Consider the following 57173-nt stretch of genomic DNA (forward strand, 5'->3'; position numbering starts at 1 on the left):
TATCTTTTTAATAAACTGTCTGTACACTTATAAAGTTCTCAATGCTTCGGTTAAAATTTAGCGACCCTCATTATGCTACCATTGAATATCATTTTGTGATATTTTGAGCTTTTTTAGTGGTATAAATAGTGATTAGTTTTTACTTTACCTGTGCCCCGAATACTAGCGTTGTAAGCTAATCAGCGGTTAGAGGCTAACACATTCGATTAGCATGAAAACGTTCCAGAGAGCGATCGAGTGGGTACACATCTGTTATTAACCCCTAGGTTCGTTTTGCGCCGGAATTGTCCTTTAAACTGACCGTTGCCGATCTAAAACAATCTCATAAAATGACTTCAGAAACACATTTTTCGGTGAACTATTTTCGTAAAATACGCAAATGTTTCCAAACGAGCTACCATGTTGTTACGTTTTAAAATCCGGGAGCAGACAGCCCACGAATGAAGCGTTCGTCCAATCAGGTGCAGCCATCGCGGCTGTAGGAGGTTCTTTCTGTTCTTTTTGCTTTTCAGTGATCAGTGAAGAGAAACTGATAACTGCTAGTGGCGAGCCCATCAAGCATCCAATGCTGGGAAGTGGTGCGGTCCCTGCCCTCAAAAAACGCCATGTGGACACATACCATGAATCTGTTGGCATTCTGTTCTGCAGTGTGTAAATGAAATAGGTACAGAGCAACACACAGACTGTTCCTATACTGTATTTGTGTTGCCAATGCAGCCTTTGGAAGAATCTTATGCATCATGGGTCTGATTGTAGACATTCAGAACTAGTTTAAAGCCTTCCTCAAGGGGAACCGTGATGAAAATATACTCTGCACTTTATCAACAACAGGTGCTGAAGAGCCTTTTAACCCCTGTGACTTCAGTTTAGCAGCTCATTGGCACAGAGACGTTTTTTTCTCAGCAGCTCCTGGGTGTGAATATAATTCATCAAATGAATATACGAGTGTCAACAAAGAGTAACTGCTTCTTTTAAGAGCTGCAATGTTGCAGATGATCATTCATACAGGGAGAAATCCATCATAGAAGAGGCAGCAATAGCAGTTTCTCTACCAACAGAAGCCTTGATAGACTAGAATGCAATGCAGCCACAACACAAGATGTCCATTGAGAAGTCCACATTCTTGTTTTACTCAAACTTGAAGTAATCACTACCTCCCCACCTGCACTTCTGACTGGGGTAGAATTACGAATTACATCTACTCTCATCACTGTAACAATGTTGTTTTTGTGTAGTCCTTGTACTTTGAGTATTTAAAAAGAAATATCAGTAATTTTACTTTTCCTTCCATAAATGCCAGTAAACGCCCGGAAATCCCCCTAATTTTCGGCAGTTATCGACAATTTACAGGCTGTGAACGTCACGTTCGTCTGTGCCACATATTGTCGGAAACGAACCATGACGTATGTGGAGAGCCCCCGCGGAGGTGTTAATGGATCTAATTAGAATATGAATAGGCGCCTGGCCAGAGAACGTCTGGCCAGGCTGGAATTTCCTCACTCACTATTGGATGAAACCACTACTTTTAAACAAGAAAAATCTCTCGTGAGTGGTTGACAGGTCTGTCATGGGTTAGGCTATTGGTCAACCTGGGCCATTATATATATATATATATATATATATATATATATATATATATATATATATATATATATATATATATATATATATATATATTATTTATTTATTTATTTATGTATTATATATATTTATTTCATATATGCTATGTTGTTTATTCATGTCATGATTATCATAGTTACAATTATTTCCCAGGAACGTACTGTTTATTCAAAGATAGAGCTTTATTGACACAAAACACAGACAGAAAAAAAACTATGTACATAGCATCGGAGACACACAGCACATACAACAAATATCCCACGCTCACGAGAAGCAGCACCGTCCACATCTAACCCGCGGCTGCCTCGGAGCTGTAGGTAACTTCGGTCCATTTTGCAGACGTCTGTGGTGCGTTGTCCTGGATGTCTATGTTGCGCACTTCCAAATGTCCCGCTCACCCGCAGCCAGCACACTCTGTTTCGCTTCCAGCAGCTGTAAAAATCAATCAATAAAGACAGTCAGTACTGCGCAATGCACTGCTTATGGACACAACACATCTATTAATGCCCCTGAAAAATATTCACATTAACCAAACGGATCTAATCTTACCCTCTTTTCTTCTCGACCGACTCCGAGTTGAACTCTTCACAGCTTCTGCCCGCGATGCCACATCTGGTTGTTTCTAGCTGAAGCTCCTGCGTGCTGTCTCGTAGTATGTCTTACAGGCAGCTGGAAAACAATTATATGAGAGTGGTATGAATAAAAAAACATAAGTCACAGTAAAATTAAACAAGGAAAGATGAGAAAGTAAAAATTACTTACACACAATGGCGTCATTATCAGCATAATGTAAATCTGGACTTGCAGACAGCTCCGAGCAAATATAGGTCACAGTCTCGTTATGGGGCGAGGTTAGTCTGTTAAAAAAAAAAAAAAAAAAAAAAAAAAAATCGGTATCTATTAACGTATCTATGTCCATATACAGAAGAATTAATGAAATTCATTAAATGAAAGCATATCCTTTAAATCTTACCCTTGCTCCAGTTCGTACCGCCTGCTACAGTTTGTCTCAGAGTTGTGAAGACGGCGAACTGCTTTCTGTAAATTACGAGATAAAAAAAAAATACTTTTATAAAACAACTCACCCGCTTAGCTCTGTAATGAATGGCGCTGAAAGAAGCCACAGGTCTGTGCTGCTCGCGTTTAGACTTGCAGGTTTAAAACATTACTGCCAAGTCTAAGTAGCCTGTTTAACATCCAAAGACAGTCATTGTACTTCTCAAGAATAAACAATACAGACTAGCTCGCCGTTTCATTAATAATCATATACTTACGTTGTCTTCTTCTTTTCTGTGAACGCATCTTTGGAGCCCCGGAGGTGATATGGAGGAGAGAAAAAAACCACTCCAAACGTCTTGAACAACTCCTGTGTGTTTCCAAGTGAAGTTTGACAGAGTGTACAGCGACTCTTTTACCAGTTGGCCTGAAATATTCCCATATTTCAGAAGCTTTTGCTCTAACTCTCGGACTCATCTCTAGCCGCTTTTTTTTTCAAATGAGAGCAGTGAAGGTGGGGGTAGGGGGCGGGGCAGAGTGATAGACAAAGAGGAGCAGATTAACCAGCAGGGCGCGAACAGCGCACATACTGGTGTGGAGGTGAATTACAGTGAGTTATAATACAATACTGGGAAATAATAATAGGACAATTGATGTCTGGATTATGAGGCCATTTCAGCAGAGCCAACAGCTTCATATGCCATGGGCATGTGAATATGGTGCTGAATTTGCCAGTATTTTAAGAAGATAAATGGTTGGGACCTTGTCATGCAATGACAAACCTGATATGTTTTATGTGAAGCACAGTGTTTTGGTGTCAGCAGAACTCTTAAACTGTACAGAACTTCTTAAACTGTACAGTGGAGCCTCTGTCTCCATTCCACCAGACAATGTTGGATGAGCAAGACCAAAGACTGTAGTCATGCCACTATGCACAGTGGTTGAGCTCGAGGAGACTGTGATGTTTGCATGGAATGCACATTTTACCTTTGTGGCAAAGCCTGATTAAAACTAATTGTTGAAATAAATTATTTTGTGTATCTTTTTTACATAACATTGGTCATTGCTAATGACATACAAAGTAATTAATCTAGCATACTTTCATTAAATAAATCAATTCAAGCTAAAATTGAAGAGTCTACAATTAGGCTATACTGAGTCTGATCTATTTTAAGAGATTTTCTTAAAATTAAGTTAATACCTTTTAGAAAAATGTCACCTGGGGTAAAACTCCCCCTGCTGCTACCATGATTTGCATTTGTATAGCTCACAGCATTTTCATTTACATGTGAAAGCCTCCCCTAGAATTAGAAGGGGGGGTCATGGGGGACAACTGCCAAGCAAGGCCCACGTCAATTTCCGACAATTTACGGCAGTTTTCGGTGTTGCCTGTAAATTGCAAGGGGGTAAGCTTCGCTTCAGAATGCGAACCTCCGATGGCGCCATTTTGTTGCTACAAAGCGATCACCTCTTGGTAGCATTACACTGACCGCCATTTTTTTTTTACGTCACTTGACAGCGAATAACTTTACATCTGAAGCGTTTAAAGACTCTATTTGTCCATTGTTTTGAAACACGACATTGTATAAAAGGCTCCATTACCTTGTACCTCACGTTATGGCTCCGTAGCAGGCGTTTTTGTAAAAATAAACTAACGATTGTGTCATAACCAAGTGACTTACTGTCGCACAGTAGAGGAATTACCGTATAGTACAGGAGAAGCTCGCAGGCAGTTTCGACTTACATTAGCTGTTTAGGTTTAATTACTAATGTTAACTAGCATGTTAGTTAGCAATAATTAGCCTGTGCTTATGTTATCTCCTTACATATACCTACACTCTCCGTCTCTGTAAGATTGGAAATGATTGAGATTTCTCTTGGCACAGCTACCAGAAGACTTACAACTTTCAGACACGTTGCTCACGTCACATTTACGTTGTCTCTGTCAGTTGGAGGCTGCGCAGTAAAGCAAGAGATCACAGGAAAAGTGCTTCTAATAACCTTCACTGGTCTCCGTCCAGAGCAACGGGGTCTATTGGTCCATTTTTATATATGTCAATGGTAAATTGCCGTGTGCAGCCGTAAACCTGAAGTTCCATGACAATCTACAGTCCCGCATACTGACGAAAATCCCACTTTTCATGCAGTGTCTTAAGCTAAAAGATAAAACTTCCTTTATCACAATGGAAATTATGCCATTAAGTTTAAAAAAAAAAGAAAAGAAAAAAGATTGCATTTTACCTTAATTAATCACTGATTTAATGCACCATCTAGCAAGCATGCTAACTGACCCAAATCAAACACACCTGTGCCTGACCAACAGGTGCATGCTGGGTTGTGGCTAACATGCTTTGCTAACATGCTCATGGATCTGGATCCTCCAGTAGTGACTCCTGCTTACACTTTTACCTTCAGGAGCGTGAGGACGTTCTGCTGTTTGTGAAAGCTTTAAGGAGCGCACTGGGACAGAGAGGCTGAGTGGACTGGTTATACTGGGACAGAGAGAGGCTGGGTGGACTGGTTATACTGGGACAGAGAGAGGCTGAGTGGACTGGATATTAACGTTATGCAGATTGTGGAGGACTTTGTGGCTCAAGACTTCTAGACAGGTGGGTACAACAACAAACTCATTAAACTCCCTCTCACGGTGACTACATCAACACGTACACTGCGTTTTTGTGTGTGTGTGTGTGTGTGTGTGTGTGTGTGTGTGTGTGTGTGTGTGTGTGTGTGTGTGTGTGTGTGTGTGTGTGTGTGTGCGCGCGCGTGTGTGTGCGTGCGTGCTATGCGATATAAAAACTCTGCTGTCTCACCTTTGCTGTAATATGTGTGTTTGTGGCTGCAGCTGCTGTGGAGTGTTACACATCTCTGTGTTGTTTCTTTGTGATGTTTTATTCTGCTGTTGATTCTATATGAGATCGTTTCCGGCTATTTATTTTATGTGGCTTAATATTGCTTGTTGCACCCGCTGAGTTGTCCACAGACCTTTTTTTTTTTTTTTTTTTTAGGAAGGAGCTTTGCCTCCTTCTGGTTAAATCGAGTGAGGCTGAACTGAGGAAGGAGGCTGTGTATTTATAACTGATGATCAGTTAGTTGTATGAACAGGCTGAAGGAAGCCATCTATAGAAATGGAATGTGTCGTTGTCATGTCGTTCCACTTGTGTGTACATCGACATTTTATGCAATTTATTTCATAGCCCAAAGGTGTTCTTTAATTTAAAGTGCTCATATTATGCTCATTTTCAGGTTCATAATTGTATTTAGAGGTTGTACCAGAATAGGTTTATGTGGTTTAATTTTCAGAAAACACCATATATTTGTTGTACTGAACTGCAGCTCCTCTTTTCACCCTGTGTGTTGAGCTCTCTGTTTTAGCTACAGAGTGAGGCATCTCACTCTTCTGTACCATCTTTGTTGGGAGTCGCACATGTGCAGTAAGTACTGCTAGGCAGAGTATGAGGGCGTGGCTTGCTAGCAGCTAGGCGAGCATTATAACGTGTGTTACAAAGTGACCCCTGTTTGTCTCTGAAGTAAAGGCTGGACTACAATAGAGCTGTTTGGAGCAGTTTGTGAACAGTGTTTTCTGTTGGAGATGGTAAGTCCCTTTGGGGTGGACTTTGGGCTTTTTCACTTTGGAAGCCTATAACATGCACAAAAAAAAAAAAAAAAAAATAATAGTCTAGGAAAAGAGTGTAAGGAAGATTTTTTAGTAGCCTGCTGTGGTCCATTTACACAGTAGAGAACGGGCGTGTTGAGTGAATGAAACAATAAAACACACACACACACACACACACAAAATAATAATAATTGGCAAGTTAGCAGAACATACACATTGTAAACAGTAAACCCTATCCGTTGTTTCTTTACCATACACTTTGTGCCTAACCTTACTCAGCACTTTGAACTCCGTCTTACAAGAAGGACAAAAAAGTAAAGTTGTGTGTGTGTATATATATATATATATATATATATATATATATATATATATATATATATATATATATCTCTCTATATCTCTCTCTATCTCACAATAAAGGAAAGGGAAAAAGCATGATATGAGCTCTTTAACAGTAGTATCACATATCATCATTACTCAGAGTACATTTTAACTGACCTACTTTTCACTTTACTAAACTACATTTTTTACCATGATTTTATTTTTGAGTAAAATTTCTTAAAGTACTTTTACTTGATAACAATATTCTAGAAGTACTATTTCTATCCGTGTTTTTTTTTTTTTTTTTTTTACAATTTGGGAAATATGTCGGTAGACATAGAATATGTACTGTATAAGTACTGTAGTAATATATGGAGCGAAATAAGAGTTGAAGTAAAAGTCAGTAACTGGGCTGTAGTTTCAACACATTCTCACTCCCAACTCGTCAAATGCTGACAGTTGGTCGTGACCCCTTGGTGTCATTTTTCAACGCTCTGGGTATCGCTTTGGCTTCATATTTTAACGTGCTAGGTCCAAAAATAATGGACTACAAGGGTAGGGCTTTCCTTCATTTCCAAGAAATCTTTGCAGGTTTACCCACTGAGTATTGAGCAGTCAGGTGTTACAGAGACTGTCCAGGTCTGATTGAAAGATAAAAATCCCTAACAGCCAATTTGTCCATCAGCAGTTTGAGTCCTGTCAAATTTTCCCTGGGAAAGAACTAAATTCCCTACATGTACCTCCAGGATTAGCTAACTACTCTACATAATGCCGAACAATGAATGTGACTGTTTATTCCTGGCATTATTGACATTGTGGATTAACTCTTCAGCTTAACTGCACCTCTGGTTTAGTCTGAACCCGGCTGCTGTGTCTCATTGAAATCACCTAGACTCCTGTAGAGCTCAATGTATCTGAGGTTTAACTTAAACCTGCTGCAGACTTGGTTTAACTGAGGTTTAGGGTCACTTTTTATATATTTGACCATGTATGTTCTTTTAAAGGCAACACTATAATCAAAATGATATCATTGTGTCATTGCGAGGGAAGATGTCACTTCTTTCTCAATTCATTTTTGATGCCAGAGACAGGGTTACTAATTATCTAGTCTATATCCTTGACGTTCCACTTCCGAAATTCCGCCGGATGCATGTATTTTCGCTGTCAATTTCCTTCCTCCTTCCTTTTTCATTTTAAACTGCGGTGGATTTCTTAGGACTATGGTTAACTGCTCCCTCAGATCTCTGCGGGGTAAATCCAGACAGCTAGCTAGACTATCTGTCCAATCTGAGTTTTTTTTTTCTCGCACAACTATTTTGCAGCGGCTCCGTGCAGACGATTGTGATTGGTTTAAAGAAATGCCGATAAATCAGAGCAAGTTTTTCTTCCATCCCAGAATGCTGTGTGGACTAGCCAGACCCTCCTCCGCTCCGCAGCGTGTGGATGGTCTGGTAAAGCGAGACTACAGCTGACAAACACAACAAGCCGAAGCAGTCAGACAGCTAGACCATTTCAAATGGAGGGGCCAGGCTGGGGCCACATGTGATTTTAGGGGTACCAAATATATTAAGCACGAGCATTACATAACACCATCCCTCCAAAGGTTAGGTTCTACACTAGACTAACGATACACATATAACAATAAACACAAGAATACTCAGTCAGTGTTAACCTACATTTCATGTATTAGTCCACATGAATAATGTCCCCTCTTTGGGGATAAAGGTGGGGTTAAAAATTTATGAAAATATTTGCCACAGTTAAGGGTGCCAAAGAGGGGCCAAGGCTTAATATTACGGGGGCACTGGCCACTCTTGCCCCCCCCTCACCTGAAGGCAAGACATGCCAGTTTGCCAGTAATGTAAGTTCAGTTGAACATGTGCTTGTTCTGATAGAAATCTGGTTCAACTAGTAGCCTACACAGCTATGTTTTAAATCCCTGAGCTAGTCAGATAAATAGTAGATTTTAGACTTATACCCTTTTCCCACCAAAATTAGCGTGTATATAATTAAACTTGGTAAAAACCCACTAAAAATAGACTCCTTTCCCATTGCCATTTTTTTTCTGGTGACTCAAACGCACCAGAAAATAGGGTTGGTAAACCGTAGAAAGCAGCATGGAGGCCAGTGTAAATGTTACGGTGGATGCTTCTTTTTTACATCCGTGACCTATTTAGTTTCTCTTTTAAACTCTGTGCCGACTAATTTGGAACTGCTTGCACAAAGACAGACGGGAGTTGTGGCTGAGATGAGTCTCAGAAGTTACCGATGGCGTCGACGAGCCTTTAACGCCATTATGAACGCATCCACCTGGGTGTCATGGTTCCATTACTGCCGATGAATAACACGTGACTTCCGCAGCCATTTGTCCTGGGTATGAATGCCGATTGTAACCTGAATTTTTTTAATTTCTGGCAACAACAAGCTGCACCTCTCGCTACATTTGGAGGAGTCTTTGAGCTTGGACCGACACTGTTGGCCAGTTATGACATATTCGGTCAAGAAATGTAAACTATGAAGGAGCTGACCTGTGATTTCGGACACACCTTCAGAAACTTTTCAGAAAAAAAAACATGGAAAAGGACATGGCAGTATATTCTACTACACTATTAGCAGTGGTGGAATGTAACTAAGTACATTTACTCCAGTACTGTACTTAAGTACAAGTTTTGAGGTACTTTACTTGAGTCTTTTCTTTTCATGCCACTTTCTTCTTCTTCTACTGCGCTACATTTCAGAGAGAAATATTGTACTTTTAACTCCACTACATTCATCTGACAGCTTTAGTTACTAGTTACTTTACATATTAAGATGTTTGCACACAAAACACATGTAGTTTATAAAATCTGATGTTTTATTATAAACGGAACTAGCCAACAATATAACAGCCTACAGGTCCAGCTGAAATAATTAGACCATTAATCACACAACTGGTTGGATCGTTTCCAGTTTGTAAAATGTGAGGATTTTTCTTAACTTGTAATACTTTAAGTACATTTTCCTGATGATACTTACATACTTTTACTCAAGTAACATTTTTCAATGCAGGACTTTTACTTGTATTTTTACAGTGTGGTATTAGTACTTTTACTGAAGTAAAGGATCTGAATACTTCTTCCACCACTGGTTTTTAGAACGACAGGCGATACCTTGGAAATGATGCACAGCAGAAACAGCAAAGAAAACGACAAACCATACGTAATAAGAAGTCAAGGACACTTTGTTTCACAATTACTCAGTGACCCATTTTGTCACACTTTGACATTTGACTCTTGCTGGGCCTCCAGACCCTAAACTTTTAGCGATTCTCTTGTCAATCTGTCATTGTTTTGTGCTGGTTTAGGTAGCAATTAACAATGACCTTTGACCCTACACATGTTAAGGATACGTTTTCAAGTAATCTCAGTTTAGAAGAGTTGGGCAGAGTTATTAATAGTTTTAAGAATAGAGATGGGAAGATGGCGACTAAGTAAAGAAAAGAAGAACTGAGCACATTTCCCTGATTTGGGGCTTGACTTTGCGGTCTCGGCTCATTGTCTGAAAAATATTTCTCTACACGTGCTATCGATCTGCAGGCTTAAGGGACTTTTAGAGGCACGGCAGGTTTAGGTAGCGTAAAATGGTGACCTTTGACCTTGCATGGGATTGCACTGTGTTTTTAACAAGCACCAGGTGTAACAAGCTCCACTGGGGTTTCAGGGAAACATGCTAGTATTTAAAAAAAGGGGCATTCCACCCTAAAACTGAATTCACATGATGTGGTGAGGGTGAGAAACGTTTAGATGGTTTTGAATAGAAACAATAAAGTCTCATGATACATATTTTCTAATGGTTTGATGGATACGCCACCAAGTTGTGACAGAGAAACAAAAAAAATTAAATAAAAAAGCCAAATACGTATTGTGAGACTGGTTTTTTCCCAAGACAAAGTGCTGTTAGAATGCTTTTGGGCAAAACAAAAGACAATCAAAACAAACAAATAACCAAATCACATTACAGCTTCTCCAAAGCAGTTGTACTCTTATGACAGAAAGTCGTATGTACATATCTTAAGCTTTAGTAATGTAGCATGCAGACCTTTTTTTAAAAATACTAATCTCGTGTGTACTCCAGTGATAAACTGGGCTTGTTAAACGTCACAAATTTAAGCCTCGTCAACTATGATCATATGATTTTTTAAAGATGTTTATTCAAATATACATTTCATGGCGTTGAGTGTCCTTTTATGTCAGCTGTAGATGTTGCTTGTTTCTGAATCAATGACCTATTTATCACAAAATATTTTTCACATAGACCAAAAGGCCATTTATGACTTTTAAAAAAATATTTTTATTCCAATCTTCAGATTTTGTACATGGATCAGTATGGTAATACATCATGCTTTGCTGTTATATTGGATATCAACTTGTGAAGGTTAAACTCCATGTTGCCAATAAAAAAAAAAGATCACAAAATGAAAGGTGATTTCAGGTGGGATAAGCCTCAGCCGCCTCACTTATAGAAAATGGCAAGAATTCCGTTTTTAGGGTGCGATTTCCCCGTAACATACAGCAGCCGCTGCTTCTCTAGATGGTGCCAAAATACCCACAATACTCTACAATGTGTACATTAACAAGAAAAACGTGCCAGGTGGGGTGACGTGTTAAAATAACAAGATGTGCAGTCCCTTATGACACACGTGTGGATGTCTGGACAATTGATGGCAGTTGGGTTAAAGATTTTTAACACATTTTTCACCACGTAATAACAGGGGAGTTGTGTTGCATCTTTATATTCTCACCCCAGACTTTGAATGATGGGTCTGAGTGCGCATTGCTCCTGTGGTGTTGTGTAAAATTGGGTTGTGTATATAGTGCATATAGGCAACATTGTTGTACTTCATGTCTTTGTATTGTTGTCTTTTTGTTTATTTGTACGTCGTTTGTGTTTTTTTTTTTTTTTTTTATTATCTTGCACACTCCCGACTGTAGATCTAGTTTCCCATTTGGGATAATAAAGTGACTGAAGTGAATTGATAAGCCTATAATAAGCTTTCATTCTTGAGCGTCTCCTACGATGCAGCCTGGCTGGTACGAGGTTATGTCTCTTACAGCAGCAGATTGGAGATGCGTCCTTTTTAAAAGAGAGAGCTCAGTGCTGTCACACATGCACTGATGAAGGCTTCATGTCAAAACCATTTAGCAGATTTGTCAGCTTATTGACTGGAAATGGAATTCACCCAAAAGCTCAAACACATGAGGTGATTCTTCTGCTTTTGGGAAATGCACACGGTTGGGTTGGGTTGGTATGTTTTAAGTTTCCCATTTTTCAAGTTAGGTCAATTATCAAGAATTGTACTGTTAGGGCTAATAGATTAGGGCTGTACAATTAATCGCAATTTCATCAAAATCACATTATGGACTACTGCAATATCCAAATCGCACGGGGCAATATTTGTTAAAGGCAAAATATGTCAAACCATTCAAGTACAAACAAGTATTGTGTTGCTGCAGAGACGTCTTAGTCTACAAATGCTATCCTACAGAGTAAAGAAAACATCTCTGTTTGGTACAGAACCTCGCAAAAATCGCACTATAATCATTTTCATATTTATTCTTTTATGAAAATGAGAATAATGACACAACATGTATCATTGCCTACAATATCATGAATCCTATCAGTCAAAATAATCGCAATTAGATATTTTCCACATATCTTGCAGCCCTATTCAAGATTACTCTAATGTTTTGGACATACAGGCTGCCACATACAAATGCATACAATTGAAGTGCAGTAACAGACATAAAAGTGCATAACTACTGTTCTCAAAGAGCGTTTGGAGGGAGGGAGGGAGGCTACTTCGCCCCCATCACTTTAGTTGCTGTGTGAACCAGTCCGTTTATTTGGGATTTTACCTCAACTTATTATTACATATATTTGCAGAGAGGGTGGCAAACAGGACAGGGCCTGGAGGAAAAGAATAAGAGGAAACTGAGTTACAGATGTTTTGACATCGATCGGTCGGAGCTGTTGCACAAACTTCACACAACGTGTCCTTTTTGTTGTTTGTGGGTAGAAAATACAGACTGCAAACACTGATTAACTTTTTATGTGCCTTTTTAAACTAGTCATTATTTCCAAGCTCATCAAACGTCATTGCTGCGAAGTCCAAAAAGTAAAAACAAACAACTTTTGATTATTAAGTAGCATAATGTGGAGAAGATTCTGTTTTGTAATTGTTGGTACAAAGCCTAGATTGTAAAAATAGTGGGCAGGGCATCGGTTAGGTCACTGGACTGTTGTTTTGAAGCCTCGAGTTTGTCACCATCTTTTTTTTTTTTTTTTTTTTTTTTTTTGCAACTGGATGTGGCGATTTTGACGCGGGGGTGGAGCTTGGGAGGATGACGCGGCCAAGCCAGTGTTGTTTATGGTTACATGGAGCTGTGCTAAGCTAAATGGCTAAAGGGGGAAAGTTGCAGATTTTTCAACCCTTCAGACGCGAGTCATCCAAGTGGAGATTTACCGGAGGGTAAACGCGGACCTCGGGGTACTGGCGCCATTCTTCCTGCATGTACGGCAGAAGAGAAAATCTGCAGACTTTCCCTTAAGTTACCAGGTAGCGGTAGCTAGCAAGCTTGGTTGTCATAACGCTTTTTTTGGGGGGGGACAAAGTGTTAACTACTAACTTTGAAGTGAAAACACACAGTGAGAGGGTCAAAGTTAAATGTGACAACACCAAAAACAAGTTCAGGTCTATGTTAATGCCCACCGTGCCATGGTTAGCATTGCTAAACCTCTGTCCTGAGTGACAGGTCGGCATGTAGCCACGCCCCTAAAGCATGTCCTGTTTTATCTATCTATTTTAAAATAGATGGGACCATAATTTACTAAATATGCATCATACTATATTGAAGAATACTACTAGAAACTAGCGATTGAGAGCATACACTTATGAAAATGTTTACTGAGGTAATAAATCAAGTGAGAGGTAGGCTCATTTCCCCATAGACTTCTATAGTTAAACAAACTTATTTTTGGAGCCAGTGGAGTCGCCCCCTGCTGGAAATGAGATAGAATGCAGGTTTAAGGAGCTTCAGCACTGGCTTCACTTTTCAGAATGTTAGGTTGGGTTAAGTGTGGTGCAATATGGGTATTAGACCACAATGTAAAGTCTCACTCCCTCTGAATTCTCACAGGTGCTCACAATTGCCTACAGTAACCTCACAGAAACATTAATGGGCAAAATAATGGGTCCAGCCTCCTGACCTCTACAGTTTAATGTTCTGCTCGGAAAGTGTGTGTGTGTGTGTGTGTGTGTGTGTGTGTGTGTGTGCGCGTGCGCAGCTAAGGGAACCAGGTCCAGATGTGACAGAAGGTGAACGGCAGGGAGAGTTGGGGAAAAGGGGGTGTGAGGAGTGGGGAAAAAGGGGTACCGGGGGCGGAAGAAGGCGGGGGAGGGAAGGTTAAAATGACAACGGAAATCCCTCCAGTGTGAAGTGATGATTTCTGACAGTGGGTCAACCTGTCGTGCCCACAACAAGCATTTGACCCCCTCAGACCTAAAAATGATTTCTAGATTCAAGCTGTTCTGATCCATTAGCATCAAATGCCTTCCTCCAAGACTCACAAGTCATTTTGTTTCATTTTAGACAACAGTAATGTGATTTTTTTAATTTCAACTTTGCACACTGTCATGCTAAAAATATAAGATCTTTCTAACATTTGTCCAATTCTTTCAAGGAGTGGTTTTTGTGCGATGACTTATTGCACATTTAAAGGTCTCGTTCTAGAATTTCCAGAAAGTTATGTAGTTTAAAACCAGCAAAACCACCAATTGTCATATCTTTTTTTTTTTTTTTTTTTTTTTTTAAATCAGATATCAGATTTTTACGATGGGTTATTCCTATTATATGAAATAAGTGATTGATGTCTCTTTATTTCCATGTGGAAACCTCAAAAGCCAAAATGACGGTGTAATTGAGACCGGATCCCCCTCTATTAGTCTCAAATTCCTGAGGACACCCTGTAACACCCTGCAGTGCCCTGCTACACCATCATCTACTACAACTACTATTTCTAGTCATAGTCCCATTATCTTTATTGTGACTATAATTGCCACTGTTCATCACACCCCCAACCGGCACCGTAAGACACCGCCTACCAAGAGCCTGGGTCTGTCCGAGGTTTCTCCCTAAAAGGGAGTTTTTTTCTCACCATTGTTGCACTAAATGCTTTCTCTTGGGGGGAATTACTGTAATTGTTAGGTCTTTTATAATTTATAATGTGGTCTAGACCTACTCTATCTGCAAAGTGGCTTGAGATAACTCTTGTTATGATTTAATACTATGAATAGACTAGAGTTTAATTGAAATGCCAGACACTGGTGAGCGTGCGGGTTACCACATACCTGTGTGTGTGTGTGTGTGTGTGTGTGTGTGTGTGTGTGTGTGTGTGTGTGTGTGTGTGTGTGTGTGTGTGTGTGTGTCTGTGTGGGGGGTGTATAAGGACTCATGAGCCACAAATCTGGTTTCCAGGATAATTTCCAACCACTGTGGAGTGTGGCTGGTGCAGTACAATATTTTATTTATGTGTGTGTGTATATATATATATATATATATATATATATATATATATATATATATATATATATATATATATATATATATATATATATATATATATATATATATATATATATATATATATGACTGAATTTGTCCTACAGAGTAATATAAAAGGGTTTGATTTCTGAAATTGGAGCAATTGGATGAAAAAGCTGTTATATGACAAATGTCTGTCTTGTTAAAGGACTACTGAGCAAGGCATCAACCCCTTCATTGAATGTCATATATCCTGGATTAGATCCGAGAAATAAAACGTTGATAGCTTGTTATTTTAATTTTTACATCGCCTAACAATAGTGAGGAGACATCTTGTACTGAGAAACCATTTTTTTTTCCTATTTCCTTCTTGTATAAATACAAATAATAGTTGAATAAACAACTTCAACAGCTTTTCTTTTTTTTACCGACACTTGCTGTCGAGTGTACAAATATCTTAAATGATAGTAACACATTTTATAATTCTAGTTTAAACTTTATTTAATAAGAAACATTTACATGTTATACTGTCTCCTCATATTAAAGTTATACTTATTTAGTTTTTTGTAAATGTATCACTTGTTAAAGAATTTTAGTATATCCATTTTACAATGACCATTTCTGCATGTTTACATTTTGTATTATGTACAGAATCCAGTCAGTTCTGTCATGTGAAATATATCTGAAGAGAAACTGAAGAGAGTTTACAACAAGTGACGGCAGAAATTCTCATTTTATAGGTTCAAGCCCACACTCCTCTTTGAGCTTGTTTTCCCCAGTGTACTCACCACTTTGCTTCTGCACCACGCCGGACCCCATTTTGATCACGTCGCATAGGAAGGACATCACAATGGCAACGAGTCGCAAATGCATCTGGGCTGCTGGCAAGCGCCCGCTTCAGCGCCAGGCTGTGGACATCTGTGAGCACTCCAGGGGTGGCAGGTTGAAGATTTTAGTTCCACAGCGAGGGACAGAAAGAGACAAGGGGGGGGTGGGCAAAGACTGGGTGGGGGGTTTAAAAGAGGATGGAATGGATGGAGATGGAAGTGGAAAGGATAGTCTCGCAGGCCTAAAGCGGCGATGAAAAATAAGAGTGTAATGGTGCGAGAAGAGAGCAGAGACGAGATGAGAAAATCCTCTTCTCCTTTTTGTCCTGCTTCACGAGGAGGATTTAAGGGCTAAGATGAGGAGACAGGCGCCCATAAACAACAAAAGGAGAGCACGGGAGAGTGGGGAAAGACCGGAGGTGAGGAGAGCAGAGAGCCTTGTCTGCTTTCCCAGACTGGCAGCTCGGAGGGAAAACTCACCATTTAACTACCACTGTCAAATTTGCGATAAACGAGCTCCACTTATCCCGTAGCCATCTTTAACCCTTTATAGGGTGTGCTCTCAGGGCCTAAGTGGTTCCATATTTCCAGCTTGATCTTTAGCCCCCTCCTCCTGGCTCTATCTATTGTTGTTCAGTCTCTTCTTTTTATTATCCTTGTTTGTTTCCTTTGCCTGTATGCTGGGCAAAGTCGTTTTCTGTGGCAACCCTATTAAATGTGGGCAGTCAGTAAACTTAATTCAAGCACGCTGAGTGGAAGAAAAGCAGCAGGAGAACAGCATAGCTGAAAGTTTAGTCTGATTAAAGCTTGCCGTGTTTGTTGCGATTGATTTGTTGTGCCTGTGTGGGTAAGCAGTCAGGTACGTAGGAAGTCTGCGATTTACGAGTCTGAGATGAAGAGGTTGTGTTAAAGGCAGACTCAGTTGTGTAGTACGTGCATAAAGTATGAGACAACTCAACCTCTTTGGTTGATCATAAACCTTCCTGTAAGGCCAGTTACTGTAAAGGTATAGTATATTGGATGAATCTACTTTCTCCAAACTCTCCGCTTATCAGTTAGTTCTGCCGGATTAATCTATGGTTCCTCTCCCCCTGAGGATTCTGGTAGGTTTATTTTATAGCTACCTGTCAGCCTTATTTCACTTTCCCTAGCCTATATCCACGACGTTCCACTTCTGGGATTGCTCCGTTGCTGCCGGAAATTCCACCGGATGTCACTCTTTTCGGTCGGATGTCCGTCACCTTCCTCTGTCTTTGTGTTGGCGTTCTAAACTGCGGTGGATTTCTGAGGACTATGGTTAACTGCTCCTCAGATCTCTGCAGGGTAAATCCAGACAGCTAGCTAGAATCTGTCCAATCAGAGTTTCCTGTTGCTGCTATTTTGCTGAGGCACTGTTGTTCCGTACGGCACCTAGCGCTGCCCAAGACAATTGTGATTGGTTTAAAGAAATGCCAATAAACCGGAGCACGTTTTTCTCCCATCCGGGAATGCTGTTTGGACTAGCCAGACCCTCCTCTGCACCGCTGTGGAGGAAGGTCTGGCAATGCGAGACTACACTTTCCCTAACCCTGACAGAGAGCTGCGAGTGCTGAAACTTAACCATAAGAAAAGTTGTAGCGTGCTTTTGTTGCTACAGTATGAGTGGATAATGTATTCCAAAAGCAGATATTGCAAATGAAATATACCGATAGTGAACATTTTGCTAATTTGCGACTTGGCAAATACATACTCCTCTTCCGCTTAAAAAAAACATCTGGGTGGCATTATGTAACTTTCAGAATGTTTTTGCTGTTGCAAATTAATGGTATATAATCATAATTTTCTAGGAGGCAGGGTTAGTTAAAATATATAAAAAAGATTACAAAAGCACGCACATCCAGATGATGAATATCGTAATCATATAAATATTTTTTTCCTCGTGAACCACTTTGCAACTTTGTCTGTGATAGGTGCTATATTAAATAAACGTAATATTAAATACTAGGTGCTGGACAGAAGAACATGTAAAAGACAGAAAAATCGAGTCCGCCCACTAGATAATGCTCCCATGAACATACATGTCACAATATTTGTTCGTGGGAGCATTATGTCGGGTAAATTATATCACTTGAAAGCAAGCATTCTCATTATGAAAATGATTTGCAGTATTTGTTTTCTTTTACCAGCTATTACCGACATACACATTTAACTACTGCATCTAAAACATCAATAGCAATTGTAGGACTCTCTTTCAACTAAAAATACAATAAATAAATTAAATAATCTAACCAGATCATTCATCTGGTTGCATGAAACGCAAGATAAATAAAACACTCCTATTTTAATACATACATAATATATATTTCAGTGTATTAGCTCAAAAGGCCAAAAGTGGCCACCATGTGGTCGCAGCGTTGTGGCTTTGGCTTTGACTTTGACTCACTCACTTAGTTGCGTGTTATCCTCCGCTGTTTGCCCTTTCTCTGCATTCCCTTTTATTCCGAACCACTTTAATGTGCGATGTCATGTCTTTATTGAGACTTATTTTCTCCTAAACTAAAAACTGATTTACTGACTGACTCACTGCACTCTTTATTAGCGGATCAAAGATGCAGTTTTATGTACTGGAGAAAAATGTTTTCGTACACTCTGAAAAGTGAAAACGGCTTTGAGGAAGCTTTGGGTAGCAGCGGAAGAAGAACCCCAGACGTCTCCTTTTACACAAATCTCTTCGTAATGTTTTTATGAACTCGGCAAAAGCTTTTCATATTTTTTTTTTCAAGGGAATCATTTAAAGATATTTGCACTAGTGAGACGCCCTATTGAACTGAGTGTATCCCCTGATGACCTACACGCTCTAAAAGTGCAGCATGCCCACATGCCTAAAGTATGACATGCTCATCGCTGTTGAACAACAACCTCATGTCTCTAAAAAGGAGAGGTTTTTATTTATTTATTTTTTTTTCGTTTTTCGGCAGCCAGGGTGGCCTAGCGGTTAACAAAGAACCCATAAAGGAAAGGTCACCGGTTGGATCTATGCAGCAGCTAATGGATCCATCTTTGAAGTACCTTTTTTGAACAAAGTCACAAAATCCTGCTGCTCCTTGTAAGTTGATCGGGATAAGAGCCCCAGCTAAAAGCCTAAAGTGAAAATGGTTGGCCAATACAGTAAAACCGGACGCATTAACGACTGTGAACTTCCAATTCAAGTACAAAAATGAAAACCACATTGCAATGTTAAGGTTTTATGTCACTCTGGTTTTTGTTTTTCTTCAAATGATGCTGTTTTGTATCTTTTTGAATGCTGAAGTTATTGAGTTTAGTTATAAGTAGAGCTGGTCAATATATCGATATTATATCGATATCGTGATATGAGACTAGATATCATCTTACATTTTGGATATCGTAATATCGTAACATGGCATAAGTGTTGTCTTTTCCTGGTTTTAAAGGCTGCATTACAGTAAAGTGATGTCATTTTCTGAACTTACCAGACTGTTGTAACTGTAATTTGCCTTTAACCACTTTGTCATTATATCCACATTACTGATGATTATTTATCAAAAATCTCATTGTGTAAATATTTTGTGAAAGCACCGATAGTCAACACTACAATATTGTTGCGGTATCGATATTGAGGTATTTAGTCAAAAATATTGTGATATTTGATTTTCTCCATATCGCCCAGCCCTAGTTATAAGGTAGTCTCGCATTGCCAGACCTATCTCCACAGTGCTGTGGAGTAAGGTCTGGCTACACCACACATACATTGTGGGAAATGAGGAAACCAACCCTAACTCTAAACTCTGGACGCAGCGACGGTGGCTCTGCTAAATAGTCTCGGGAAAGGAACTTGTTTTGGTGGAACATTTGCACCCCGCAAAAGAAAACGCCACATACAATATTAAATGTCGTTAACTGATCACACAACACAGTAACGTGAGCTATTTAAATTAGCTGGATACATGGTTAAACCTCATTAGCTCTTACCAGTGTATCGGTGTACTTCGTCCACAGCAAATCCCACCAATCGGTCCCAAAACGTCCCAGTTAGAGAGGAAATGTCGTAAACATATTCTTTGTAAATCTTTACAATCATTGCCTAAAAGAACCAAGCAGGCCTGCCTTGTTGCACCATCCAAATTTATTTTCAAAACTTGCCGTTTTCAGCGTGTAACTTGCTAGCTCGAAGTCGTTTCTGGATTTTTGAGAACGACAACGCAGAGAGCAGAAGGTGAGGCACATCCAGCGCGTGGCAAGGCAACAGACCCTGAATATTCATATATTTTGTGAGTTTAGGATCTAGTTCAGCCAAGCAGATTTTCATCATGAAAGAAGAAAGAAAGTGAGGAATTTTTTATAACTGTAATATTTGTTATGTTTGTATCAAATGCTTTAATTGTTTGTGTAGCTAAATGTCAGACAAAAATGCCTTTGGAATATACAGGCAGCTGAAATGTTAAAAAACAAACAAAAGGTTTTCAGTCTGCAAACATGGCTTTGTCTTTAGTTACAACAGACATGACTCTTGAGATGCAAGGTTTTAATTAGTTTCCCTCCCCACGCATTACGCAATAATGGGATCCCTTCTAGTGACTGTCAGGCTTCCACAATAAGCCTGGTTGTAATTTTTATTTAGATGTTTTGCAGCCCCAGTCTTTTTACGGGGTTGGACAGAGTAAACTGTGGCCAGTGTTGAAATGAGAACAAGAGACATTATTTAAGAAGATCTCTTGTTGGTATCTGTAGCTTGCTGCCTCTGTCTGTTTGCCACTGCTGACAGACCACTGTTCAGTAATGTCATTTTTATTTAAAGGAGGTATTCTCTAAGCGATGTTGGGTGACGTCACTTCTTGTTGACGTTCGAAGGATGTCAAACAAAACGGAGGCTAGCTCGCCCCTCCCTCCCTCCTCATCCTGTCCCCTCTCCCTCCCTTCCGCGCACTGAGTAGTCCCTACTCTGTCCCTGGACAGGTAGGTAAAACAGTAAATGCAAGTGAAGTACAAAACATCACAATGTACAATTTTACAAACCTAATTTACAATAATATAAGTATGTGCAAAGTTTCATCGATAAAATGATCACAAGCCCAATTGTTCCCACATCCTAAAACTAGTTACCCCCACCCCCTTCCCAACAAAGCAATGCAGTCAAAATTCTAACCCCTCCGATCACACACAGACACACACACACACACACACACACACACACACACACACACACACACACACACACACACACACACACACACACACACACACACACATTCGTGTCCTTCTTTGAGAGTTGGATGTTCTGAACATGCAGAGAGAAGATTGAGAGAGCGTTCCATTTGTACAAACAAACTGGGTGAACGCTTGGTTAAATGCTTTAAACAGATGATGGTGCTTCAGTAATCCAGGGTTTACTTTATCAGAGTGCTGAAGGAGAGCTCAGTGACACTGATAAGTTACACCGAGAGTCAACCAAAACGGTAACGTCATGAGCCGTGAAACCAATTTTTCATAATTTTGCTGTATTGTTATAAGGACAATAACATATTTTGGGCCTTTATTTGACAGGACAGCTAAATAAATGAAAGGGGAGAGAGGGGGGGACATGTAGCAAAGGGGCAGGTCGGAGTCAAACCCGGGCCTGCTGCGTCGAGGAGCAAACCTCTATATATGGGCGCCCACTCTACCAACTGAGCTAACCAGGCGCCTCACCATAATAATGTTGCTTATCTGATCTGAAAAGCTCTGGAGGTGGAAATGCAGCTGGAGGTGGGGGATAGTTCCCTGTGAGTTTGTTACTTATCCCTTCCCATGCTAATCCCTTCACATACGTATGAAGACCATTTAAGTCCCACACCGGACGAGAAAGTAATTCATCGCTCTCCATTGACATGTATTGCGTGCATGTTCCTCCTCGTCAGTTCTATCTGCTAGCAAACAGAAAACTGCCTGAAAGCTGCTGTATGGTGGGATGCACTAACAGCAGGGTAAAGAACCCAGAACTAAGTTTTTATAAACTGCCGAACCGAAAAACCGAGCTTTTATGAAGACAAAAGGGGATACAGGCAATAAGGCCAACACATTATCACTCCCATGGCGTCAAAAAGCCAACGCTGCCTTTGGCATTTGTCATTGACGCAAAAAGTCTCCTTTAGCGTCATATTTGGCCGTGCTTGGTTGGGACTTTTGGGGTCAGTTTTTGACGCTCTCGGGACTTGCTTCTTGGCTTTTGGCGTCCTATTTAAATATGCTTGGTCAGGACTCTTGGCTTCACTTTTTGACGCTCTGGGTCGGGACGTACATTTACCTGACGTGGTGCACAAGAACGGAACAGTTAGGTTTAGAAAAAGATCGTGGGTGGGGTCACAAAATTTACATTTCAGTAACACGCCGGACAAGAACGGGACACAAACCTCCTGGGTGACAGTCCTGTGTTGTTTGCGAATAATAATTTCTGCAGTTTTTCACAAGTGCTGTTTTTCACTACAATCCATAGTTATGAGGCAGCGTTCACCTGCTACATAATTGTAAACCAACTCAACCTATGCTATTAGATTGTTGCATCAACATAATAAAAAAAAGAAGACTTGATCCTAAAATGAAGTGTTACAGCAAGACAAGAACCAGACCACAGTTAGGAACAGATACAGGTAAGTATATAAAACCTATTTAGATAAAGCAAAGTTAGAGAGCCCTACTAGCTATAGGACAAATACATCTTTCATTGTAAATGGTTCCTCGTCATTAAAGAATACATCAAAATGTGAGGATTTTTACAGGTTGCACATCACTGTTACGTGCATGTTCTCGTGGGGGCTGCTGTGTATCTCTCAATTATTTAAAAAAAACAAACCGGAATGTCATTTGATAATGGGAAAAATATGTTTTATAGAGGAGTGAACTCAAAAACAATATAAACAACTCACTGAAGTATGCAGAGTTCAGTGGATTAGAGTCCAAAAAACAATTAGGTGAACGGCCATAAAAGGCTCCGCACGCTTAGCGAAAAGAAAAATAGTTTTAGGGTACAGAAATGCTTCATTGCACGCATTTCCTGAGTCTCAAAGCTTAGGAACGCTGGCAATTTTAAGTCAAAAGAAAAAGCCATCGAGGAAATAACAGAGTGGAAACTGTTGTTCCTCCCAGGTGCTGTTTGGACCAGAAATAATCAGCAGAAAAATGTCTATTTCATTAATGCATCTAACCACCAGCCTCTAAATACAAATGGCTTAATGGTCCATTTGCACTGCTGGATGTTTAAGGACACATTTCTTTTTTTAAATCTCATCAGTGTGTCAACAAGTCAGTCTCTTATGAGTCTAACATAAATGCATCATGCTGTTGAAAGCTGCAGGTTGACCACAACAGAGACTCCTTCATCACAGTAAGCGAAGCAGGTTATTAAAATGCCAAGCTGCTGGTTCTTTATTGACTGACAGAGTTTCATTTAGCCTACAGACACCGACTAAACCAGCTGCTGACAGACTGCCACTAAACACATTGTTAGCACACACTCAACTTCACAGATACACACAGTTGGCGGCTGATTTGGTCATGGGGGTTGGAGGGTGAAGCGTTTTCTTCACTGTCGTGGTATTTCACCAGCAATCAACCACCAACCAGCATTGGCAGGAGAGGCCTGTTAGTCCCTCCGTCATTTCTTTTCGACAGCTTCACATTTTTCCTCTGTATATCGGTGTGTTGCTGCTCCACATGTGTCAGTGTGTACTTTGGAAACACAACAAGGCCAACCCTTTGCGCATTTATCTTAGGATGAATTATGTCATTCTAATTCAAACCCATGAGATGGGATTTTGTAGAAATTGTGCCTGTTTGCAATTTAAAAAGATGTACAGATAATGTAAAAGGGAAATGTTTTAAAATTGACTAAACTACTTTCAGAAACAGTCTACATGGCCACGTGTACGTGCTAACACTTTGTAGTTTAATTTAATAGCCTACGTCAGTGGTTCCCTAGTCTATATCCACGACGTTCCACTTCCGGGATTGTTCAAGTGCCGCCGGAAATTCGGCCGGATGTTCCTCATTTCGGCCGGATGTCCGTCACCTTGCGCTTTCTTTGTGTTGGCGTTCTATGGTTAACTGCTCCTCAGATCTCCGCAGGGTAAATCCAGACAGCTAGCTAGACCATCTGTCCAATCAGAGTTTTCTGTTGCATGACGAAAACAAACTTTGAACATACACATATTCCACCAAAACAAGTTCCTTCCCGAGGCTATTTTGCAGAGGGCCCGTTGCTCCGTCCAGCGCTTAGCGCCTCCCAAGACAATTGTGATTGGTTCAAAGAAATGCCAACAAACCAGAGCACGTTTTTCTCCCAACCAAGAATCGTATGTGGACTAGCCAGACCTTCCTCTGCAGCGCTGTGGAGGAAGGTCTGGCAATGCAAGACTAGTGGTTCCCAAACTTTTCCACATCAAGGACCCCTAAACTGACACAGATTAGACCACGGACCCCCATTTGATAAGATTTTGTCTCAAGGTCCCGCATCTTATATTTTACTTTTTTAGATGTTTTATTACAACTTGTAACCAAAATAGCCATACGGTCTGTCATTGTGTTGCTTCCTCTTTTTGATGTATCTTTTTAAGATCTTAATAGCTTACAGATATTGGTATGACACAGTGTGCATGTAATGCCATTTATTATAATGTCCTCTGCTGCTATGCCCAGTGCATCCCATCCCCCAGTGGGTTGCATTGTGGGACGGTATCTGAAGCTGAGAGCAACTGACCAAGCGTCAGTATGTTGAGTTGAGTTGGGGGTAAGAAAAGCTTGCATTATTTTATGCCCTTATTGGATCAGACTGCTGCCTAAATGTATCTATGTCGACAAGGCTGACAAGTTATATTCATTAAAGAAAGTTGATTTAATAAAAGTCAATTAATCTGATTAATACATTTTTGCATATTGAGGATTTAAATTTTTAATAGGGTGATGATGTCATTAAATATGATGACAGACTCAATAGAAACTCAATAGACAATTTGAATGTAGAAAAAAGGCATTTGGTACAGCCCTATATAAGATCACATATCACACGGAAATCCATCTTGCCAGGCTCCAACCTACTGTGTTTGTGTCTGAAATTCCAGCTAACCGAACCAATCAGCGTCCGGTGAGAAGCTACTGTAGGGTGCGATTTGTGTGACGGACTCCACGGTTTATTTTAAACAACAATGGCGGATGTGATAGACAGATGTTTCATCCAATCACCTGCCAGGTATTTTTTTTGAAAACAGTTTCCGATGACAGCTTCTCAGATGGCTCAGTTACAGTAACAAACCATCTGGCACGTTAGGTTGTACAAGCTTAGCCGAACCCAAACACAGATGGGTCTCCATTGTTGTACAGCTCTGCAAAAGCAATGAATGGACTTCTTTAATGTGTACATTGTGTTTCTTCTGTGTGTCACTGTGAATGAACAGTAAGAAGAAAAAAAAAAAGAAGAAACCCCCTTAGTGTGATTTCCCTCATAGCGGGTAGATGAATGAAACCAGAAACGGAAGGGGAATTCAAAGCCAAGGTCATGTAGAGTTTGTGTGTGTGTGTGTGTGTGTGTGTGTGTGTGTGTGTGTGTGTGCGCTAGCGTGTGTGTGTGTGTGTGTGTGTCTCAGCATACAAATGAGTGTGTTTCTGTGGCTTTAATCCTTGATCAGATAAAGAGCTGCTGTGGAAGTTTAGAACGTGTCCACCGTCGAGGTTTTGTTCTTTGATGCAGTTTGTGTGTAGAACATTGGAAATGGATGGCAACTAAAACTTAAACTTTTAGCCATTGCATTGTTACATAGAAGAAAGTCGATAGTATAGGGAGTATAGTTCCTCCACATCGTTCGCATTGAATTTCCCCTCTGGGATCAATAAAGTGTATCGTCTTCTTCTTTTTGATGAACGGCTGGATGTCCTTCATGTTTTAAGGTCTTCTCCCAGAAATAAAGCCGACCTTCTGCAAATTTTGATTAAACAGATTATAACAACTCGGGACAGTCAGTTATCTGATACTGTAGTTTGTAAAGATAAAATATCATCACAAAAAGTTCTAGTAGAAAAGAAAGCAACAGAACAACAGAGACACCACAGATCAGTGTCAGGCTGTTCTCATTCCCTGTTCCTATACTTATACCTACGAAAAGTAATGCACTGTTTAATTTGTAAATGTAAACCATGAAATCGTGAGCCAGGATATGCGGTGCTGTCTCTAAAGTCAGGCAACGTAGTATAAAGGTCGGGGTGGATGGGTCAACAAACACAGGACTTTCACTCAGGAGACCGCTGTTCGTGTCCCGTGTAAAAGGCATACTTCTTTAAATCTTAACCACAATTTTAAACCTAACCAAGTAGTTTTGATGGCTAAACGCGTTCCCTGCAGGGGATTGGCGGAGCACACTGATCGCTTGTGTTGCTGGACATTCGTGGGACAATTCACGAAAAATGATGCATAACCTTTGTAAGATATCATACAAACCGTTTTATGAAGATATGTTGTCAGTGTGGCTACACTCTCACTTATCACTAACGGTTTTTGTTAAGCGTATTTGATAAAATGAGTATGAATGCTATTGTGAGCATGCGCAGAAGAAACGGTCAGAGTGAGTTCCCAGACCAAAGAGACGATGGTGGTCTGTCATTTTTCTCCCGTGAATATTAGCCACTAGAAGGTTCTAGCTAACCACTTTGGTGACTGTAATAACGATAGACTGCTGCCGAAATGTCTAACACTACAGTGTTTATGCAGCCAAATTAGCTTTCTTATTGTTTTAGCAACATTAGTACACTCAGTTGCCAATTTATTTGGTAGCTAAAAGGAAAGCGGTCGAATACAACAGTCCTGCAATAAAATTTCCCTTCATGAAGGTTAAAAACTGTTTTAGAGATGCTGCAGTTTGCAGTGCTGCTGAATTGTATTGTGTTTTACTGAGAGGTGTTTCTTATATTTACACAGTTTGTCGTAAATGGTGTGGAAAAAAAAAACCAGGGCTGTCAATCCATTAAAATAATTAATCACGATTAATTGCATGATTGTCCATAGTTATCGCACGATTAATCACAATTTATTTTCTCTAAATGTTATTTTAATGGGATATTTTTTAGGTTTTTAATGCTCAAGTTGTATTTGAGACTCCGCGTAGTACAAAGAGTCTGGCCACTCTCCATTGACAAGTGTTAACTTCCTTGAAGGCGGGTACTCTGTTGAAGTTTAAAAGTATTGGATCTGCCCAGAGCCACTCTGGATCTACCATAACCAATCGCTAACGTTTGGTCGTGACGTATGTCATGCTCATGTGCAACAAGAGGGGAGACCGACAACAACTGTTGGCTTATATTTAGCATTAGCATCGCTAGCGTTAGCCTTAGCCAACTCCTTCACCGCTAACGGAGCGAGCTGTAAAAAATCTAACTTTTCCTGAACCCCTTGGGGAGGAGGGCCACAACATCATGGCCACCAACACAACTCAGCAAAGATTGTTCATGCTCAGGCTTGAACTTCTGGATATTCGTCAGCTTTGCCACAACGGACCGAATGGCTTTCTGGCGCACGTCCTCAACGTCATTGTTCTCAGCCACTCCCTCTGTTCGCGGATTGGACCGCCAAATATTTGGTTGGAGAAAACCCAAAAATATACCGCAAACCCAGGTGGGGTACCAAAGGAAAATTAAAATTGAGTGGAAGTACGTAGGAGGGCGGAGCCAGGCTACTTGGTGACTACCTTACCTGTAGGCCAGTAAGCCCTATCATCGGTGGGGATTCATATTTGCTAATAATATGTTGAATTCATGCTAAAAGGGTGATAGAATGTTTATACAGGGTATTTCACACTGTTCCTTAAGGTCTCCTAATAGGATATGTAACATTGGTTGGGCTGAAAATGGCCCGAGTGCTGTTTTATGCTCCCTAATGCGACCCTGTTAAACAGACCTGAGTGAAAGAGCTTTTCTGCCTTATATGGTCTGCTCATGAATATTTAGATGAGCTGCATGCAGATTGGTTGAGCGAACCACATAAACATACATTGGAGACGAGACAGCAGGTCTCATATTTCAGACACTGCAATGTTATACATTGTTTGTCTGCTATTTCGTTACTAAATTCACTTCTGAGACTTTTTTATTTTTTTATGAAAATTGATGGCTAATTGCAAATTTGGTAAGAAGTGTTGGACTTCAGGAGCTCCACACAGTCTGACGAGGTTTCTGGGTTACTGGACTACCGGGGCTTGGGGCTATGCAGAGCTGGCCGGCTGCCGGCATAACTATAGTATATTTACAGTTTGAATTTCTTCATGGCACTTATATCACAGCTACCCTAAGGTCTTACAAAGCTAACACTTTTGTCCGATTTCAATTTAATAAATTTTTGTGAATTTGAGGGGTCTCGTTAGGAGGAGGCAAGCTAGCTCTCGTTGATAGAGTTCCATCCAGCTCACCACGGGCTTTATCAATGAGACTTGCAGACAAGAGGCGTTTATTTCCCCGAGCGTTTGTTTAAATAACTCATATCACACACACATATCCATTATAAGATTAATTGGAACCTGTGGTAAGAGATTGCTGGCGTAACAAGCTCGCTGACCGCGCTCTCACTCACCACACAACGGCCATTTAGCAGGAGAGGGGAGGGAGAGCAGCGAGCTGCAGGCCCTGGAGCTCCATCAGGGCCTTGGCATTTGTTAGTCCAGTAACCCAGAAACGGTGACTGCGTGGGTATGGAGCGCTGTGGGCTGCCGGCCGTGACGCAGATCCATCTAGCTCACAGCGGGCCGGGGTCTGTGAAGGAGGACACCGCCCAGCCGCTGAGCTCCTGAACTCCGACACACAGTCGGACAAAATTTGCAATTAGACATCAATTTTCGTAAAACTGCACATATTTGACCTCTACATAGTGGATTTCTCACATTAAAAAAGTCTCAGAAGTGACTTTGGTAATTAAATAGCAGATGAACAATTTCTGAGATCCGCGAGACCTATTCAGAAGACTAAGCTTACCTCAGATCAGTGGTGTAGCCTATGTAAATGTAGGGGCGTGACAAAGATAGAGACTAGAGCCAAATAAGGAGGAGCCACCGAGTTGACGTCAACTATGAGCTTTGTTGAGATTTGCAAATTTTCAGCAGCAGTTTGAAATTTTGAGATTTGCATAGGAAAGAGGTGTCAATAGAATTTTTTAGGTTCTATGTATGTCCTATTTACGCTCCAAACTGTCGTTTTTTTTAACTACTGACAAGGTAAAATCGGTTTTGCATTCTATCATCCCTTTACGATTTTAAAGTTTTTGAATTTTTTTTTCCAAAATTAACTAAATTTGGAGGCCTCCCCTGCATTGACTCTGAGGAGCCCCTAGGGGTCCCGGACCCCCAGTTGAAGATCTCTGGTCTAAAATATAATTGTAGCATTATGTAAACCGTAATAGAAAAAAACCATGAAAAACAGTAATGTATCTGAAAGAGCACAAAGTAATACATATTGCAGATGAGATCATTTAAATAAGTTGCTTCAAAAACATTCTTCATGTCCACTAAATGTTCTCTGTGATGTTCCAGACTTTGGTAAATTTGTAAGGACACACTTGTCTGGTGATTCCAGCAAAAATAAAGTCTTCTCTGATCTGTTTTCCCTATGGTTTGAGATATAATTCTCAAGATTTGGAGTATGGAGGAGAGGGGTTGAAGGCTGCCCTGTGGGGGGAGAGAGAGAGAGAGAGAGAGAGAGAGAGAGAGAGAGAGAGAGAGAGAGAGAGAGAGAGAGAGAGAGAGAGAGAGAGAGAGAGAGAGAGAGAGAGAGAGAGAGAGAGAGAGAGAGAGAGAGAGAGAGAGAGAGATCCACAAGGCCATGACCACAGGGTAAATGTGCAACAGATGCTCAGTGTGTGTGAGTTATAGACTGTTTAGTGGCACCCCATGGCAACACAAGTTTATCTGCACATCGTATCTCTGACACCTCGACGCCTGACTGTTTTCACTGAACACCAACAGCTCTGGTCAAACACAAAAACTCTACACACTCCCAGGAATCTCACAGATATACAGCATACACAGGCAGAACATACACATATTAATTAAACTGTACGTACTTTGTAGTATGATTTAAAATAGTAAAGTTATTATGAGTGGATAGATATAGTCAACACTGTCAAGTTATTTTTAAAATTAACTGCACTTTAATATAGCTTTTTGTTTTTTTTACAGCCCGTGTCAGATAAGCACCTGGAAATATACAATATCTGGTCTTGCATACTCCCCACCCCCCAGTCGTTTGCTATCGAAAAATGAGAGGCATGCAGCAATGATAAAAGCCTCCACATGGAGAGCTGCTGCTGCTCCTCTGCAGTATTTCTTACCTGTGGGCATTGAGCGGTAAACTCAAGCCGCTGGGACTCTTCTACTGATGTGATCTGTCAAATGTGATTGTGCTGCACGCACTTTAAAAGAATGGAATTTATTTAGAAGTTTCTGTGTAATATAATAATAAAGCAGAAATGATCTTGTAAGATTTACAAATTATTCATATATTTGAGTTAATCTACAAAATCGTATTTACAATGTTGAGACAGCTTGCCATTTACGTATTTGTGTCAGTACTTGCATATTTACATGTTTAATTATTTACATCAGCAGTTAAGAATATACCTCTGTGGATTTCCTCACATTTCCTTGAGTCTACTGTATGTTCTGCTAGCGTCTGATTGGTTAATTCAGCTACATGTGGTTGAGTTAAACAAGGAAGCGTTGTTATTGTGGAGCTGATGAAGTGGGAAAAACAGTAAAGTGCTTGACAAAGTTATCCGTCTCCATCCAGCTGTTTCTTCTTATTTAGAGTGATACAAAAACCATCACATACCGAACCCTCGCGTTAAAATCTCAACACAAAAGTCTTTATTTTTTTCCCAATCTGGGAGTCAGAATGGGGAAGAGCATTTTAATGCTTTAATGCTTTAGATTAAAAAAAAATAAAGAAAAAAAATTACGACAAGACAAAAAGCTTGGTATTTAAAGCTGGAGGAATCCAGCATTTTGTAATTAAAGTGGTCTGAGAGAATACTAGACTTCTGCATCTCCTCTTGGCTTTGTTTTCAGGCTTTGGAAAATGTATCTGTCACGGTAGACCAATCACATGTCATTTCAGAGAGAAATCTGCCAATGCAGATGCACGTGCACGTTCCTTCGGCAAATGTTCTGTTTACCATAGCCAAAGGCTCAGGGCTGCAGCTAATTCAAGGCTGAACCATTAGATGAGATACTTTACTGGGATCAGTGTATATACAGTAGATATAGGAATGAAGTAGTTCATTGTCCAGGGAGTGGCATTTGCTGTGAAAACAGTTGGGCGAGCTAGTTTACTGGGATTAGCTTTTATCCTAGCATGTTGTTCCTGATGGGCCTCATAGCAGGCTGCTGCTATCCAAACAAGGCCCAGAGGCTGAAGCCGCTCACTGCCTTCTGCTGCAATCCGAATCAGGAGACGCCGGAGCTGCTGTGAAAGGAAACGTAAACGCCGCAGACGAGCCGGTAGTTCAGCCTTCTGATAACCCTATCTCACCGCTGCAGCTAATTGAAGTCCATGTTTCTGCAGCAAACTAGAGCCTCAAACCACAGTATGTCATCTCAAAGGGCTTTACAAAGAAAACGGGACGGTTGTTCTTATAGAATTGTCGCTGTAAACAGCATGCCATCTGGATAAAATTAACCCTTCTGACTTTCCCTTAAAGTGATGGTTCGGAGTAATTTCACCCTAGGGTCCTTTGCACCATGACCTCGAGCCAAACACCATTGGGAGAGTTAGCGTAGAGTAGCGTTATCAGCTGAATAGCGCAGGGGCTAATGACCCCACTAATAATGCCCGAAATGATACCAAACTTCTACACTAGTACAAATAGGTTACGCACTCAAAACGATGGATTGGAAAGTTTGTAAGTACACCAGAACTTTATGAACTCTTCTGCTGCTGCTGCTAACTGCAGTTAGACGAGTGCTTAGGGCCAACTACAAATTACACCGAAAAGAGATACAGCAAAAATATTGATTAATTTAATGATTAAATAAGGTAATGTCTCCAAACTTATCTCAGTTATTACTTGTCTCCTGCTAGTTATACTACAGCACTTACTTAAAAAAAAAAAGTTAAATTAAAAAATATTGCATATCTTTTCGGTGTTGTAATTTGTAGACAGCCCTAAGCACTCGTCTTACTGCCGGCAGCAGCAGCAACAACAGCAGAGAGCAGAATCCAGCAGGCAAGTGTTCATAAACTTCTGGTGTACTTACAAACTTTCCAATCAATCGTTTTATGAGTACATAACCTATATGTACTACTGTAGACGTTTTTTATTATATTGGGCATTATTAGTGGGGTCATGATAATGCTACGCTACGCTAACTCTCCCAATGTTAGACCCAGGTGAAAAAAGCTTCTCGGGGGGGTGTTTGGCTCGAGGTCATGGTGCAAAGGTCCCTAGGGTGAAATTACTCCAAACCATCACTTTAAGTTACGAGCTAGTGCTAGCTAGCTTGGTTGGCAGAATGGTGAACATATTCTTTACTGTAGGCTATACATACAAGATAAACTGCATGTATAGGATAGCGCTACAACCAGGCAGAGCAACAAAGAAGGAAGAGAAGCTAGTTGATAGATTCAACTTTTGCCATATCCGGTGGGCAAAACTCCGAACACGATTTTACGTGCCGATTTCTGTGCCGTTCTTTGTTCTTTTCTCAAAGAAAAGCTTAACTCCAAAGGCCCTATTTTAATGATCTGAAACGCAAGTATGAAATGCAAAACGCAAGTAGCTTTGTGGGCGGATCTCGGCCGCTGTTATTATACCGGCGGGATAAATGACTCTTGCGCCCGACGCAAACCTAAAATGGGTTGGTCTGAAGTAGCTAGGTGTGGTTTGGGCGTAACATGAAAATAACCAATCAGAGCATCATCTCACATTCCCTTTAAGAGCAGGCGTGCTTGTTCCATGGCGGATTGCTATTATGACGACGGATTTGCCTGGCGCACGCCAGACGGAGCTGTCCGGGATGCGGCAAAGTAATAAATGCCTGTCTTGTCCGGGTGGCGATGTTGCTGCAGCCTCTCGGGCGCATCTCAAGTCTGGAGAGGATTACTACACCACCTGCTCCTCTAGTGCCCCTTCCTCCTCCTCCTCCCACTCCATCTCCGTCCACCCGCTCCACCAGGAGCGCATCGCGCATTACTCCCGGACCAGATCCCGCCGGAGTGTCCAATCCCACCGTAGTTCAACATCACGTCTCCTTAAGTCCTCTAATATTTCCTCATTTATGTCATCAACACATCCATGATTCATGGAAATGTTGTGTAAAACACAACAAGCCACAAAGAATGCTGCGACTTTTTGAGGACTGTACTGTAAAGTGCCTGCTGATCTATCCAAACACCTGAAGCGCATTTTCAGTAATATTTTTCTTTGTAATTATGTATGGTTTGCAAAAATGTGAACTGCTGCGTCCGTTTAGATGAGAGAAGCAAAGTGTATGCGCGTTGTGCCCACGCTACATTATGGCCAAGCATGCGCCCCTAAAATAGCATCTGAATAATGCGCCACTGACTTTAGACAAGGTTTTTCCTGGTCAGTGGCTGAATTGTTTTCTGAAACTGAAAAGTAGCACCAAGTAACGTTTGCGCCTGAACATGCCTCCTGTTTTCGCTGAACCGCCCCTGGGAGCGCAAATACATTCCTTAATTTACCGACATGCGTCTGTGGAGGGAAAAGTCCACTGCGTCGGGTGCAAAATAGGAATGATGCATGCGTCTGTGTACAAAGGCAATTGCGCTGAGTGCAAGATAGGGCCCCAAGTCTTCCAGAAGACCGCTGTTCCCAGCAGCAGCAGCCGTAAGCCCGCCCACTGACTCTATACACGATGTGATTGGCCTGACCAGAGTTTGGTTTTTAATTTTGCTGCCGCTAGGGTGCGTCTAGATTTCTAGGCCATCTGACTGTACCTTTTTTATTTTTTCATTAAAACTACACTGATACAATATCAAAAGAGATATCACTGCTGCAATACTAAAGCATAAAATCCTCATCATAATAAACATAAAGAAAAAGACAAAGTAAATATATAAAATGGAACTTTTTGAATACACACGGACATGTGAACACACACATGGAGTGAAAGAGATGCCCCGTAGAAAAACTCATCCATCACTGAATCCTTTGAAATGGATACACCCTAGGGAACAGTCAGCTGTGTTCATTTCCTGCCTTGATGTTCAAAGATAAAAGACAAATGTAAAAGAGCTGAAATTGACAGGTGCTCAAATCTTACTAATGGGCTCTGAAGAGTAAAGGCTGTCAGTGAAAAGGAATGGGAACCCCCTAAGGCAGGTATATAGGCTGATATAAAGTATCTCGGTTTTACAAGTTGGAAACTGGTAATTACGGTAACTCCGACATGACATGACCGTTGCATAACTCGCGTAATGGCAGGCTGCTCTCATGCAAAGTTCAGTCTTACCTACAAAAAAAAGTAATGCACTTTAATTTGTATTAAACCCACGTAATCGCGAGCCACTGCATTGTCAGACACTTAGAATATTAATCTGAGCCTGTTGGCGGCAAAACGAGCAATTTTGGAAAGGTAAATACAAGCTGGACAATTGCCCTATTAACTTACATTGTAGCTTGTTTTGCCGCCGCCGACTGCCACGATCTCTCTGAATACTGGACCAATGTCAAAGATTGTTGTTCCCTTCAGACACTTAGACATAAAAACATAGGAAATTAGGGCCCTAGTTTCTAGTTTAGACAATATGGTTGGACTGGGAGTTTGTTTGCCAGTGTTGAAAACGAAGTACAGTTTTTCAAGTTTCCACTTCACTGCACTTCAGAGGTGGATTTTGTAATTTGTACTCCACTACAGTTATCTGATAACTTTAGTTACTTTGCAGATTCAGACTAATAATACAAAACAGAATCACCAAATGAATTATGATGTATTAAGATAAGACCTTATTGTCACCCCAGGGGAAAATTCATGAGCTATCCCGCCGTATAAAGTAATTCAAGATCAGCGCCTTTATAAGCTGCAACAATAAAGTGATGAACACATTAATGCATCGATAATTCGATAATAAAATCTCAAATTTTGAACTTTACTTTTAGTTCTTTAAGTATATTTTGATGTGAACACGTTTTGTGCTTTTACTAAAGTCACATTGTGAACGCAGGACTTTCACTCGGAAAAGTGTAGTTATTGCTTATTTCAGTAAAACATTGAGTGCTTCTTCCACCACTGTTTACAACCTGTGTGATTGTCTGACTGCTGTATTCCTGTGGAGTCATGTTGGATAACAATGTTGCCACATCCACAGATCCCAGCAATTAACTTGACAAAGTAGTAAAAGTAAACTGGTACCATAGTAATGATGATATGCAGTTGACTTTTCCATAATATATTTCAGGGCACTGGAGAATGCTTTGGATAACGGCATGCGCTGAACGCCACGTACCTGTGTACCAAACCAACATACCAGCCATGCGTTAATTATCCAGAGGGCCCAATAAAAACATCTTACTCTCTGGTTAGAGATGTATGGAACAAATCAGTTCCTCGGTGCGGTGACTCAGTTCGTGCTGGATGGGGAGCGGAGCTCCCATGGAGTCTCCAAACCAAGATTCTTCTCGTGTCGACACAACAAGCTTGACTCAATCATCTCAGTGGGAAATAATAGGCACATCACGTAACATTCTCCACACAGGTTTCATGACAAGAACAACAGAAGAATGGCACGCTGTTCTGAGGTCAGAAGAAACAAACAAGCTCGATGCCATCATGGTGGCAGCAGGAATTGCAGATTCAGACTAATAATACAACAAAATCAACATATGAATTATGATGTATCAAGATAAGACCTTATTGATCCTCGGGGGATTCACAAGCTATCCAGCCGTATAAAGTAATTCAAGATCAGCTGGAATGCCGCTGCGTGCAGAGTTCCCTTTTGCTTTAGGGTGCACAGACTCAACACTCGCAGACATCCAACCATCAGGCATTACAGCGGCATGCATTGCAGCCCCAACTCTATTTTGAAGAGAAATTGTTAGGCTGATTTAGTTTTGCATTGTAGCACATAATATAATAAAAAGAACATCCATTAATGTGTTTGTTTTTATTGTGTTTATGGCTACAACAGTGACGCCGCCCTGAATAATGTCTATCAAAGTCAGCAGTGATATAACTTAAATCAGGGGTCTTCAACGTTTTTTACAGCCAATGACCCGTGAACTGAAAGAGACACGAATCAGGGACCCACCCCCCTACTACATCCATCCATCCATCTTCGTCTGCTTATCCGGAGTCGGGTCGCGGGGGCAGCAGCTCCAGCAGGGGACCCCAAACTTCCCTTTCCCCGAGCCACATTAACCAGCTCCGACTGGGGGATCCCGAGGCGTTCCCAGGCCAGGTTGGAGATAGAATCCCTCCACCTAGCTCTTCACGGATGACTGAGCTTCTCACCCCATCTTTAAGAGCAACATGGCATCATGACTTTGCGTAAACATACACGCCACTTTCAGCCCGAGTGAAAGGTCCCAGTGTACAAGCCTAGACTTGGGGAGTCTTTCTGCTTTTAAATTTGCAGGAGTGCGGAATTTGAGTGTTCTCGTGGACCAGTCCTTAAAATTTGATAAACACATCTCATCTGTAATCAGCTCCGGTTTCTTCCAACTTCGTTTACTGTATAAAATCAAAGGCTTTCTCACCCCGATAACTCTCATAATAACGATAACGCTTCATGCATTCATCACGTGTCAGCTAGATTATTGCAATTCACTCTACTGTGGTATATCTAGTTCTCAAATTGCCTGTCTTCAGTTAGTCCAAAATGCTGCCGCCAGACTTATCCTTAACTGTCGCAAATATGACCATATCTCTCCTATTCTCAAATCTCTACACCGGCTGCCCGTTCGACAGAGAATAGATTTCAAAATCCTTCTCTTTGTCTTCAAATCTATACATAACTTAGCTCCCGTCTACCTATCCGAACTTATTCATCCGTACACCCCTCCCAGAAGCCTAAGATCACACGACCAGGCTCTGCTGGTAGTCCCTCGTGTCAGACTAAAGCGTAGAGGGGAGCGCGCGCTTTTGCAGTGGCAGGGTCTCGTCTGTGGAACACCCTGCCTATAGAGATCAGAACGGCCCCCAACCTTGCTATCTTCAAGTCGTTGGTAAAAACCTTTATTCTCATTAGCATATTGATCTCCTTTTTAGGTTGGTTCTTCTTTTTATACTTGAGTCTGTGTTTTAAGGTTGCTCTTAGCTTTGCTGTTTTTATTTAGTGTTTTATGCGTTGTCTTGCTGGTTAGGGTTAGGGCGTCGCCACGTTGCGTGTTATCGCGAAAAACGTGACGTACTATCGCGAGAACAATGTCACGTGTGGGGGAAAAAAAAAAAAAAAGGAAAAAGGAAAAAAGTTGGGTTTAGGAAAAGAACACAGGGAAAGGCTTAACAAAAAAAATAAAAATTGCCAAAAATAAAAGAACACAGGGAAAGGTTTTAATAACACAATAAAGCGACAAAAACAATAACATGTCCTACAATAACATGTAGAGTGGCCTTAAACCTTTATACCTTTTATTGTGCATAGTACTAAGCTATTAAAATAATAATTGTTGGCATGCTTTTATAAATCGTGTTTTAATGTTAACCATACATGTGGCACTGTGAATCTTTAGGATCAACTGGATCTGTGGCTAGCTACCTTAGTGACTACCTTACCTGTAGGTAGTGATGGTCAACTGAAGCTTCGCGAACCAGTGTCTTTACTTTCTGAGCTCACTAGATGTCGCTCTTGGTTCAAAAAAGGGTTTGAAAACCCATTGAATTGCCATTCATTTTTTTTTTTTTTTAACAGAGAGCGCCATCTAGTGAGCTCAGAAAGTAAGGACACTGGTTCGCGAAGCTTCATTTGACCATCACTACCTGTAGGCCAGTAAGCCTATCATCAATGTTTTTTTTACAAATAGTCTGATTTTTAAAGCTTTAAAAAATGAAGGGCCCCCCTTCATTAACTCTAAGGACCCCCTAGGGGTCCTGGACCCACATGTTGAAGATCTCTGATATAAATGATCCTGTGAAGGTTTTTTTTTTTGTCAGCAAATTATTTTAAAGACATATCGCTGTAATCTAACTTATAATTGAGCATAGAAAGACCCTTAACATGTTTTGTTCTTGATGGAGTTATTCATTGGAAACCAATCAGTGATGACTTGATCAAATGAAGTGACTTTTGAGAAATAGTTTTTGAGCATTCCCTAATTTTATAAATCATTTGTAAAGAAAAAAAATTTAATTTACCCTTGGGGATTAATAACGTATGTCTTCATCTTTTTCTTTTTTTTCACAGAAAGATGACAGGAAATGGCATCAACAAAGACAGACAAGTACAGTGCGCTTTACGGTTCATGGTCAGTGTTTTAACTAGCCAACGAGGCTGGTGCAAGTGTTCAGTGGTGGAGCTGGATCTGTTACAAACCTGGTACACACACACGCACGCACACGCGCGCACACACAATTGCAGGTGCACCATATTCAGTTTGAATACTGTAGTTGCAGTGTAAATCTATTTGACTCAGTCTTCCTTAAACACACACAGCTTAAAAACATGCATTCTTTCCCGTGGGCCACTGCCTGTTTCTTTGATTTGCCTCTCGCTGCCAATTGGCTCTGGTCTTATCACTCTGCCTCTTTCTCCTTTTACTGACGACTGTCTCTTATTTTCTGTTTCTCAGCCTGTTTTGTGTCGGTTTCTTTTTTTAAATCTCACTCTTCTTACTCTATCCAATTTCCGCTCCCTCCGTTCAGTTCCTTCTCTCCCTAACTTTTTGTTCACGGCTATTTTCAAATCAAAACCATTCCTGCTCTCTCATTGGTTTGGAGTTTAAGTTTAAGAATGCATTGGTATTTTTTGGATGTTCCGGTGTTTTAAAAAATGTTTTTATTCAGGACATGATCATGGTTTATAATAGTTATTTTATTGTTGCATTTGATGAATGAGTTCACTGTAATTTTTTCCGTGCAAGTGTTTTTTTCTTCTGATTTGAATCTGTCCTGGCTTTTGAAAAAGTCAGATATGAACATTTTTAATCAAATGCAAATTGTATTATTATTATTGTTGTTGTAATTACTGGCTACCCTTAACTGGTCCCATGTTTTGCTTTGTATGGCCTGGATTTGTATGGAATATTCAACAAGGATCTTCCATAGTTGTGTCTAACAGCTCTGTGCTGCTTGGCGTATATGTTCATTGAGTCATACCACCATTTGACTAACTTGTAACAGTTTTTTTACACACCCAGAGTCATTGAGCACACCTGGCGCACCACTTAAAATATCACTCCACCATTTCTCTGTCAACATTACGGAGTTGAATTAAAAAACGGTTTAAAAACATTTGCATTCATGTAAGTAATGCAGGAACCACAGTGGAAAACACAAAAGCTCTCCAAATAGTATATAAAGTGATTTATCGGATTAAACAACTTATTTGTTACGCTCTGAAGTAAACTTTCACTGGATATGTCTGGATCAGCTGTGCCGGTGACGGCGTTATCTTGAAAAAAGCTGCTAAATGTAATTTTGCGGACGTACAGGAGCTTTTTTTTTTTTTTTTTTTTCAGCAGATATTTTAGTTACAACAAGATAGAGCTAGCAAAGCAGTTTGGTGTTTATATGTGTGGTAATCATTTTGGGAAGTCCCACGATCTCTACAAAGCTATCGTTAGCTTAAGTTAGCTGCTGACTAATGTTTTATAGGTACAGGAAATCGTCTCTGGTGTTTGAAGTTCGTGGACGTTTAGTATCTAAATCTATCCATGGAAAAAAAAAAGGTTTCATCATATCTTGGTTATAACAGGATAGAGCTAGCAAAGCAGTTGGTGTTTATATTTTCGGTAATTATTCAGTTTGGGAAATCCCACGATCTCTACAAAGCTAACGTTAGCTTAAGTTGACTGGCTGACTAAACAGGAAGGGACTAGAAATTGTCTCTTTTTAATTTTTTTATTTTGAGAGCGAATTGTCCCACAATATGAATACAGTTTGATCATAACTTTTGTTTTTTTTGGTAACCGTTGTTGTATAACAGCAATATTACAGTCAAGGGTTTGATTTAACGTCATATTATTGGCACTTCAGTGTTGCTTACCAACCTCGGCGCAAGCACCTCGGTCCTAGTCGCATCACTGTCGTGCCAATAATGCCTTTAAATCAAACCTCTCGTTAATTGTTTTAACAAAGTCATGTGACAACTGTGTGCCTACGGAGTGCCACACCATCTACTAAATATTTTGTTGTTCATTACATAACAACACCACTGACAACATGCCATATTGAGAGAACACGTCTTGAAAATATTCAAGAATGCTTCAGGTCTGATTCTGCTCATGGCTGTTTTAACTGGTGCAGTTTCATGATGTCAGAAAGTTTGGTCAAATGTTGGTTTAGATTTTGTATTTTGTATTGGTTTTCATCAGTTGAAATGTTTACAAGAAATGTTTCTATGGAAACCAAAAATGGCACATCTTAGTTTAGACTTACTGAATGATTTAAACCAATTATCTGTGTCCAGGGGTGACGGGCCAATAGAGGGCGATAAGGCGCCGCCCTCGTAAAAGAAAAAGAAAAATGTATATAATAATGTTTGTATTATTATTATTATTATTATTATCATTATTATTTATAGTTCAGTAAATTCCACCAATTTTCAGGACAGTTCGTTCTGTCTCTGATAAGCCCCAGCGTCAATTCTGTTCTGTGATGTACAAGGCGTCTGGTTGACAATCGCCCAGATCGCTCTGATAGACTTTCACATTGTATCCTACTTTAAGAGAACATTCTAATATTCTATACTAATATTACTAGGTCTCCAATTAAGGTAGAACTTAAAATACTACTGGCATATTTCTTTTCATTTAGGCCCCCAATGTAGCCACCATCAGTGTGTGTGCATGTTTTAGTCTGTTTAAATGCATCTACTTTACTTCTTGCTTACTATACTGATGTATTTTGTTTGGGTGAGAGGAACTGGATTGCAACAATATAAATATCGATCATATTATCTAAAGCAAATTATATTAAAGTCATTATTCATTGTCCAAAGTTGAAGTTGCTCTGCAAAACCAATGTGTAGAACAAGCAGTTCAAGTAGTAATGAGTCACTGCAGTTTAGATCATTGGGTTAAACTGGGGTGTGTTTACAACCTGTCTCTGAACTCTGTTCTCATGACAGATTATAATAATGATGATGAGAACACACACACACACACACACACACACACACACACACACACATCTGTTTTTGTATGAAGATGTGGCAGAATGTGGAAGTGGTTAATTATATCTAGTTTGGAAACCAAAATGGTACACCTCCTTAGTTTAAAGATACTGAGATAGAAGAGAACACTAATATTCTTAACCTGATCCGACTTATGTCTCCATTTGCATCTCTGCGGAGAAGGTGTGCAGGAAAGATTGTGGCTGACCCCTCCCAGCCTAGACACACAATCTTTATGCCCCTTTCCCTATGGTAGGAGGCTGCGGTCCATCAGTACCAAAACCTCACGCCACAAAAACTGTTTCATCCCAACTGCAGCTGGCCTCATCAACAAGGCTCGGGACCCCCACGGACGTGGACTCTTACCCCACCCTTACATCTTTGGGACCATTATGTCTTTACAATGCAAAATCCTTTTTATTCTGCACCTCTGCACATCCCCTGGAATACAAATTTGCACAGTCATGCAGCTCTTTCATTTCAACAAAAAATCTTAGTTAGTCACAAAGGATGTGAAAGAGGGGGGATATCATCTAAATAACAAACAAAAGAAGAAATCCCTCTTTTTTTTTTATGTTGCTTTAAATCGGTTCTGACAGCGGACACAGGAGGAGACAGATGTACCAAAACAGTTCAGCCTGAGATGAATACAGTCAGAATAGAAAGTAGCCTCCTGTGAATCAATAATCATACGTTGTCTTTTTGTCTGTTTTTGTGTGTTTTTATTTACCGCATTCTGATTTTGTTTTTTAAAACATATTAGTCACACTACAAAATGCCAAACTTCTGTTGTGTTCTTCTGCGGTCTACTTAAATTAGGTTTTCAGAACCACTGGGGAAGTCATCTTACAAATTAAAAAAAATAAAAAATAATTGTGTAACCATGTGCAAGTGCTATTGTAACTGACTCATAATAGCAGCCCGTAATATGATTCATTGTATGGAAACAATTAACCTTAAAAAGCATGTGCACACATGTCCAATCTCAACTCCTATTAGAATTCCACAGGTGAAGAACGGCTGAGTGATGAAGTGTTCACTGAAGGATGCTGCCCTCTGCTGCTCAGTATTGTCAGGTGCATGTTGGTTACAACCTTTACAACAATAAAGCTCTCTTATTCATCAGTATTACAGTGTTTCCTCTATGTTGATTTGACCGTGGCGGACCCCCACGGCAACATTTCTGCCCCCCACAGTATCAGAAATAGGGCCGCATTGTTAGAGTGCATGTCGGAGAATAATGCGGTCACTCGGCAGAAAAAGGGAGAAAGGATAAAGAGACGCTGTCCGGATGATAAGCCAGTTGAGATTGTGTGTGTACTTCCTTGAGAACTGTAAGTCGTATAATTAATGTTGTCAGTTCATTTAAGGCTGGTCTTGCAAATTTAAATTAAGTTAACTGGTGATTTTTGGACCTGCCCCCAATGAAAACAAAATCCTAAAGGTAACACTGATTACATATTGCTCAAAGAAAAAGGTATTTTGGGTGTTATTTTGTGTCTCTGGTGCTTCCACACGCATACAAACTTTGAGAAAAAAAAATCCATGCTGTTTTGAGTGTCTTTGGGTGAGCTGTTCATAATCTGCACGGCTTTCTACGTCACTAGCCGAAACGAGGGGCCTAGGGGGCTAACCGTTAGCATGCTAGCGCTAGCAAGCTAGCTCGTTCTCAATGGCAAAACACTGCAACAACACACACAAATTCACCCTAATCTACAAGATAAATTGTATTGAAATAATTACATGTCCCTGTTCTGCAGGTATTCCGCGCAAATTTGGAAGTTCGCCCTCATTTAGAAGAAGTCTCCCGGCTACTCCTGCCAACGAAGTTGGAGAAACAGCTAGCTAGCTCATGTAATCCTTACCTAGCTACTGCACATGTGCCACTGACAACAAAGATGTTACAGAAGTTGAGATGTCTCACTCTGTAGCTAAAACGGAGACCTGACACAGGGTGAAAAGAGGAGCTGCAGCAATGTGCAGTACAACAAAAATATGGTGTTTTTTGAAAGTTAAACCATCTCTTCTCTTCTGGTACAATCTCAAATTACAATTATGAACCTGAAAATGAGCATTATATGGCCACTTTAAACATTTCCCCTATTATTGAAATAGACATTTTTTGTTTGTAATTCATAGCTCCTAAACCTAAACTATGCCAATGACATTTACCCCAACCCTTACACTAAACTGGGCTGTTACACCAAAACTAAACCAAAGCTCAAAGCTCTTATTCCTGCCCCGAGGAATGAGGATAAAGGAGGGATCTCTGAGGAGCTATGAGCGAGGATACACGAGAACAGCCTTCTGGGAAGCCGTGGAGCTAAAAGTGTGGCTAACTCCGCCCGTACAGCTGACGTATTTACGTGCACGCTTCAGAGGAAAGGACTTCTCATCCCTCTGAAACACATTTGCTCGTTGCCTCACCCTTCCGTGACTTCCTCGCGTCTCTCCCATGCTTCCTCGGTGGGACGGACTAAGACGCAAGGAAGGGAGACAAGTGGAGGAGCCGGGGATGCAATTTAAGGGATCTGGGATCCGGCCACTGTGTTTCAGGTCTGCCACGCCCGCCACTGAGTTGTGTCATCCACACCTGAACTTCATGATGATCAGTTGAGCTGCATATCAACTCCTAGACGTTGCTGGGCCTTTGGTTACTATGGTCTGTTGGACTGCTGTTGCTGTTTGTAGCGAGTTAAAGCTAGTTTCTGTAGCATCTGTTTTTCCACTTACTGACTAGTTGTTAGGAGGAACTTGTCAATTAGTCCTAGCAACTTTAAGGAAGCCTTGTAGGGGTTCCCAATCTCCACTAGTTATTAAGATTCTAATTTTCTCCTGTTTCTTGGATGATCAGAGTTTAGTATGGTCTTTTTTGTTTGTTATTGTTTGGATCGTTGAGTTTTTAGTTTTTTAGCTAGGGTTTAGTGTTTTATTATTTTGGCCTTGGAGACCAGAAGGCTATTTCACAAAACCAAGATAAGGGACAAAGCCGGGATTTCCCATTTATCCTGGCTCAATTTAGCCTTGACTCGGTTTCACAAAAGCAGAGCCACCTTGAAGTTACCATGGGGATTTATTCTGTACAGCACGCCTGCTCCCGACCAGCCAGGATTTATTAATCCTGGAGCCTTTTCCGTTCACTCAGCAGTGGTTTTATTGTCAGCCAATGAAACGGACCGTGCCATTAAAATAACATAACAGATTTCTCTGGGTTTGAACGTTGTTGGAAACATTTAGGATAGTGTAAGTACACAACTCAAAATACATAACAGGTATAATCATTTTTAGACATTTTAATGCAGAAATGTTACATAATGTACCTTTTTAAAAAGCAGCTGTGTTAATTGTACCTGTTGTTGGGACTGCATCATTCTGACCATTCTTTTTAATGTTATGATGCTAAGATGTTTATCATAGCTGTGTTCTGTTTTTGTGATGCAATATCATTTATATCCAGTGTTGCCTATTTGTGTAAACAATGTGTTTGTATTACTCTGCCCTGATGAAGAAGCCTGTTCTGTTAACCTGTTGGTTATTTAGTCCAGCAGATGGCGATGTTGTTTGCATATTCTCCTGTTATACAGCCTATGGTTCCAACATTACGCCTCAGTACTTCTTCTTCTAGAACTTGGTTTTAATGTATTAATGTAGTTCATGTTGTCGACAATATTTATTTTAAAACGCAGAAGCAGCTGTTGACTCGATCCACTGCTGTACTGTTGAATAACGTGTTCCTGGACAGATTCATGAGGCAAACAATCGATGATTTGACTGGAATGGGCCTGTTAGTGTTCTTCTCCCAGCTCAGCACAGACACTGGCCTCTTGTATGTGTATCTCAGGGTTGAGATCCAGGCTAAAGCTTGGAATTTTCTCTTTGGTTTGGGGTTTTCTGACACAAATAGTTGTAGAGGTAGGTACCAATGTAGAGGTAGGATGTAATCTCCTGTTACATACTGTACATACTCGAGCACATCATAAATCAGAATTAGAAATAGATTTATTGCCAGGTAAGTAGCACTTACTAGAAATTTGCTTTGGTTGATGGTGTATACATAAAAACAATAATATAAAATAAACAAATACAGAAAAAAATAACACATACATACATACATACATACATACACATAGGTGTAATTTACGGGGGGGATAATCGTTTTTTCAACAATTTTGGCGGCTTTTTCAATATTTCTTTGGACAAATTTGTTAGAGTTGAAATATAGCTTTAAGTGGACATTTAAGCCTTTATTTTTACAATCCTTTGATCACCCTGGGGTGAAATGAGTCTTAATGGAGGTTTGGTTTTTAGAGCCTTTAATTTTTATTATCCTTAATCAGAGCCTCAGAGTTGAAAATGCACAGGGACATTAAGGGATATGTGTATCCTATCACCCTGGGGTGAAATGAGTCTGGCTAATATGGAGGTTTGGTTTTTAGAGCAGGATAAACATGACTTACAATATGGCTTTAAATAGCAGCCTCAAACAGAATTGAAATATAGCTTTAAGTTGACATTTAAGCCTTTATTTTTACAATCCTTCATCAGAATTCTCTGAAAATGCACAGGGACATTAAGGGATGTGTATCCTATCACCCTGGGGTGAAATGAGTCTGGCTAATATGGAGGTTTGTTTTTTAGAGCAGGATGAACATGACTTACATTATGGCATTAAATAGCAGCCTCAAACAGAGTTGAAATATAGCTTTAAGTTGACATTTAAGCCTTTATTTTTACAATCCTTCATCAGAATTCTCTGAAAATGCACAGGGACATTAAGGGATGTGTATCCTATCACCCTGGGGTGAAATGAGTCTGGCTAATATGGAGGTTTGGTTTTTAGAGCAGCTTGAATGGAGGTTTGGTTTTAAATGAACAGACTTACAATATGGCTTTAAATAGCAGCCTCAAACAGAGTTGAAATATAGCTTTAAGTTGACATTTAAGCCTTTATTTTTACAATCCTTCATCAGAATTCTGAAAATAAATGCACAGGGACATTAAGGGATGTGTATCCTATCACCCTGGGGTGAAATGAGTCTGGCTAATATGGAGGTTTGGTTTTTTTTGAATATGACTTACATTTAGCTTTAAATAGAACATGACTTACATTTATGGCTTTTTAAATAGCAGCCTCAAACAGAGTTGAAATATAGCTTTAAGTTGACATTTAAGCCTTTATTTTTACAATCCTTCATCAGAATGCTCTGAAAATGCACAGGGACATTAAGGGATGTGTATCCTATCACCCTGGGGTGAAATGAGTCTGGCTAATATGGAGGTTTGGTTTTTAGAGCAGCTTGAATAAGACTTACAATATGGCCTTTAAATAGCAGCCTCAAACAGAGTTGAAATATAGCTTTAAGTGGACATTTAAGCCTTTATTTTTACAATCCTTCATCAGAATGCTCTGAAAATGCACAGGGACATTAAGGGATGTGTATCCTATCACCCTGGGGTGAAATGAGTCTGGCTAATATGGAGGTTTGGTTTTTAGAGCAGGATGAACATGACTTACATTATGGCATTAAATAGCAGCCTCAGAGTTGAAATATAGCTTTAAGTGGACATTTAAGCCTTTATTTTACAATCCTTCATTTAAGTATCCTATCACCCCTTTGGTTTTTTTACAATCCTTCATCAGAATGCTCTGAAAATGCACAGGGACATTAAGGGATGTGTATCCTATCACCCTGGGGTGAAATGAGTCTGGCTAATATGGAGGTTTGGTTTTTAGAGCAGCTTGAATAAGACTTACAATATGCCTTTAAATAGCAGCCTCAAACAGAATTGAAATATAGCTTTAAGTTGACATTTAAGCCTTTATTTTTACAATCCTTCATCAGAATTCTCTGAAAATGCACAGGGACATTAAGGGATGTGTATCCTATCACCCTGGGGTGAAATGAGTCTGGCTAATATGGAGGTTTGGTTTTTTAGAGCAGGATGAATAAGACTTACAATATGGCTTTAAATAGCAGCCTCAAACAGAGTTGAAATATAGCTTTAAGTTGACATTTAAGCCTTTATTTTTACAATCCTTCATCAGAATTCTCTGAAAATGCACAGGGACATTAAGGGATGTGTATCCTATCACCCTGGGGTGAAATGAGTCTGGCTAATATGGAGGTTTGGTTTTTAGAGCAGGTTTGGTTTTTAGAGCAGCTTGAATAAGACTTACAATATGCCTTTAAATAGCAGCCTCAAACAGAGTTGAAATATAGCTTTAAGTGGACATTTAAGCCTTTATTTTTACAATCCTTCATCAGAATTCTCTGAAAATGCACAGGGACATTAAGGGATGTGTATCCTATCACCCTGGGGTGAAATGAGTCTGGCTAATATGGAGGTTTGGTTTTTAGAAATGAGACTTACAATATGGCTTTAAATAGCAGCCTCAGAGTTGAAATATAGCTTTTTGACATTTAAGCCTTTATTTTTACAATTTTAGAATTCTCTGAAAAAATACAGGGACATTAAGGGATGTATCCTATCACCCTGGGGTGAAATGAGTCTAATATGGAGGTTTGGTTTTTAAATAGCAGCTTTAAATAGCAGCCTCAGAGTTGAAATATAGCTTTAAGTGGACATTTAAGCCTTTATTTTTACAATCCTTCATCAGAATTCTCTGAAAATGCACAGGGACATTAAGGGATGTGTATCCTATCACCCTGGGGTGAAATGAGTCTGGCTAATATGGAGGTTTGGTTTTTAGAGCAGGATGAATAAGACTTACAATATGGCTTTAAATAGCAGCCTCAAACAGAGTTGAAATATAGCTTTAAGTGGACATTTAAGCCTTTTTTTTACAATCCTTCATCAGAATGCTCTGAAAATGCACAGGGACATTAAGGGATGTGTATCCTATCACCCTGGGGTGAAATGAGTCTGGCTAATATGGAGGTTTGGTTTTTAGAGCAGCTTGAATAAGACTTACAATATGCCTTTAAATAGCAGCCTCAAACAGAGTTGAAAAAGCTTTAAGTTGACATTTAAGCCTTTATTTTTAAATCCTTCATCAGAATTCTTGAAAATGCACAGGGACATTATGTGCTATTTGAAAAGTTGACATTTAAGTTTTTTTTTTTTACAATCCTTCATCAGAAATCTCTGAAAATGCACAGGGACATTAAGGGATGTCATGTATCCTATCACCCTGGGGTGAAATGAGTCTAATAATATGGTTTTTTTAGAGCAGCTTGAATAAGACTTACAATATGGCTTTAAATAGCAGCCTCAAACAGAGTTGAAATATAGCTTTAAGTTGACATTTAAGCCTTTATTTTTACAATCCTTCATCAGAATTCTCTGAAAATGCACAGGGACATTAAGGGATGTGTATCCTATCACCCTGGGGTGAAATGAGTCTGGCTAATATGGAGGTTTGGTTTTTTAGAGCAGGATGAAATAAGACTTAAATATGGCTTTAAATAGCAGCCTCAGAGTTGAAATATAGCTTTAAGTGGACATTTAAGCCTTTATTTTTACAATCCTTCATCAGAATTCTCTGAAAATGCACAGGGACATTAAGGGATGTGTATCCTATCACCCTGAAATGAGTCTGGCTAATATGGAGGTTTGGTTTTTAAATGACTTACAATATCTGGCTAATATGGAGGTTTGCCTTTATTTTTTTTAGAGCAGCATTTGAATATGACTTACATTATGGCTTTAAATAGCAGCCTCAAACAGAGTTGAAATATAGCTTTAAGTTGACATTTAAGCCTTTATTTTTACAATCCTTCATCAGAATTCTCTGAAAATGCACAGGGACATTAAGGGATGTGTATCCTATCACCCTGAGGGGTGAAATGAGTCTGGCTAATATGGAGGTTTGGTTTTTAGAGCAGCTTGAATAAGACTTACAATATGCCTTTAAATAGCAGCCTCAGAGTTGAAATATAGCTTTAAGTGGACATTTAAGCCTTTATTTTTACAATCCTTCATCAGAATTCTCTGAAAATGCACAGGGACATTAAGGGATGTGTATCCTATCACCCTGGGGTGAAATGAGTCTGGCTAATATGGAGGTTTGGTTTTTTTAGAGCAGGATGAATAAGACTTACAATATGCCTTTAAATAGCAGCCTCAAACAGAGTTGAAATATAGCTTTAAGTTGACATTTAAGCCTTTATTTTACAATCCTTCATCAGAATTCTCTGAAAATGCACAGGGACATTAAGGGATGTGTATCCTATCACCCTGGGGTGAAATGAGTCTGGCTAATATGGAGGTTTGGTTTTTAGAGCAGATGAATAAGACTTACAATATGCCTTTAAATAGCAGCCTCAAACAGAATTGAAATATAGCTTTAAGTTGACATTTAAGCCTTTATTTTTACAATCCTTCATCAGAATTCTCTGAAAATGCACAGGGACATTAAGGGATGTGTATCCTATCACCCTGGGGTGAAATGAGTCTGGCTAATATGGAGGTTTGGTTTTTAGAGCAGGATAAACATGACTTACATTATGGCTTTTAAATAGCAGCCAGAGTTGAAATATAGCTTTTTGAATTTAAGCCTTTATTTTTAATCCTTTCAGAATTTTTAAATATCAGCTTGCTAAAAATGGACAGGGACATTAAGGGTTGTATTTATATCCATTTGAAAAGTCTGGCTAATATGGAGGTTTGGTTTTTAGAGCAGGATGAATATGACTTACATTATGGCTTTAAAAGCCTTTCAGAGTTGAAATATAGCTTTAAGTGGACATTTAAGCCTTTATTTTTACAATCCTTCATCAGAATGCTCTGAAAATGCACAGGGACATTAAGGGATGTGTATCCTATCACCCTGGGGTGAAATGAGTCTGGCTAATATGGAGGTTTGGTTTTTATGGAGGTTTGGTTTTTAGAGCAGGATGAACAAGACTTACAATATGGCTTTTAAATAGCAGCCTCAAACAGAGTTGAAATATAGCTTTAAGTTGACATTTAAGCCTTTATTTTTTAATCCTTCATCAGAATTCTCTGAAAAAATGCACAGGGACATTAAGGGATGTGTATCCTATCACCCTGGGGTGAAATGAGTCTGGCTAATAGGTTTGGTTTTTGGTTTTTTAGCAGGATGAATAAGACTTACAATGGCTTTAAATAGCAGCCTCAAACAGAATTGAAATATAGCTTTAAATAGCTTTATTTTTCAATCCTTCAGAGTTGAAATATAGCTTTAAGTTGACATTTAAGCCTTTATTTTTACAATCCTTCATCAGAAATCTCTGAAAATGGACACAGGGACATTAAGGGATGTGTATCCTATCACCCTGGGGTGAAATGAGTCTGGCTAATATGGAGGTTTGGTTTTTAGAGCAGCTTGATAAACACTTACAACATTATTTAAATAGCAGCCTCAAACAGAGTTGAAATATAGCTTTAAGTTGACATTTAGCCTTTATTTTTACAATCCTTCATCAGAATGCTCTGAAAATGCACAGGGACATTAAGGGATGTGTATCCTATCACCCTGGGGTGAAATGAGTCTGGCTAATATGGAGGTTTGGTTTTTAGAGCAGGATGAACATGACTTACATTATGGCATTAAATAGCAGCCTCAGAGTTGAAATATAGCTTTAAGTTGACATTTAAGCCTTTATTTTTACAATCCTTCATCAGAATTCTCTGAAAATGCACAGGGACATTAAGGGATGTGTATCCTATCACCCTGGGGTGAAATGAGTCTGGCTAATATGGAGGTTTGGTTTTTAGAGCAGCTTGAATAAGACTTACAATATGGCTTTAAATAGCAGCCTCAAACAGAGTTGAAATATAGCTTTAAGTTGACATTTAAGCTTTTATTTTTACAATCCTTCATCAGAATTCTCTGAAAATGCACAGGGACATTAAGGGATGTGAATCACCCTGGGGTGGACATGGAGGTTTGGGTGTATCCTTTAAATCAGCCCCAGGGTTGAAAATGATGGAGGTTTGGACATTTTTAGAGCAGGATGAAAAATGACTAATTACATTATGGTTTTTAAATAGCAGCCTCATTAAAACAGAGTTGAAATATAGCTTTAAGTTGACATTTAAGCCTTTATTTTTACAATCCTTCATCAGAATTCTCTGAAAATGCACAGGGACATTAAGGATGTGTATGTATCACTATGGGGGGGGAAATGAGTCTGGCTAATATGGAGGTTTGGTTTTTAGAGCAGGATGAACATGACTTACATTATGGCATTAAATAGCAGCCTCAGAGTTGAAATATAGCTTTAAGTTGACATTTAAGCCTTTATTTTTACAATCCTTCATCAGAATTCTCTGAAAATGCACAGGGACATTAAGGGATGTGTATCCTATCACCCTGGGGTGAAATGAGTCTGGCTAATATGGAGGGTTTGTTTTTTAGAGCAGAATAAGACTTGAATAAGACTTACAATATGCCTTTAAATAGCAGCCTCAAACAGAGTTGAAATATAGCTTTAAGTTGACATTTAAGCCTTTATTTTTACAATCCTTCATCAGAATTCTCTGAAAATGCACAGGGACATTAAGGGATCCTATGTATCCTATCACCCTGGGGTGAAATGAGTCTGGCTAATATGGAGGTTTGGTTTTTAGAGCAGAGCAGATGAATATAGACTTTATTATAAATAGCAAGCCTCAATATAGCTTTTAAATAGCAGCCTCAGAGTTTGAAATATAGACTTTAAATAGCAGACATTTAGCTTTAAGTGGACATTTTTATTTTTACAATCCTTCATCAGAATGCTCTGAAAATGCACAGGGACATTAAGGGATGTGTATCCTATCACCCTGGGGGGGTGAAATGAGTCTGGCTAATATGGAGGTTTGGTTTTTAGAGCAGGATGAACATGACTTACATTATGGCATTAAATAGCAGCCTCAGAGTTGAAATATAGCTTTAAGTTGACATTTAAGCCTTTATTTTTACAATCCTTCATCAGAATTCTCTGAAAATGCACAGGGACATTAAGGGATGTGTATCCTATCACCCTGGGGTGAAATGAGTCTGGCTAATATGGAGGTTTGGTTTTTTGAGCATTATAAACATGACTTACATTATGGCATTAAATAGCAGCCTCAGAGGTGAAATATTTTTAGGATTGGACATTTAAGGTTTTTATTTTTGAATCCTTCATCAGAATTCTCTGAAAATGCACAGGGGATTTGTATCCTATCACCCTTGAAAAATCTGGCTAATATGGAGGTTTGGTTTTTTTAGAGCAATAGCAGACCAATATGGCTTTAAATGCAGCTTTAAAACAGAGTTGAAATATAGCTTTAAGTTGACATTTAAGCCTTTATTTTTACAATCCTTCATCTGAAAATGCTCTGAAAATGCACACCCTGGGGGGACATTAAGGGGATGTGTATCCTATCACCCTGGGGTGAAATGAGTCTGGCTAATATGGAGGTTTGGTTTTTAGAGCAGCAGAATGAATAATGACTTACATTATGGCATTAAATAGCAGCCTCAGAGTTGAAATATAGCTTTAAGTGGACATTTAAGCCTTTATTTTTACAATCCTTCATCAGAATTCTCTGAAAATGCACAGGGACATTAAGGGATGTGTATCCTATCACCCTGGGGTGAAATGAGTCTGGCTAATATGGAGGTTTGGTTTTTTAGAGCAGGATGAACATGACTTACAATATGGCTTTAAATAGCAGCCTCAAACAGAGTTGAAATATAGCTTTAAGTTGACATTTAAGCCTTTATTTTTTACAATCCTTCATCAGAATGCTCTGAAAAAATGCACAGGGACATTAAGGGATGTGTATCCTATCACCCTGGGGTGAAATGAGTCTGGCTAATGGAGGTTTGGTTTTGGTTTTAGAGCAGCTTGAATAAGACTTACAATATGCCTTTAAATAGCAGCCTCAAACAGAATTGAAATATAGCTTTAAGTTGACATTTAAGCCTTTATTTTTACAATCCTTCATCAGAATTCTCTGAAAATGCACAGGGACATTAAGGGATGTGTATCCTATCACCCTGGGGTGAAATGAGTCTGGCTAATATGGAGGTTTGGTTTTTTAGAGCAGGATGAACATGACTTACATTATGGCATTAAATAGCAGCCTCAGAGTTGAAATATAGCTTTAAGTTGACATTTAAGCCTTTTTTTTTTACAATCCTTCATCAGAATCTCTGAAAATGCACAGGGACATTAAGGGATGTGTATCCTATCACCCTGGGGTGAAATGAGTCTGGCTAATATGGAGGTTTGGTTTTTAGAGCAGCTTGAATAAGACTTACAATATGCCTTTAAATAGCAGCCTCAAACAGAGTTGAAATATAGCTTTAAGTTGACATTTAAGCCTTTATTTTTACAATCCTTCATCAGAATTCTCTGAAAATGCACAGGGACATTAAGGGATGTGTATCCTATCACCCTGGGGTGAAATGAGTCTGGCTAATATGGAGGTTTGGTTTTTAGAGCAGGATGAACATGACTTACATTTTGGCATTAAATAGCAGCCTCAGAGTTGAAATATAGCTTTAAGTGGACATTTAAGCCTTTATTTTTACAATCCTTCATCAGAATTCTCTGAAAATGCACAGGGACATTAAGGGATGTGTATCCTATCACCCTGGGGTGAAATGAGTCTGGCTAATATGGAGGTTTGGTTTTTAGAGCAGGATGAACATGACTTACATTATGGCATTAAATAGCAGCCTCAGAGTTGAAATATAGCTTTAAGTTGACATTTAAGCCTTTATTTTTACAATCCTTCATCAGAATTCTCTGAAAATGCACAGGGACATTAAGGGATGTGTATCCTATCACCCTGGGGTGAAATGAGTCTGGCTAATATGGAGGTTTGGTTTTCACCCTGGGGGTGAAATGAGTTAAATAGCAGCCTAATATGGAGGTTTGGTTTTTTGAGCTTTTTTGAATGACTTACAGGGACATTATGGTTTTAAATAGCAGTTCTAAAACAGAGTTTGAAATATAGCTTTAAGTGGACATTTTTAAAGCCTTTTTTTACAATCCTTCATCAAAAGTCTGAAAATGCACAGGGACATTAAGGGATGTGTATCCTATCACCTGGGGGGAAAAATGTCTGAGCTAATGTGAAATGGAGGTTTGGTTTTTAAGACTTACAATATGCCTTTAAATAGCAGGTTTGGTTTTGAAATATAGCTTTAAGTTGACATTTAAGCCTTTATTTTTACAATCCTTCATCAGAATTCTTGAAAATGCACAGGGACATTAAGGGATGTTAAATCCCTGGGGTGAAATGAGTTGCTAATATGGAGGTTGGTTTTTTTAGCAGGATAAACATTTATTATGGCATTAAATAGCAGCCTTTTGAAATCCTTTTCATCTTTATTTTTACAATCCTTCATCAGAATTCTCTGAAAATGCACAGGGATTATTTTGTATCCTATCACCCTGGGGCTAAAATGAGTCTTAATATGGAGGTTTATTTTTTAAAGAGCAGGATGAATAAGACTTACAATATGGCAAAAATAGCAGCCTCAAACAGAGTTGAAATATAGCTTTAAGTTTTTTTTAAGCCTTTTTTTTACAATCCTTCATCAGAATTCTCTGAAAATGCACAGGGACATTAAGGGATGTGTATCCTATCACCCTGGGGTGAAATGAGTCTGGCTAATATGGAGGTTTGGTTTTTAGAGCAGGATGAACATGACTTAATTATGGCTTTAAATAGCAGCCTCAGAGTTGAAAAATGGACATAGCCTTTATTTTTACAATCCTTCATCAGAATCTCTGAAAATGCACAGGGGACTTTAAGGGTTGACATTTGAAATGAGTCCTTTAGGTTTTTTACAATCCTTCATCTTTAAAAGCAGCCTCTGAAAAAAAAATGAAATATACTTTAAGGGACATTTAAGCCTTTTTTTTTACAATCCTTCATCAGAATTCTCTGAAAATGCACAGGGACATTAAGGGAGGGTGTGTGTATCACATCCCTGGGGTGAAAAGTCTGGCTAAATATGGAGGTTTGGCTAATATGGAGGTTTATGCCTTTAAATAGCAGCCTCAAACAGAGTTGAAATATAGCTTTTGACATTTATGCCTTTATTTTTTAAATAGCAGCCTCAAACAGAGTTGAAATATATGGAGGTTTGGTTTTTTAAGTTGACATTTAAGCCTTTATTTTTACAATCCTTCATCAGAATTCTCTGAAAATGCACAGGGACATTAAGGGATGTGTATCCTATCACCCTGGGGTGAAATGAGTCTGGCTAATATGGAGGTTTGGTTTTTAGAGCAGGATGAACATGACTTACATTATGGCTTTAAATAGCAGCCTCAAACAGAGTTGAAATATAGCTTTAAGTTGACATTTAAGCCTTTATTTTTACTTTCCTTCATCAGAATGCTCTGAAAATGCACAGGGACATTAAGGGATGTGTATCCTATCACCCTGGGGTGAAATGAGTCTGGCTAATATGGAGGTTTGGTTTTTAGAGCAGGATGAACATGACTTACATTATGGCTTTAAATAGCAGCCTCAAACAGAGTTGAAATATAGCTTTAAGTTGACATTTAAGCCTTTTTTTTACAATCCTTTCATCAGAATTCTCTGAAAATGCACAGGGACATTAGGGGGATGTGTATACTATCACCCTGGGGTGAAATGAGTCTGGCTAATATGGAGGTTTGTTTTAGAGCAGCAGAATGAATAAGACTTACAATATTAAATTAAATAGCAGCCTCAAACAGAAGTTGAAATATAGCTTTAAGTTGACATTTAAGCCTTTTTTTACAATCCTTCATCAGAAATTCTCTGAAAATGCACAGGGACATTAAGGGATGTGTATCCTATCACCTGGGGGAAATGAAATGAGTCTAATATGGAGGTTTAATATGGAGGTTTGGTTTTTAGAGCAGGATGAACATGACTTACATTATGGCTTTAAATAGCAGCCTCAAAAAGAGTTGAAATAAGGCTTTAAGTTGACATTTAAGCCTTTATTTTTACTTTCCTTCATCAGAATGCTCTGAAAATGCACAGGGACATTAAGGGATGTGTATCCTATCACCCTGGGGTGAAATGAGTCTGGCTAATATGGAGGTTTGGTTTTTAGAGCAGGATGAACATGACTTACATTATGGCATTAAATAGCAGCCTCAGAGTTGAAATATAGCTTTAAGTGGACATTTAAGCCTTTATTTTTACAATCCTTCATCAATCCTTCATCAGAATGCTCTGAAAATGCACAGGGACATTAAGGGATGTGTATCCTATCACCCTGGGGTGAAATGAGTCTGGCTAATATGGAGGTTTGGTTTTTAGAGCAGCTTGAATAAGACTTACAATATGGCTTTAAATAGCAGCCTCAAACAGAGTTGAAATATAGCTTTAAGTTGACATTTAAGCCTTTATTTTTACAATCCTTCATCAGAATGCTCTGAAAATGCACAGGGACATTAAGGGTTGTGTATCCTATCACCCTGGGGTGAAATGAGTCTGGCTAATATGGAGGTTTGGTTTTTAGAGCAGCTTGAATAAGACTTACAATATGCCTTTAAATAGCAGCCTCAAACAGAGTTGAAATATAGCTTTAAGTTGACATTTAAGCCTTTATTTTTACAATCCTTCATCAGAATTCTCTGAAAATGCACAGGGACATTAAGGGATGTGTATCCTATCACCCTGGGGTGAAATGAGTGGGGTGAAATGAGTCGGAGGTTTGGTTTTTAGAGCAGGATGAATAAGACTTACAATATGGCTTTAAATAGCAGCCTCAAACAGAGTTGAAATATAGCTTTAAGTTGACATTTAAGCCTTTATTTTTACAATCCTTCATCAGAATGCTCTGAAAATGCACAGGGACATTAAGGGATGTGTATCCTATCACCCTGGGGTGAAATGAGTCTGGCTAATATGGAGGTTTGGTTTTTAGAGCAGGATGAACATGACTTACATTATGGCATTAAATAGCAGCCTCAGAGTTGAAATATAGCTTTAAGTGGACATTTAAGC

At 39.5% G+C, this 57173-nt stretch overlaps 2 long non-coding RNA genes across 2 annotated transcripts; one reads left to right on the forward strand and one right to left on the reverse strand.

The window, feature by feature from the left end:
- Window positions 1–1883: 1883 nt before the first annotated feature.
- LOC114554583 (uncharacterized) lies at window positions 1884–3095 on the reverse strand. The gene is made up of 5 exons (XR_003692441.1): window positions 2895–3095; window positions 2594–2658; window positions 2383–2477; window positions 2170–2289; window positions 1884–2052 (listed from the first exon to the last, which is right to left on the reverse strand). It is a non-coding gene; the product is annotated as an uncharacterized LOC114554583 (long non-coding RNA).
- A 1733-nt stretch (window positions 3096–4828) lies between these two features.
- On the forward strand, window positions 4829–39367 carry LOC114554670 (uncharacterized). Its single transcript, XR_003692450.1, has 2 exons — window positions 4829–5225; window positions 38322–39367. It is a non-coding gene; the product is annotated as an uncharacterized LOC114554670 (long non-coding RNA).
- The last annotated feature ends 17806 nt before the right edge of the window (window positions 39368–57173 follow it).

Source organism: Perca flavescens, chromosome 4 (assembly GCF_004354835.1).
Source record: "Perca flavescens isolate YP-PL-M2 chromosome 4, PFLA_1.0, whole genome shotgun sequence".
NCBI classification, from domain to species: domain Eukaryota; kingdom Metazoa; phylum Chordata; class Actinopteri; order Perciformes; family Percidae; genus Perca; species Perca flavescens.